We start from the raw sequence: 72,089 nt of genomic DNA on the forward strand, positions 1-72,089 counted from the left end.
AAACATTCCTCCATCTTCCACCCCGACCCCCTATTTGTTGGCAGTGGGGCACTTCTGCCTTGTTCTTCTGCCCACTATTGGTAGGGCCACAAACTGCTCCCATCACCTGGCATTGGTCCAGCTCTCACTTGTAAAGCTTTTAATCTGATTGTTAACACAGTCCTAAGCGGCAGCACCGGAGGTTCTGTTTGCTCATGAAAGATATTGTGATTGATTGAGCGAAGTCCACAGCTACAGTATTTCAGGGTTGTTGTTGTCCAACCATTTAAATGTGCAGATTATCAAAACTGGTTCACGTGCTCTGCTTCTCAGGCAGAACCTTTATCTCTTTTGTTTTTTTCTCTCCTACTTTCTTAAATTAAGTTGTTCTCATCCCAAGGTCGCCCCTGTGCTTGTATGGCCTTGTGCAGCACAATGGAAGCATTATTTTTCCAGAGAGCACAATTTTCTGACCATTTAACCACTCTCCTGACAACATGTCATTCATTGTAGTTACAATACCTCACACTCAACATATTCTGAGAATTGTCTACTTTATGCTTTTCAACAAATGGAACAAGGCCTTGTCTTGCATGAAGCGTCCGCTGAAAGCTTGTAACAACTGCTCCAGTCTGTATAGGGGTGGAAAAAGTAGCTGAGGGTAAGGGTACTATTTGTCCTGAGAGCCAAGGACAGAAACAGCAAGAGAAGGCAGAAAGAAAGAGAAGGAATACTGAAGTGGAGGCTCTTTCTGTAAGCACATCCCCTTAACACACTCGAGCAGCCTACTCATCAAATTTTGTGACATTTCAGTGAAACTTTTCAAGGCTGCTGCTTTCTGCCCACCAGTGACAAATGCTCACTGCAATATCTGAGAAAAAAATCCTGAGAAAGTTATCTGAGTGAGCTCATGAGCTCTGTCTTCTTGCTGTCGAGGATAAACGTACACCTATATAATGCATAGTATCCACTAATGAGCCCTTCTGTTGCACGTAGAGTACAACAGAGTCTAGCACATGATTACCACAGCCCTTCACCGTGCACGAGGAAAATGCCAGCCAACGGCTTCTAAGTGCTCATTTCAATTACCTTCTATTAGGAATTCCAGCATTTACTGCCCCTCACCAAGAACCCACTTCTGCTGCCCACCCACTAACCTACACGCACTCAATCTAGCACCCCAATGGGCCAAGAGCCCGTAAAGCATACCAGCCGGCAAAACAATGCATGATGTAAGTTTGGAGAGCCACTTCATCGAGAGAATCAGGCTGCAACTGTCTCTCGAGATGTAAAGCGGAAGAGGGGGAAGAAGCAGGAAACAGAATGACTGTTTTTAGAAGATCCACTTCTTCTTGATGAAGCAAAATCATTCCCCCCCTCCTTGGTGAAAATTGCTCTTGTAAATACAGAGGATAACTAACACTAAAAATGGGTAGTTAGTGTTCAAGTGGAGTTCTCCAACTTGCAAACTGCCTATCAAATATGTGTGGAGGGCTTTTCCTTGAAACCAAATGCTGGAGTGCTCCCTCAAAGTAAGCAAAACAAAAATGAGAAGCAAGATTAGACAAAAGGAGGATTTGTAAAGTATAGGGAATTAATCCAGTGCTTTCAGGAAGCATAAACAACTGATGATGATTTTGCTTTATGATGCTTGTTGGCTGTGGCCCAAACAAAAAGAAGAGAGTGGGAAAACAGCACACAACATCAGTCTTCACTAATGCTTGACTGACAGTCTGTTTGGTGTGACATGAGACAACTGCCCTGTTGTTTCAATTCTCAATTCTGCAGGAGATGATGGAGGGTGTTGATTGTTGTGTCATTCCCATGACAAAAAGGAGGCAGGGGAACCAATTAGTTGCAATAGCTTTCAACATTCCCCTCCAACCAGGATAAGACACAGAGGTTTGCACTAAGGCTCGCTTGACTCTGCCACTGGCTTAATTATAAAGAAGGGATGTTTTCCCAAGGCCGGAACATGCACACATATTACTAATTCATTCTCCTTGCATGAATATATTGAATTTTGTATGCAGTGTGGTTTGGATGCATAAATAGTGGCATTTTTTGTACTGATGACCAGGCATTTTGTGCATATAGCATTCAGATGTGGAAAAAGAGATTGCCTGTGGGCATCAGTGATCACTTCTCAGGGAAAAAAATAGTTGGTGATGATAGACCAAGTCTTCACTTTTCAGCACTTTTTTTGTTCATAACTCCCTCAAGGGTCATGGAAGCAGTCCATGCAGTCTTTTCTAAAATAATCTGTGTACCAGAAATGTCATCAGTTTGTTGTACGGTCACTGGCAAGTCTATGAATTCTATTGATCTATTGCAAATGGATCCAAAGATATCAAAATTCATCTTGCCAAACCTGTTACTTTTTACAGGCCTGCACAGTATGTGTTTTAATAGCACATACCGTGATACACCATTAAATAGGTAGTTTTATTTAATGCTTGCATCATCCAAATAAATACAGAATAATGATGTAAAAAAAGTAAAACAGTACTGGCAAATATACCTCTAGCAACAACAAAAGAAATTTTGACTTTTGTAAAAAGTTCAGCTAATCTAAGATTTCCAAAAAAATCTGAATAAATCTACATCAAAATCTTTTGCTATATGTTTATTTGCATTTCGAAATATAAACTTGATGAAAAGGTTAATATTTGAGATATTGTCATCAAGCACAGAATTTAATTATGCATCCATAAGATATAAATAAGCTAAACTCATCAATAAAAGTGTAGGATACCTGAGAGCAAAGAGTAGCAAAACTGATAATCATCAAATTTACAATCTTTGCAATATATTCTAATACTAATACTAATTCACAGGGACAGACTCATCCTTTTGTATAATGCATATGTAATAATGATAATATATTTATATAATACTTTGTAATATACTGTATTTTTTTTTAAATCTTTTATCTTTATCGAGCAGGGGGAAAATCCTCTACTTTTTTTTTTATCAGAAGGGCACCATGAAAATGCTCCATCCCCTTTGTGCTGCAAGTATCACTCACACAGATAGCATTGGATTAAAACAAACTACATGCCAGTTTGACTTAGTTCAAACTTGATTTTTTATTTTTTTATTTTTTTTAAACTGAGATCAATTTTACGATGCTCCATTAGCCCCTTTTAACATCCAAGACAGCAAACAGTATTTTAGCTGGAGCCTCAGCATGCTAAGACTAAATAAATATTGGGTGCCAGCTGTAGCAATGGCTGAAATTTATCTCTGTGTGTTTATTGAATATTGGATATTAATACTGATGCAATGGCAGGGTTGCCATGTACTCAATGATTCTTTGATCCTATGTGTGCGATACCTGAAAGTATAGGTAGGTTTCACGCTCAGCTTCCTGGAATTAAAACATAATGTCAGCCAAGAAATGTAAAGTGCAGCTTCATTAGCTTTTACTTAACAGCATTGAAGTTTTTCACAGTGAATTTCTTTTTTATTCTAACAAATCATCTGCAGGGGTTGTTGCTGACTTGTTGGACTTCACTGTGTGAATGGTTCATCACATATGGCAGCTGCAAGCTTTCAGGCCAACTTGCTGAATTTGATGGATAGTGAAAAGGCCTTCGGGCAGCATGTGTTGGCCCTCCCTATCTAACGCTTTCTTTCCTTTTTTCTGCCTTTGTTTCTTCTTCTCCAACTTGCTCCCCGCGCCTATTGATTATCAGAACTTCCTCTCGACAACTTCCTCTCTAATATCTCCTTTCCTCAGCGTGTCTTCACTCCTCTGACTGTTGGAGGTTCTCCAGCACTCTCCAAACAGGTCTGATCCTTAACAAAGGTGAGGGGCTGGAGCTCGTTGTGTTCCAGCACAGCAGAGGTGAACAGAGAGAGGTCTGTGTTCCTGGCACTCGATTCCTTCAGCATGCTGTCACGTCTCTTCAACTCTCCCCTTCTCTGATGTTACCTGACAGGTTAGGGTGTGTGTGTGTGTGTGTGTGTGTGTGTGTGTGTGTGTGTGTGTGTGTGTGTGTGTGTGTGTGTGTGTGTTACATGCGTTCTGCAGTGAGGGGTAAGGTAGAGGGGGAGGGAGGAGGACAAACAACAGGATATGGATAGGGTCGGATTGGAGGGGGGCACGAGGGAAAGGATGCTAGGAAGAAATAAAGGTGGGAGGTAATCAAAAGCCGGGTGTATATGTGCGTTGTGGATCTATGTATAAGTGTGTTGGCATCTGTGTCTGTCTATCGATTTGTGTATTTGTGTGAGTGTGTGTGCCATGTACAGGGAGGGTGTGCGATGGCAATGCCTTCAGGCTCCTCCAGGCGTAAGAATCAGTGAGCAGGTGGAGCGCACCGGCAGCGCTGTCTTCTGACGAGTCCCTGCCGTCTCCTGTTTTGTCAGGACCCCTGGAGCAAAGACTGGAGAGCGTGCGTGCATGTGTGTGTGCGCGTATGTGTGTGTTGCGAGCGGCTGGGATGCACTGTGATCATTACAATTCACAATGGCTTTGACAGCGGGGCTCTGGAGCAGTGGACACAGCATATGCCCAGGGAGATAACTGGTTGGCTGACTGCTTATCTTACAGGCTGGCCGCTGTGCTGACTGCGTCCACTTCACTAATGAATCCAAATCTTTTAATTCAACCAGACTTCACTTTGTATACAAGACCTGCTCGGTGAAGCTGATATGTCTATATTGCATCAGGCAAGGCCATGAGTCTGAATTATTTGTTTGCTCTCAAAGTTGTGATTAATTTTGCAGAAGTCTCGCCTCTATTCAAGTGGATTCAAAACAGCGGACAGAGAGCATGTTTTTGTTTTTGGAATGGGAATATTTGGAACTGCTGCTATAAAATGAAGCCTGTCTATAGTAATATTGCTGGAGAATTGTCATTTGCTCTTACATGCAAACTCCTTCAACAGAGGAAGAGTTGTGTGTGTGTTTATGTGTGACTACCCCAAGTGTGTAAGTGGCTCAGGTGGTAAAGAAAGGACTTCCTAATAATAGCCCCCTGTCTCCACACTGGTCCACAGGCTGTAGCCGAATCGATTCTGCCTCTCCATCTTCAGTGTTGCCCGGCATCGTTATAGAGCCGATACGAAGGGTTTGGTTGGGAATCCTGTGCAGCACAGAGCAGCTATTTCTCCGACCCGAGCTGGATAAAGCCGAACGCCCTGGGGGGAGACAGCAGTGGTTTTTAATTGTTTGTAGTGTTAGTTGGCCATGCTGGAGGCGAGCTCTCCAGGGATGGGCCTCCAGTCCAGGTCCTGACCTCACCGCTTACATACAAACATCAACAACAGCACCAACGTGCTAATGCACATATTCCCACACACATGTGCTGTAGAAATAGTGCCTCAAAACACATAAATACTTGTATTTAATTAAAATCAGAATTAAGATTTATACTGAAGCCTGAAAAGTCTAACAAAAAATCTTTGCTCTGATTTCATCCCCATGATATCCATTACATAGGGATGGAGGTTTTTTTCTTCACATTTCATAGGAACACCAAAGACATACAACTCTACATTAACTATATGCAAACTATGGGAATTTCTAAATTGTGGTAACACTTACGATACATAATAAATGTGTTATGAATTTTACTTAAGTGCCTTTTATTCGTGTGCAAGACTAATTCATTCCTAACAGTGAGAACCCAAATGGACTTCAGAAAATCTAAAATCTTATCTGTACTTGAGCTTTTTTTCCCATCATCTGCAGAAGTGGATGTTTTATCCTTTGATCTGCAGTACATTAAAGTAATACTGTGGGTTTGAAAAAACCATTAGATGGCCTTTTGCAGGGCAGCAGGTCTCTTTTAAAAGCACAATGAACCTCTACACAGATCAGGTTAGAAACTTAGTTAAAGCCACAATAACACATAGTCTCAAATTAGTCTTAAATGGTGTTAGCCCTCAAATAAGACTATTGACTCTTGACCTGTGCTGTTGTGGTTCAATTACACCTACAGCTTTTTCCTGTTTTCAGCTGTTCGGAGCGAGATGGCGAGTTCTCAGAATCACTCGAGAGTTAAAATATTCACATGCTGTGTGTTTTGCCTTCATGCCTGCCTATCTCGCAGTCCGTCTGTCTGTCATCGTGGCAGGTCTTGTTGAATAGAGAGTGGGTCATCTCCCTGACAGAGCTCAACTGGTAGTTATGGCAGCCTCGCCACGGCTGGCTGGCTCCACACAGCCACCAGGAGACAGGGGATCATCAAGTCTGTCCTCCTGCTCCACCACACACATATACGACTGCGTTGCACACAATCAAGTCCTCAATGTCTTAAAAGCAAAACATGCACCTACTATAATAAAGTTGTGAAATCATTACAACATATGCCTGCATGGATTTTACAATTATCACAGGTATGCACTATTAAAACATTTATTTAATTGGAGTTGAATTAAAGCACAAAAGTAAAGTGTTTGCATTTTTCAAATGGCGAGCAGGGGGCAACTCCTCTACTTACAAAAAGTAGATTTAGGCTCTGGCTGCCCTACCATACAAGCATGCAGTGTCCTCAGTCAGATGTAAAAATGGTTATGGACAACATACATCAGACGTCTTCACAAACCAGCTGTTGACATCCTATCAGAATACAGTCATTAGAATAGACGAACAACTAGCTAGCAACTGAGCAAGGTTAAAACTTTATGTTATCATGACAACAAAAAGTTCTAGCAAAGAGCTAATTTTTTTCTCCTTGTGACAGCTTTTAAAAGAAGACCGAGCTCTTAATAACATTAAGATTAGTGAAAAACCCTAACCCTCGTCCTAGCCTAACCCTGCCTAGGTGAGCTACTACTTTGAACACATTTTAGACTTCATCAGTATAATTAGTATGATAAATGTTTCGTAATGACAAAAACTTTAATCATTACCTTTTAATAGCCATTGTAGATACTCGTATCTATCTGTGTACCAAAATTCATGACATTCTCCTTGACAGCACATCTCCACCACTGGAAAAGCAGCACAATCCAACACCTGGAAGGTTAGAAAATTGTTCTTCTTTTTATAGTTTTTGACTAACATTGTATAGTGTTAAATAAATACTTATATTTCCTAACATAAAAAGTGAAGAGTATTCAACTTTGATATATTTTCGCTGCTTAGGAAAAGCAAAGAGAAAAAAGAAAATAAAAAAGACATAACCCCACCAGTGAATGTCCCAGTTGTTCCACAAAGCCAACAGTGTTTTAATCTTCTTCGCCACTTAATGTCCCATTTAAATGTTCTGCAGCCTTCAAATATGAATCATGAATATCTGCGCCCGGGGGTTGGCCAGCACAGTCTATTAGAATACATCACTACCCTACCAGGGGACCACTTTGTGCATCCCTCTAAAATGTATCATATCTCCACTGTAGAGAGGGAGACATGACTTCATGTGTCTTGTGATGTAAGGATTATTACAATTCATGAAATTCAAACACTTATGGCAGTGCCATTAATTTGAACCATAAGCCATTGGGGAGAGATTTACTGCAGAGTTAAGGGCGATCACACCATTAAAGGACTTGGGAGGAAGATGGAGAGAGACTGCGAGAGATAGCTGGATAGAGCTGGAACTTAGCAATAGCAGCAGCTGTTTGAATTTCATGTATAAGTGCAGCAATTAATATTTCCATTTCATGCTCTAAGGTCAACTTTGCAAACATTTCCGTCAGAATTAGAGGGGGAATCGTTGAGTTCTGAAGGTTCACTAGTTAAACCATAACCCCTGCCTTCTGCTTTGGCTCTATCTCAGACTACATGCAAAAGTGCTGAATTTTGCATGAGCGCCTGAGCGTATAGCAACTGAAACTCTATTGCGTTGTTTACTGATAGTTCCTTGAGGCATCTCACTCCACGCAGCCCATTCTGATAAGACAACGCACACAGCTGTCTCTGGTCGGTGCTGTGTGAAGGTCTTGTTATACAGCAGAACAACAGGCAGAGGTCAGGACATGCAGACATGCTGCTTAGCTTCAAAATGACCAATAACAAAGTGCCCCCCTCGTGTTTATTTGTGAGCTAGAGCTGGTATAAATTCAAGTGACTTCACATTCTGAAACAGAATGGTCGGTCTTTCACACGGTAAGCACAACAAAATGCATTTTTTCTATTGCCAAAATTGAGATTTTTACTGCTGTTTAACATGATACGTTAAAAGTGTTATAGGAAAGATTACCTGACTTTCACCACTGACAGTTATGGCATTATAATTAGGAGAATGTTAGCAAAGGAACAGGAAGCTGTGAACAACAGCTAGCCTGGCACCTGCAAGTTTTATTAATATGTCATGTATGATGTGGGAAGTTTTAAGCAGACAAGAAAAAAAAAGGTATAATTTGATTTTTTTTTGGAAAAACTGACATTTGCAGAAATTAGAGAGAAAAACCTTCAAGTAAACCTTCCATAGCTTACTAGGCACCATACTATATAATACTCGGCCAGCAGCTCCTACAAAATAAAATGAATAGAAGCATGTCTAAGCTGAATACTGCATTTAAATCTAAGATAATAAGTATCTAATCAGTGTCTCAGGGAAAATTTAAAACAAAAAGTTAAACAAGCTCAGTAAAAACTTAGAGCCAGAGGAAAGAGTGAATAAAAAGCAAAAAAATTAACAAGATTGTGAGAGCAGCTAGTTAGAAAGTTCAATTCAATTCAATTTTATTTATATAGCGCCAAATCACAACAGTCGCCTCAAGGTGCTTTATATTGTAAGGTATACCCTACAATAATACGTAGAGAGAGAAAAAAAACAACAATCACTCAGACTCTACACAGTCTGGCTGAAGCTGGCTGTGTGGAGTGAGCAGGAGGACCCAAGTGCAGGCATGAAAAACGAAACTTTGATTTAACTAAGGACAAGCCATTTATTTAAGGCTGGGTTAACAGTATAAAAATAAAAGGGCAAAGGTGAAACTAAACAATAACCTAGACTGGGTGAACTAAGATTCTAACATGAAAAAACCCTGAACGTGAGCCTGAACCTGAACAGGAAGCTCTGACGTGGATACATAAAAAACCTAGAAACATGACGTGAACATAGCAGATGACCGGACAAGAAATAAATGAAAAAAATATAAGAAAGTCAAAACACTGGGTCAAACAACCCAGGACCGTGACAGAGAGTAATTATTCTTCAGATACTCACTTAACAGTGTTTGTAGCTTGTGTCTGGCTCAGCACACACACCACTTTAAAATGGCCAATGGGAAAATAGTGGTTTTCTGATGGCCAGTTTCAATTTATGAAAATGGTTATGAAGTGGGTTATGGGCAATGGAAGAACCTAGAATCAATTTTGACATCAATCTGACCCGCTTTATTTAATATTTTAATTGATAAATATATGTGAAGGTAACTTTTACTGAGGTTCTATCTTCTATGGAAAAAAGTAAATGCAACAGCAGGTTATGATTTACCATAATGGTAAATGGTGTTGGCTTACAAACTTTTTACTTTTAGTCAGATACATAGAAAAAGGTTTCAAAGCAACACACATTGATTTTCTCTAGCCCTTATTTCACCTCACCATAGAGACATGTGTTTGTATGGTGGACTTTCAGAATGAATCCAGCTGACTGTAGTCTTCTCCAAGTGGCTCAAGCTCTGTGTTTGCTATCATTTGTCACATGGCTACAGTGTTATGGGTTCAAACAGAAATTTGCAATGGCTCAGTGCACTCCAACAGCACAGTTTTCCATCTCCGCTCTACCCTGGCCCAGTTTCATTATCCACAAGGTATTCAAGGAGTAATGGCTTCTAGGGCCACAAACCTATTGGCCATTTCAAGTTCTTTGCCCAGACCTTTGTTGTTATTGTTCAAGAACTGTGTGCAAGTGTTTGAAGAGACGGAATCGCACGGCCAACTGCAGCCGTACATCCAATTGTGGTAGTAAAAGACGTGATCTCTGAGCAGCTCCTTTGAGGATTTAAATACACATTGTAATCTTTTGCTTTAAAGCCAATTTGACAGCAGAAAAGTATGGGGAAAAAAGCCACAGAGAATTTATTTTAAATGTGGCCTTGGTTCTTGCATGCTCCAATCATGCAAGAAATTCTCCACATTCACTGACAATCACACAACTACAGTATATGAAGTAGGAAACTGTATATAAACTTCTTTTCCCAGGCATAAAATGATTTTCTGCACCAGTGGCAACAATTAAGGAAATTAATGGCGCTGTATCATGTCAACAAGTAAAAATAGCTTTGTTTATGTGCTTAAGATTTAGCTTTCTGCTGTGTCTACATTTAAACATTGTCTGAAAACCGGGCCGTCTTTTCTCTGGGGAGTAGCTGTAGTGTAACTTCAGCTCCATTGAACATCACTCTTCACTGGGTTTGAGGTATCTGATTGAGTCCATCCATGTGGAGCGCTATTGAATCAAAAGAGTAAACCTCAAGGATATGGCCCACCACACACACACACACACGCACGCACACACACACACACACACACACACACACACACACACACACACACACACACACACACACACACACACACACTGTGAGCTAGGATAAATCCTCACACTTACAAATGACAGCACACACAAAACCTCTGAATTTTAAGCAGGTGCACACACTTACAGTTATCCTAGAAATGTTTGGGCAGTTACACAAGTTTTTGTTACTCAGCTGTGGACTGAAACATGTTCAACTCAAAGTGCTATGTTAAATATAGACTTTTCAGCTGTAATTGGAGGTGTTAAACTCTTGAGGAAGCTACTTTTACACACAGTCCACTGTTTTCAGGGGCTCTGCTGAAATTAGAAATGCTTTTCAGAAGACCTGCTTTAAAAATTAAGCAGGTAAAAGATCTGTAGTTTATTCCAAGTCTGACATTTGAATGGGAAAGCTGTGGTTCTTAATCCAGATCATACATTCAAAGGAGTTCTCAAAACAAGTGAAACAGGCCATGCCTCAGAGCGAGAGAACATTAGGAGTGTCCATATAAGCCATTCTGGTACATTCTGAGAGGAAATAATGAGGCCTGGAGGTCCGTGGTTGATACTGTAGCAATGGTGGATGTTCACAGCTGCAGAAAACTCTCCACCAGAGCGACAAACACGTTTCAGGAGGAAGGCTTGTCATTATCCAAGTCTAAAAAAGAGATAAGATTTGATAAGAGAAAATACAGAGATCACGCCACAAAGCCTCAGACTTTACCAAAACACATCTAAAGCAGCCAGAAGAGTTTTCTTCGGATAGATGACACTGTGATCAAACAAATCTGGGCAAGGCTTAGAGCAGATCATGATGTGACGCATATTGCATTATGTCGCAACTGAAAATAAGTGTACCATACAGAAGTGGCCAAATCAGGAATTTTCACTTACAAAACTGAAGCCAGAAAGGTTAGAAACAGGCAACAACCAACGCCAGCTGAAGTAAAGGCCTGGTAAAGCATTACAGAAGAGGACACCCATTCTTTGACAATGTTCAAGGGCTCCAGACCTTAGCCAGTTATTGCCCAGAAGGGGTTTTCTACAGAGAGGTACAAATCAGCATATTATTTATCCTAAACATATTTACATTTGTGCCATATCGTATTGTGCACAATAATGCCAGTATGACACTGTAACAGTGATGTTACAATGAGACAAGCCCAGAAATGCCTGAGAATGAGATCGGAGTGCAAGCAGTTGATGAACCATCACAATGGTTTACAAAATACGCAAGAAATCCATTCTTGTCATGGTCCTGAGTCTGACGATTCAGTGTTTTGTGTTTCTTTATAATATTCTGTGTTCTTGTTTATTCTGTGATGTCTTTGGGTTCGGTTTGCCATTCGTTAGGGTTTTGTTTTGTGCCTGCCTGCTCCCACTTCTCTGTGTTCCCTCTGTCTGTCTATAGTGTCACTGTGTCTGCTTGTGAGTCTGTCTGTTCAGTTCAGTGTCTTGTCTGGTTCTCTGTGTCTGTTAGTTTCCTGTTTTATTCTGAAGGTCCTTGTCTTATGTGAGTATGTTCAGTTTACTTTTCCCCTGCCTCGTCTGTTGTGATTTCACTCAGGTGTGCTTCCCTCCTGTCTCCCATTCTCTGTTGTCTCTCCGTGTCTCCCTACTTCTCTGGGTTTGGTTTTAGGTTTGTTTTTGTTAGTTGTTCCAGTTTAAGTTTATTCTCGCCTCGCCGTTTCTGTTTTTCATCCTCCTCACTAAATAAAGTTCACTCTCGTCACAAGCTGCATCTTGGGTCCTATCTACCACTCCACGCGTCTGCCACGCCAGACGTGACAATTCTGGCTTAAGGCAGAAATATTAGACTTGTTTTGAGGCAAAAACACATTGTCAAGTACAACCAAACTGTGAAGGGCCATGAAGCCGACACGCTGGCAGTTGCTGAAGTGCAACCCAGAAGTAAAGGACTCGACCTAGGATGACTTGAACATTCATTGGTTGCATGCCATATGACACGAAGCTGCTTTTACTTAAAATTTCCAGGAAAACCAGTACCTAAGCTACTTTTGTGTTTACATTTGATTTATGTTGTGTCATATTGCTGCATCACTACTGTTGCACGATAATTCAATTTAATTCAATTTTATTTCTAAAGCGCCAAATCACAACAACAGTTGCCCCAAGGCGCTTTGTATTGTAAGGTAGACCCTACAATAATAGATACAGAGAACAAAACAACAATCATATGACCCCCTATGAGCAAGCACTTTGGCGACAGTGGGAAGGAAAAACTCCCTTTTAACAGGAAGAAACCTCCGGCAGAACCAGGCTCAGGGAGGGGCGGGGCCATCTGCCGACCAGTTGGGGGGAGAGAAGGAAGACAGGATAAAAGACATGCTGTGGAAGAGCTATACTATATAGTTGCTACTGCTGCTTGCAACTTGTGGCCCTAAATTCACTCTTTGAACTTGGTAGTCTCTCATCACTAATAGCAGCTTGCTGAATGATAAAATGCAGTCTAGTATTTTTTTCTGTATTGTCAGATATAATTTTGAGACTACGTTGCACACCCCAAATTAATGCAGTGTTTTTATTCAGCCCCTTGAATTAAAACTGAGAGTCTGCACTCCAGCTGCATCACGCCAAATAGGGTGGTGGTACCGAGGTAAACCTGTGAAAACTGCGTCAATGTCCAAGAACGTGTAAGAACTGTAAAAGTATATGTTTTAAAAACTTCAATTTACAGTCTGGGCATTTGAAATCTTTCAATCCTTAATCTGCTCAGAGTAAAAAAAATTTTAATTTCAACAACTGATTGAAGCAGAGGAGCCTGTGATTTATCATTTAATCCCAGCATGTGTCATCGGTTCTTCCCACAACACTGAAGAGATTTTTTTTTATCATAATTATATTGTTCCTGATTGTCACATGTTGATTTGCATTAGTGGTAAAAAAAATAAAATAAAATAAAATAAAAGCAAATTCCTGCTCTGAGGGGGATTGGTCTGATTTCAAAGAGGCAACAGAGAGAGATAGAGACAGACCGGTCAGCAACAATAACCCTGCACTCACCACTGCAGGAGCCAATGCTGCACTACTCGGCTACACCTCTCAAGTGGTTAATTAAATGAGTCCACGCACAGAGCTAGCACACTACGCTTGGTTTACCATAAACAATGTGATTAAAGCGGCCATGGGGCAGCCAGAATGTAGAGTTGGGAAGAGAAAAAGAACTCCAATCACCATGGAGATGTGTGAGAAAAAAGGTATGAATGCAGATAGGGATGTCATTATTACTTTTTTATTCATTATTTTCATAATGACTGTCATTATGCACAGGCTCTGATTGAATTCCATTTTGTTAGTCAGGTTTGTGGCGAGCAGAATAATTATCACTTAAGTGATATTAAGATTCATGCTGAACATTTTCATGGTCAGAGCCTGTGCATGTGCAAAAGGACTTGCTTGTCTTTGATTATAAAAGAAAAGCAGAAAGAAGTGGAAATGAGTTGTGACTGATTAGAACAGAGACTGTAACATTGCAGATCGTTTTAAATGCCAAATGGGAATATTACACACACATTTAAATGCACTGTTTTATTGTTTTTACTTTGATTACTTCATGAACAGCATAACCTCTTTTGTTCGAAATGGTAAAATTCAAAAGCACTCATCCAGTCAGTATATAAAAGTGATGCTTACATCGTTAGAGGTGTAACCATCAGTGGACTAATTCATTTACAGCATGTGAAATAAAGTGTATTCATTGATTAAATCTGTGCAGCCATAAAAATGGAGGATAACACGGTCATTTAGTTGCAAAGAGACTTTGCTTTGTGAATCTGTCAGAAGAATCCAACAGTTCTTTATGACGCATAAGAAGAGTTCTTACCAATGTCAGCACATAGTGACACTGTATTTCATTCGATTGTGAAGTCGACAGAGGCCTCGGTGCTCTGTAACTGAACTAATGCATCCGTGAGACGTGGCTGCTTCAAGCACCCGTATTTTATCTCTTTACGCACAATCTTTGGATGATTCTTTTCGCATTGTCAACAAATGTATGGCCTAGTTTTCTTTGTTCATTGTAGCCTACTCAAGCAGGAGGAGGAGGAGCATTTTGTACGGTGGAAAAGTCTCGAGTTTCCCCTCATTTCTTCATGTTTTGGCAGGAAAATACGTGCAAGCTTAAAATGAATCTAATATATGAGGCAAAAACAGAGTTAGCACCATTCTGATGAGCTTGAAAGTCAATATTTGGTGTTATCACGTCTATTCTTGAACACAGCCTGAACTGGGAAACCACTGTACTTTTCTGCACTTTTACTTTTGACAAGATCTCAGCCCCAAACCAGAGCCTCCTCATGAATTCAGATTCATCACTGAGACCTGTCGCCACTAATTTTCATTCTGCTTCTTATGTAATTCAGCATACCTCAGCCTTTTCTCCCCGTTTGCCTTCCTTAAGAATTACCATTAAAGAGTGACTACATGGAAGCAAAATACAGAGAAATGGGGGAGACTTTTGCACAGTACTGTATGTAGGTAACAGTATATTTCATGGTACAGTAGAATGTAATGCTGTATATATTCTTACATCAGGATGCACTCCATATAAACTAAATACCTCTTCTCCTATAGGAGTTTTAACACTGACAGTTTGGCATCAAGTGTGTGTATATATATATATATATATATATATTCCAGTATATATATTCAATATTCCAGTGAAATCTTAAACATCATATCAACATTTTTTTATATAAAATATTTAATATCTTTTGAAAAAAAATTTACTATAAATTTGATATAGTTAAAGGATCATGACTTTTTTGTATCGCTCTCCAAACCCTTAGCAATCAGGAGATCACAAATATTTTTTACATTTTTCAAAAAAGTCCCTGTTGTTTGTCTCTAAAACAAAAAGATTAGATTAGTGTGTGGCGCTAGGGTTGGGGTCACCACTGATGAGGACTTTGACCAGGTTGATGCTTAATGACTGCAAAATATTGGAGCTGAATTCTTACAAACATATTTTTTATTAAATGATGCTATAAAAAATAAGAAAGAAATGTGGTGGTTTGGGGGTTTGATCATCTCCAAACATAAAATAAGGAATTTTTGGGCACTGTGTGAAATAATATATTGCTAAAGATAAAACATTCCCTTACTTGCTTTGATTTTGTCAGCTTCATAATATATGCAAGATGAGTTTGTGGCTGTTTTGGCCTTTAAAAAAAGGACACATGAATTCCCAGCTGAATTCTTATTGAGTTCTTCGATGTACTTGCACATCGAAGAACTCTCTGTCTCCGTGTTGTCTTTTCTCTGCTCTGTCTCTCTCTGCCTCACACAGCAGCAGCAGCGGCAGCAGCAGGCAGGCCTGCAGCTTACCAATGCGTTCAGTGAGGGGGGATTTGGCCAGGCTCTAATCAATCACTGACAGATTACCTCCAAAGCCACTTCCACAGCCATTAAAGCAGGACAAATGCAGAATTGCAACTGAACAAGTTGGAGTTTTTAAGCCAACACCAGGACTTCCTGGTTATTTGTCAAAGTCATTGCTGCTGAGCCGCATGAGTGGTCGTGCGAGCGTGTCTGTGTGTGTGTCTATGTGTGTGTGCACAGGGCTCAGAGGCAAAGCGGGCCAGCCGTTCACACTGTGTGTCAGGGAGAATGAGGGTGAGAGCAATAGACAGTAACAGAGTGACTGAGTTATTGTTAGTGTGTGTTTTTATGCTCTCAGGTGTGTGTGTGTGTGTGTGTGTGTGTGTGTGTGTGTGTGTGTGTGTGTGTGTGTGTGTGTGTGTGTGTGTGTGTGTGTGTGTGTGTGTGCAGGTGGCTGCGTCACTCTTGGGCCACTGTAGCTTACAGTAAATCACATTCCCCTTATTGCCAAATTTAGCAGCTTATGTTCAATAGGCTCTGCTCAAATCCACACCGCGTCCTATCAGGCCGTTAGTCTGGGTTATAAAAGAGGACTGGCCACACTCTAGCCTCAAAGCACAGACAACTCATCCCTTTTTCTATTTCCCTATATTATTATTCTTTATCTGAGAGACTGGAAACACTGTCTGGGCTTTTCTAATCTCTCCGTTTTCTCCCCTTGGATTTCCTGCCTTTGAGATTCCCCTACAATTGTACCCCATTCACATGGGCTTTGTTTACATCAGGGTATATTTGATAGAAGACACTAAGAAATTGGATATCATCATTTTCATTTTCAGCCTGTATTACCAAGGGAATATGGCCTATTCATAATGTAAAGAAAAAACATTTTATTCTATAAGCCTTCCTCTTTATCCAAATAGATTCTGACATTTTTACTTCGTGGCAGACAAGGCAGGTTAAGTGCTGATAATTATTTGGAGAAGATGAAGAAAAATATGATATGCAGGGAGGTGACATCAAAGCAACGGGTTTTGTTGCATGTTCTGCCTCTTATAAGCGGGAATATGATACATTTGCAGCCGAAGCTGATTATTGTGATGTTCGGGGATTCCTTTGATTAGGTGCTTTGTTTTTGTCTCGCATTAAAGAACAGGACCTCGTGTTTCATTTAGCACGGTAATTTCATAAATAACACGAGAGATTTCTTTGGGTTTTATTTATTTAATTAATTAATTTGGGGCTGGTGGAGGGAGGGGGAAAATTCACCAAAAAAGTGTAGCGTTGAAATGATGAGGGCCGACACTGAAGTCTGCAGGCGCTGGGGTTGAAATTTAGCTGGTCATGTGACTCTAACCCCCCCTTCTTATGACCCTGGAGATGGAGAGAGAAAGACAGAGAGGAGGAATACAGGAAACAGGATTGCACTGGAAGGTGTGTATGCGCATTGTGTTTTGTGCACTGTGTGGGTGTTCATATTTGTGTGTGTGCGACTGTGTTTCTCCACCCCCCTCCTATTCAATTAAGAGCTTAAGCTCATTAGTGGCAGACTTACATCATTACCTCTCCAATGGCTAATGAGTTAAAATCTATTTAGATTTATGTTGCTGTTAAATCTTTCCCACACACACACTTTTACACGTCACAAAAGTAGCCTTACACAAGGTTTTCCATAGCAGTGTGGGAGCCTTTTATAGCAACACTGAATATTCAAAACACTTGAATTATATCTTTTGCCTTCAGTATGGAAATCAGAGGGAGGGGCGGGGGTATGCTCTGTAATGTAGTTACACACTGTAATGTAAGACAGAGACCTGTTTTCCCCCAGTTAAACATTACAAACCTGATGCATGGAAGCCTTTTTCCCTCTAACTAATAATTAGCGCTGCCTAACAAAAAGATCACTCCTCCACGAAGCCATTACATAGTGATTAACTAAGGTTTCAATCAATTTTAATTAATCCTTGATTGCATTGCCGGCTTGACAATTTTAATGAAGTGGTGGAATTGTAAAATAATAATAATTATTGATAGCGAAAGTTGCAGCGCAGGCCCGAGCCATAAGAAGCAGGAAGGAAGGAAGGAAAGAAAGGAGGAAGGAAGGAAGCCACTGGTGGAGGTGTGCGTGACCTCAGCATGGATGCACATTTAACCCCGAGTTATTATTGTTTCAAGCACATTTTTTAATAACCTCACTTAAAACTTGGCTACATTAACGATGATTTTTTTCTCTCTCACCCTCGCGCGCTAACTACTTAGTGGGGTGATATTAGGAACAATGAAGTGACAGGTCTTCCATCTTTGATGTCTTGTTTAAACCTGGTCTCCCCGCTGACGCTTTGATAACGCGCTAACTGGGACATTTTCATTCTAATTAGGGCTTCAATTGCTAATTCCATATTGCCTGCTATAATTATCACTGGGAGATATTTGCGACTGCTGCGTGCGCTCGTGTTTTTTTCTCTCCATGTTCTTCTTCTCTGCTCGGTTTAAGAGGTGAACGCTAAAGTTTATCATCAGTGAGAACTTTTAAGCGGTCGCAAGCACTGTGTTTAAATCAGTGTCCATGTTAGAAAATCAGTTCGTCGGTGATGTGCAAAGATTAAAAGGCGTTTCTTTTGCGTCAGAAACGCGCTTAAAGTGTGTCTGTCTGTGTGTGACCTTTCAATACAGCTGAGTGGAAGTGACTTGTTAAAAGGCGCCTCTTCTTCAGCGCAGGCGTCCTCACTCTTTCTGTGTTTGCCTCTTTCGGCTCATCTCCCATCACCACTTCCAAACTTAACATACAAATCAAGTGCCCACAACAACCTTATGGGTAACAATTGGATTTTTTTTTCCACCCCCCACCACCACCACCTCCACCTCCCTGCTTCACCGCCGCCTCCTCCTTTTGACGCATGCGTGTTGGCGAGCGTACTGGTCAGTCTGAGAAGCAGCTGTTCAGCGCTGGTGAAATTCCAACATGGCAGTGGCTGTGGTCAGTGTCTACTGCGTTAACTTGGGATGGTTTCAGCTCACACGCATCCCGGCTTAACCTCGGCACCTCGCTCATCAGCAGGACCCCTCCCAGGGATCGATGCGACCATAACACTCCCCCCCCCCCACACGCTTTCTCACACATACACACACGCACACACGTGAGAGGTCGACCTGTCACTGGAGAGCAGAGAGAGAGAGAGAGAGAAAAAAAAGGTAAGGAACGGGGATCCGCTGCATCTGCAATTAGAGCGAGCGGTCAGAGCAGACAGCGCGTCTGTGTGGAGGAGACGAGCTCGGAGCAGCCCGCCGCTCATCTCGGAATAGTGCATGTGCAGTTTGTGATCTGACAAGTTTCCCGATTTGCGAGCGATGCCCTCTGCGTAACGGGTTATTTATTCATCTGTCGGTGAAGCGCACCTGCGCCACGCCGCGCGTGGATCGCACAGGCACGGACACGTAGGCTGCACCGTTGGCTTCCTGTTTGTGTGTGTCGACTGTGCGGCACTCCGAACAGAAAAAAGCCACAACTTGGGTGCACACACACACTCACACACACACGCGTGGAGGCTTTTTTCCTCTCCCCATTAGCTTCCATGAGGCGGGTACGGTTACAACAAGTTGCGCGTGCAGTCAGCGGATCCGGTGATATCGCGGCACGTGTTAATTAATGAATCTCACAAACTGGACATTTGTGGTCGTAAGGAGCGGATTTAACTCGGATGACAGATCCGCACCAGTTGATTTTTCTCCGATATCGCCCTCCTCTTCCTCTTCCTCCTCCTCCTCCTCCTCCACTGCTGCCTGTCATCTCGGGCTCCACTTTCTAATGAGATGCATGTAGGTTAGATGGCTCTCCTATTGAGTTGCTTGCTCCAAAGACTCGCAGGGCCCACCTCTCACACGGCTTGAAATCCGAGCAGTGTTGCACCCAGAAAGTGTCTCCTATTGTAAAGCTTTTTTTTTTCTTTGAGAGGGAATCCTTCCTTCCGCCTTTTCTTCCACAAATTAATTCCAATGCTCTCTCCTCCTCTTCCTCTCTCTCTTCTTCTTTCTGTTCCAGCACGACATGATCAGCAGCAGCAGCGTCTATGGTAGGTTAATGTTTTTTTTCTCCATCAACTTATGTACTTTTTCACTTACGTGTGTGTGTGTGTGTGTGTGTGTGTGTGTATTTATGTATGTAAAACTATTAAAATAACATTGGGCAGCTGGGGTTGGGGGTAGGGGGGAGCTGATGACCTCAGATTGTTTTCAGTGTTGACTCAAAAAGTGAATTCTTCATGTTTGAGATGGATGTCCAAATTGTAGCTGTGTTGTTTGGATTAATTTTCTTTCTCTTAATTTTTTAAAAACTTTTTTTTTTTCTGTAACACAAACACAGCCTTGTGTAGCACACACACTACCTGGTAATTAATATTTGGTGACTAAGCCTGCAACATCTAAATTACACATGGCTTAATTTCTAATTCGATTTTTTTCAAGATATTAAATAAATGACATATTTGTAATGGAATATTGTTCTTGAAAACCCTCAGAGCTGCAGATTAAATACAGCAGTTTGAGTAGGCTAATTATTTTTTTCCTTGACATTTCAAAATATCATTGAGACAGAATAATGTGCTCAGAAATTCACTGATCACTTAATGAAACAAATGGATGTGACTGGAGTCACTGTGCGCGAGACCTCTGTCACATTTTTACAAAGTGAAAAATACATATTTATGATTTTTTTCCCCTTAGTTGCACCATATCTTTTTTCCTTTATTGTACTAAAGAAACATTCAGTGCTAGTTATTATTTTTCTAATCAGGTGAGGGATTTCTTGCGTGATAGAAGAACGCTGATGACACATTGAGAGCACCTTGCTCCAAAATTAAATTCAGTTTTGAAATTTCAGCCACATAAACACACAAACAAAACATCCCTGCATGCGTGTTGCTGTTGTGCCGATGCACAATAAGAAGGTTCACGTTGAAGGCGAGAGTTTTAGGATGGATGACAGCCAAGTTCTGTAACTGCACAGTCTTGTTTTTTTTCTAGTGGCTGTTAGTGAGAACTCAACCTTTCGTCTCTGATCTCTGAGCTCAAACATGCAGTCGTTCGCTTCACCTCACCTCCTCTCTCCTGCTGCTGCGTGTGTCTCGCCTTTATTTCTCTTTATACGTGCGCGTGCTGATGTTCTAACACTTTGGTGAAAATGTAGAAGTTATCCTGATACTGGTTTCATTGTTCCAAATTAGCATGGAGGTATGCACATGTAAGTAGCAGCGAACAGTTAAAACTGAACAGTTTCTGCAGCTTTTTTCCCCTAAATTAGTCCATACTGATTTTATTTGGACGTGCGGGTCTGATTTGCAGATGTGATTTTTCTGTTCTTTTTATTGGGCGCTCGCGTACACTTGTGTTCTTGCTTTGTTGCTGTTTTTGAGACTCGTGTGAAATGCGGGCTCTGACGTTTGAGATGGGTAGCATGAGTTTTTCCAAAGGCAAGAGTGTGTGCACAAGAAGGAAACGCAGGAACAGCCACACGCGCTGTTGATTTGTGTGTGTGTGTGTGTGGCCTACTGTAAATAATGTAGATACTGAGCGGTTTGTTTATTCCTTTGCTCCAGTCCTCACCGTAAGATCTGCGTCCACTGTGTGAGCTTGTTGCAGTGACAGTCGCAATAATCCCTCTCATTATACACATAAAGTATCGCCTCACATCTCCAACGGCCTCACAGTAAAGCTAATAGGGACAGAGTGTGGAGAAATAATAGGAATAGCAGAAAAAGTGCTTTACAAACAGGCAGCCCTTTACTCTGACTTTATCTATCTAAATGTGGACTTTTCCCTCAAATGAACAGAGAGAGTCGGTGTGCTGCGAGGGTGGCTAAGCTACTCCCAGCGGGGCCGTATAAATAAATTATCCTGACACTTTCTATCAGTATGTAATGTTTACCATTAAAAGCTGTTTTACCATCCTGCAACCACCGGTGTGCGATCTAGTCTGCCCCGCGGGACTCCTGCCAGATGTAAGGGGATGTGCATGTTGGGGGGGGGGGGGGAATACCGGGCTTTTCAGACAGAGGGAGAAGGAAGGAAAGAAAGAGAGACATTTGTTAGTCCTTGCCACGTCCATATCAGTGGATTTCTCCTGTCTGAGCATCCTGACAAAGGGGCCTCTTCAAATGAGATCCAGGCAGGGTTGTCATCTTTTAGCAAATATGTTAAGTGTTATCTTTTGTGCTCTTGGCTTGCTGAGCGGAGCTGGACCCCATGGGAGCCTGGCGCATGCAAATAGAACAAATCCCTCTCGGACCTGTCTGTCTGTTTCGCTCTCTTCCATCTCTCCACCTCCCCTCCCTGCTCCCCTTCTTTTCTCCGCGTTTGCTCGACAGTGCGTCAGCCTATCTTGTCTCTTTGCTCTCTCATCTATTTCACTCTTTGTCCACTTATTTCCTCCCTCTCTCTTCCTCTCTCTTCCTCCACCTCCCTCTCTCTCCCTCGTTCTTCTCTTTCTCTGTCCCAGAAGACAGTGCTGGGGCTGTGTGTCAGCTAACTGTAGCGAAGCTGTGTAGTCTTTGTGTGTTTCCCTGCGTGCTAGCTGACAGCCCCCTCCTCGCTGATCCAAGTTCCTCTTCTCAGAGACGGCAGGTAGCTGTCGGTAGGGCCGCTGCCCGTGTTTCTCCGTAGATGAGTGGACGCCAATTCCTTAAAATCCTTGACACTGTGATCCACTCTATCCTCCTCTTCCTCTTTCTATGTTTCCCCCTCCTCCCCTCTTTTCCCTGCTACACTGGCTGCATCTTTTTTTTTTTCATAGTTTCACATGGGGGTTTTGTTTTTTGTGACTGACAGTTGCCGCTTGATAAATTTTACTTTTTTTTCCTCTTTTCCCTGTGTTGCGACTCAACCTTTTTTACACACTCTTCTGATTCCTATTCACTTTTCCTGGCATCTCTCCTTCTCAGTGCTGACTAGTTATTATCCAGTCAAAATCTGATGGGTGTTCTTAAGTGAAGGGATAGCCACATAAGACTGACTCAGTGGAGGAGTAATACCTACAGCTTACTACCAAAGATCCTGCTGTAACCTGTGATGCTCAGTGCTAAGATTGTGCTTTTACACTGCCAGACGTGGTTCATCAGGTTTTGGTGCTATTATAAAACGGGAAAAAACATGTAAGAAAAAGTTAGACGTTAAAAGATGTGAGGTCATGAATTTAAGTTTGACACAAATGAGGAAAGAATTGCAATAAATGCAGCAGAAACTGATCTATGACCAATGTAGCCAAATTTACAGATTTATTACCCCCCTCTCAACACACACACACACACACGCACGCACACCATCCTCTAAAAGACATCCTGTCAAATTCATTTCCATGTTAATTCCAGGATTAAAAAGCATTATCTCCATTTCTTTGAACTCTGAATCCCCACAAAATGTTTGAAGTTTCTCATTTTATGTAATGCATCGTTTTTCATAGGTTTTAATCAAATCAAAGCGACAGTTATTTTATACTTTTTCCTCCCTCCTACCTTCTTTCGCTATCCCCCTATTTCTGAATTTTAAACAGACCTCCGTTCACCTCCCTTTACTCTTCACCAGCAATCTCCACCACCCGTGGCCCGGATTCTCTGGCAGATATTAAAGCATTCTGCGTTTGGAAGTGTTAAATATGCTAAGGACTTATTAAAAAAAGGAAAAATATTCCACACCATTAGACCTTTAATAGACATGGCAGCTCACAGCTTATCCTTTACATTGTGCCTTGAAATGAGAAGGCACCATTTCTAATTAGGTTATTGCCATGGAAGTCTTGTTAAAGTGTGCGAAGGGGCTGCCGCTCATTTGGTTTGACGACGGAGGACCCCGACAAGAGCCTCTTTTTTTTTTTGTTGTTTTTTAAAGAAAAAGAAAAAGCACTGGCCTAAAGAAAACAGCAGCTAAAGAGCAAGACAGGAGCTGACTGTGATGCCTTGCTGCTGCTCTCCCTTTCGGGCTCTGACTGGATGATCTGATTTTGCTAACAGCGAGGCTTGGCCAGATAGTGACTGTCTGCAACCCCCCCACAAACCCCCAATCCGCCACTCAGTTTGAATGTCTTGATTAGTAGGACACCTTTGGCAAATTGAAAGTAAGTCAGCAGCACTTCTTATTTTTATTTTATTTTATTTTTATCTATTTATCTATTTATTTTTGTCTGAGGCGGTTGAGGTGTGCGTGCGTGTTAATGAACAATGGCTCATTTGGCGCGAGAGTGAATTTGTATGTGTGTATGGGTGTCTGTGTGAGCTTGGAAGGCTGCCAGGGGATGGACACAAAGGATGTTGAGTGGCTGGGCGTGTGGCACAGCATCACTTAGCTGCCTGTGGCCTCAGGGAGATGGACACAAACTGGGAGCGAGAGCAAAAACAACTTCTATTGCTAAAGAGCTCCAAATTTGACTGTGACTATTGCAGGGTTGCTACGTTTTTTTTTATCTATTTATTTTTTACTGGTTTGGTTTGTAAAATGTTAAAAAAAAAGAAGAAGAAAAAAAATGGGAGTCATATGTTGTCTAGCTTGAGGTGATAACTTTATAGTCTTTTTGTGGCTTTTTAAAGCAAAGCAAGAGACACAAAATATTTATGTATCTCATTTTTTTCTGCTGTGAACAAGTAGTGTTTGTTAGCGGAGTTATGAGTTAAAACAGAAATTTCACTGTTGTCATGCTTTTGATGATAATTCTTAACATTCCCATTTATTTGCATTTAAGTGCTGTACAATCAACACTAATGCCAAGCTCTAAATTTGCCTCAGCTTCAATTTCAAAATGAAACTGTTGACTGTCTTTTGTTTGACCAGCAATCAAAAACTTGTACATATGTTTTTTTTCCCAGTGACATAAAAAAGGAAACGATCTGCAGCTCAGTCGCTGAGAAATTGCTTAACGTCTGCATGCGTGTGTGTGTGTGTGTGTGTGTGTGTTCAGGCCTGCTAAGGAGGATTGTGTGTGATTATGTTGTTTCATGCTTGCACTGTGTGTGTGTGTGTGTGGCCAAGTTTCCCCACTGGAAGCGGGCGAGAGCATTAGGATGTTGCTTGTATGACTCTGCTGGCAGGATGGACACATGTGGTAGATGGCTAATGATAGCACGCAGCGTATAATGAGATCCTACTCTCCGTCTGTCTCCCCTACCTGGCATCATGCATTAACCATACAAGAGGAAGAGGAGGCACGCATGGTATTGACTTTTGAGTGGGCGTCTGCTTGTCCATTGTTGGTTTTGTTTAGCACTAAGAGTTCAGCATGGCTGCAAGCGCTGCACATTTATAACAAGTTTTTTTGTTGTTGTTGTTGTTTTTTTGTCAATTGTGGCAGAAGCCCTCGGTATGCATGTGTGCGTGCGTGCGTGAGGCGAGAATCTCTCCTCATCTGCACCTCTTGAGCTCTGTTAAATGGTTGTAAATTGATTTTAGATGCACTCCAATGTATACACTTAACAAGCCAAATGGGTTCAGTTGGTGGGTTAGTTTATATGGTCAGAAGATTATTCTATTAATGTATTCCTCACTCTGTAATCCACAGTATGCTGTGTGAGGGAGGGAGTCACTGGCAATGGTCCATCTTCTTGCCCAGTAACATATATTTATCCTCTTCACTACACAATCCTCTAGGCTGCTCAAATCCCCCAGGGGGTCCCAATGACATGCTTACTAATGTGTGCTTTGGAAACGGAGTGCTATTGTATCCCCTAAATCTCACAAAGCACTGTATGATTTGCCCATTGTCGATAAATCGCTTTGCTTGTGCCAAGTACTTGCATCTCACAGAGGCTTAATGCTTTGAGGGTTTCAGGGACAGCTTCAAGTTCCTCTTTTGTTGATTTCGGGGAAAAGTGCCAAGACTGCTGCGCTGAATATTGTTTTGCGTATGGAGGAGGGAGGGGAGGAAGGGCCTTTGCCAAGCAACTCCATTGAGCTCTGTGAATGGGCCATTCATATTTAGGAGAATCACCCAGATGCCATATTGTTGGCTCAACAATGCTAAATATTCTCCAACAAGGATGGGATTGTAACAGGATTTTCAATTGTGCAAGTGTTCGAAAAGGATGTTGAGAAGAACAGTATCCAGCCTTCAGTAACTCTGAAATGTGTGAATAAATAAGTAGAGACATTAGAAGTCATAGGACAATTCAAGTGTTTTCCAAACTAGTCGTGTGTATTGTTGCTTTTTTCTTGGAAAAATGAAACCCTCTACACAATATAAATGTTTTAAAATATTCAAAATTACAGGATCTGTTTAGCAACAACACCTGGAAGTACATTACTGCCTTTACAGGGTTACTGACCGAGGTTTAAAATTTCACTTCCGGACTTTTAAAAGCAGGGTGTGTCTGTAACTGGTGGTACTGGTGGGATTCAAACTACAGGCCAGGACGGTCAGACAGGCTGCTGGACAGGCACAAAATCGCTCTCTGAGCTTCCCAAAGGTGCGACTATAACGTGGAACCTGAAAACAACCGCTGTAAGGACCAAACTCTTGTTCTAGGGTCTAAAACAGCCAAAATGTCATTGCGGTCTTTTATGTCATGCATGCACTGTGTATTAATCACGGGCTGGATCTGTGCCTGAGAGGCTGATCAAATTTATTGTTTGGCTGCACGGGACAGTAATGGGTGTTTAATTACTCAATAAAAGCCCTTTTATAGATTCCCAGGCCTCCTGTGTGTTGAGCAAATGGTATTGATCTGTCTCCGGGCTGCAACATGATAGCCTGTGAAGGAGAATTAGAGCCGTTAGCCTGCTAGCGTTTTCTCATTCATTAGCTGCATTAGCCAGAGGGTGATTACGACGTAGCATCATTGTTAATACCAAAGTCTCAAAGGTTTTTCTGTCTGCCTTGTGTTGTAAAGCTCCGTGCAGCTCATTTACACAAATATGGATTAGATCAGCAATGAATAACATTGAGGAAGGTGTTACGATAAGAATCTCCAGGAGAGTTGTATTTCTTTTTTGCAACATTTCCACCTGTGCAGTTTTGTCAGTGCATTAAGCACGCTATAATCCCCACAGCTAAGCTCGACGAAGCCCTTACCTGAGCTGTGAGCTGCATTAGTCGGGCTACCGTCTATACCTATGCACATTTTAATCCCACCACTTCCCCACCCTCTAATCAGTAATCTGACAGCTCCCCCTCCTCCTCCTCCTCATCCTCCCCAGAGGCCTAATTCTGGATCCCCGTTCTCCTGCACACCCAGCAGTCAGGAGAATGACTCACACAGAGGAGAAAGCTGAATGACAGTCACCCTTAGCATGTCTCCATTAGGTTTTCTGTCCATGCATTCATGCCAGCAAACATATGTGCAGCCCTGTATGGTGTCCACTGTGTCTTTTTCTCGTCTAACTGCATCTGCCTCGCGCCCATTGTTCTTTTATGTTCAGAGCGTATCACCGCTTCTGTCGGCCAGCTCCGCTCCTCTTGATGCACGGCAAAAACCTCTGCAATAAGTTGCTTGATATGTCTATATCAAATGAGTGTGGTCTATTACAGACGTGGCGGAGTCAGTTGGGTGGCTTTGTGAGCAAAAAAAGGGGTTCTGCAAGGGACCATGAAAGAGACATTGTCAAATACAGACCATACAGTTCCTTTGTAGATAAATGGATTTTCATGCTTATCAACTGGGACAGTAACATGAGTGAAAACTGTGGAGAATGTGGAATTGCTCTTAGTATTCGGCCGTACACAGGGATAAATGTAGCTTCAAGTGTGTGTGGTCTGTCATTGTCCTACAGAAAGTTTTTTTTCTTTTTTTTTTTTTTTTGTCGTTTGGGTTTCTACATTCAGTTTGGAACCACATTCACTGTTGATGCCACAGATGTGCATCACGCATGGAGCCATATGTTACACTTCCACAGTAATTGTACTATCAGTTCTTAAGCATCATCTGTTTAGTGTCACGGGAAAAAATACTTTTAATCCACAGTCAGGTTTTTTTTTTTCTTTTTTTTATCACAATGGAATATTTTTTTTCTTCTCTAAATTGGATTGGAATCATTATGTATGTCAATGACATTTTCATACCCACTTGTAAAAGTTTTTGAAACATTATTCATTGATTTCTAAATTCCCAGTTTAAGATGGATGGTTTGAGTAAACCATACATGACGGGGCGAGGCGGCTTCATGTCTCAGAACCCGAGGCTACATATGTGTTTTCTATTGTCCCTGATTGTGGCTGCAAAAATGGTTTTAGCAAGACACAGTTAAGCTAGCTTAGCATTTCAACTATAGATGTGTTTACCTAATTGCTATCTATACTTTGTGCATAGAACAATAAAAACAGAAGACTACCATGATATTTGTCTGTTTTATACATTCTGCATACTAGTGCTTTCTTTTTCTTTTCATGTCACTATCAGACATACTGTTTTTCAGGAGCTAGCTTTTAACCTGTTGTTGAGTGTATGTGTTGATGCTATAAGCCTAAAAATCATTGTTTTCTTAGACATATATGGCACAATAACTGGATATTTGGTGGCACCTGAAATAATATTGAGGCATTTTCACATTTGTAACGCTAGCCCCAGTGTGGTGGTGGCTTGGCTTTCAGCCAGAGGACCTGTTTGTCTTGTGAGTGGGAACATGGCTTAAATTTATTTATTGTCTTTTTTTGTGTGTGAGTGTGTGTGTGTGTGTTTGCTTACTATTTCAGGGTTTTTTGACCACAGTTATGAAACCTGTTCAATGCCTAGGTACTAAAATTACTTGATTAGGTAATATTTTGGCCAAAGTTTCTCTTCATAACATGTTAGAAGGTACACGTCTCCTGTCTTCAAGCTTCCATTCTTTAATAATTACAATGACAGGTAATATCCCATATAGTTGTAGGACATAACCTGCTGTACAGGTTGAACAATTTCAAAGCACTTACACATCAGTGGCTGTTTTAACCCTTTTACAGAATTAAACCATATATATATATATATATATATATATATATATATATATATATATATATATATGAAAATAATATAATGTAGCTAATCCTCCATAAAGGATTTTACATAATTTGAAGGAAAATAATTGAAATAAGGGTCACCTGGTTGTAAGTGTATGGAGTTTGCGAATTAACACATTCTAATCCCAGGTGCACGCGAACATATACGCAAACATGCCCACACACAGACACACAAAAACCCTCTTCACATTCCACTGCCTGTGGGGCGCAAATGAGAAGCGATGTCTACTCGATGCAGAGCCAGTGATCTAGGTAATCTGCCTGTGCTGTGGGAGAGGTCTATTGGTCTACAAATCAATTGGCTTCATGTCCGTGCCATTAGGCTAACATAGCAGTGCTGAGGCGCTGAGAGCAGTAAACAGACTGTTTAATTCCCCTGGACACCAGCCAGGTGTCCTCCTGTTTCCTCCTGATCCCTTTTTTTCCTTGTTTTATTTCCCTGTATTCTATCAGCCTCCTCCGTTCCTTCCTCTTCTCCACTTCACTTGCAGTGATTTTCAGTGGACAAGTGCTTACAGGAATATTGCTTGGAGGGATTGTGTGTGTGTGTGTGTGTGTGTGTGTGTGTGTGTGTGTGTGTGTGTGTGTGTGTGTGTGTGTGTGTGTGTGAAGAGAAGAGGTTTTGGCCAATGAAAGTGTCTATACTGAGTAAGTGATCCCTTGGGATGCAGTACATACACCAGGCATCCTTCTTTATCTCCCTGCATGTGTATCTCTCTCCCCTTTTCTCCGTATCACTGTATGGGTTTGTCTCACGCTTTGTTTCTCTCTGTGTGTATCTGCTCGCCTTCCTCTTTATATATATATTTTCCCCCCTGCCTTTTTCTGTCTGCAGACAGAGCCTGCAAACAAGTCGGTAATACGAGGATGCCGAATCAAAACAAATGCACACTCCCAATGATTTAAAAAAATGCAGATTTACGTCCGGGCGGCAAAAAGTTTACCACTTTTACTATTGCACAGATACACCGGTGACAGATACGCTAATGACTTAGCTTGTATAACGTCAGCAATTCAATTTATCCACTTGGCTGCTGTTCTGCATGTCCTGAATTGTGCTACAGTATGGTAATTGAGCCAGTGTGTGTTGACAGATGGGTGTTGTTGGCAGTATTGCTGTTGTGTGTCTCATTTCCTGCACGCTGCTGCAGATTGACTGATAAGATAAGAGGCCCATAGCAACTTCTGAGAGCTAACAACCTGATGAGGTGCTGTGCTATAGCTTTGATTAAGGAGGGTGCGAGGGACAGCAAAGTGTAACAGGTAGTGAATGAGTGCAGATTAAACTTACATTACCAGTGGCCTCACTGTTTGATGTTCTGCTGGCCAGTAAAGGACAGACACAGTATAGAAATCTGTTTTGTGCTTTCAGATTTGCCCGTTCTGCCAGAACATTTTACTGTTGCTAGGAGACGCTGCAACCCTCGGACACATCTGGTCAGCTGTTAGTACAAGTTGTTAACAAAAGCTGGAGCATCTGCAACGACATGATACTGTTTACAAAATGCAGCTCCCTATAGGCTTGGTGTCAATCAGCTTTTTCAACGAAAGCATGCAGGGAGGATGTTCGGAGCAGAGAACTCAAGGTGAAGAAGAAATGAGTGTAAAAGCAGAATTCAGATGTTATATAGTGCCGCCGTACTGGCTTTGTCTTCCAGTAACAAATATCGTAACTTTCAAAAATGGAAATATCACAGCCTGAATTTCTGGCTCCTCTGTCAGCCTCTTCGTTCCTCAGCCTTGACTCATGTCCCTCATGGGACCTCAGTGGTGGAATGACATTCGTCTTCGAACAGGCCAGCAGAGTCACTCCTTATCTTGTGTCCCAACTCATCTCCTCAATAAATACCTCGTGCCCTTTTCTCTCTCCTCCTCGTCGTCCGACTCTTCTTTTAGGGAGCAGAAATGCTCATGAAAAGGTTCTGACAGCGAAGCGGCACAGTAATATGGGAAGAAGAAAATAATTGATTTTCTAAAACTGCTTTGCCACTGTGAGACATGCTGTGTCACAAATATGTGAAATCGCATGCAAACGTGCACATCCAAACTGTTATCAAGGCCCTGGTCTTTGTCACTCCAAAATAGGCAGAGAAAATAGTATTTGGTGTTTTGGTTCACAGCTTCAGGGTCATTGAGAACGCATTCTTTAATCATCTTTTGGCTCCTTCAGTCGGGCTATAAGAAATGAGCGTAACTATAGAAGCTAACCTTAATGCTATGTTTCTTTTGTAAACATGTATTGTATTAAATTAGTGGTAATTTATTTGCCAGTTACATCAGCAGCATTGTTCTGTGATGATCTGAATGTACAAGTAGATTTGACTTTTGTTTCAGTGCGGCTTAAATACATCAACTGTCGGCCAGATCTTAGCATAAAAGAATTAATTATCCAATCAAAAGAAAATATTTCCAGCTAAAATGCTTTGATTAACAGAAGATTAGGCATTTTATTATTCTAGCCATTTTCTTGACTCTTAAGTATTTTTCTAGACCTCTGTGATGCTGAATCTCTGGATAGAATAGCTACAGTTATTAAATTAGGGGATATATTTTTTTAGTCTACTACCTTATCTTTAACTTTTTAACCATTATCTGTCCACTTGTATCAAATAATTGCAGATAACAGTGGGATAGTTTATGCATGCATTGCTGCATGTGAATAATGGCTCACTGGTGTGTCCTCCTCTAAAGTGGAAAATAAGCTCTCCTATAACACTTTTCACAGTTAAATTAATATTTCTGGAGGAAACCCTGGGATTGTTGAACATTTAATCTTAAGCCATGCTGAAATGCTTTTTTGTAAAATGTTAGTCAAGTCACTTCTAGCTATTCAAACTGAGTCTACATGATAGCTAAGTCTAAGTGGTGGCAACAGCAGTGAGCAGGACATTGAGCTTTATTTACTGGGTACTTTTTATATCCTGGTTGTCATTTTAGGCCGTGAAATCTGCAGTCACCGGATAAACAGAAGCCCGTGTTCACAATACCGAACTGTGTTCATCACCCGTGAATGTGATTACAGCTCTTGATCGATAGACAGTGACACGTTGCTGCTGGATGTCACCTAAGGAGATTGTGCGCTGTGTGCATGTGTCAGTGTGTAAGAAGTACAGAGTGTGTGTAGGTGTGTGTGGGGGGTGGAGGGGTGGGGTATCCATATGCTGTCTGTGCATTTATACACACTTTGCACGCCTGTGTGTGTGTTAAACTCAGATCCAGTGTGGTAATGTGAGATCAGACGTAGCCTGTTAGCCGGAGCCTTACATCTGCTGTCAGCCACTCGCTCTAACTCTGTTAGGGATGTTATTGATTGCTCATTATTACCCCGTTCCCTGAAAGATGAGCGTCCCCTATGATCACATTAAATCTCTCCCTTGTCCAATCCTCCCGAGATGCCTTCTGCTCATTGGTGCCCATCAAATTTCTCCTCCGAGATCTGATATCAAGCAGCCTGACGTTCTTTATTGCCTTTGGTTCTCTTTGCGTCGTGTTTGATTTACTCCAAATAACAGTCTCTCTTTTTTTTCCCTAACTTGTTCTTTTTTTTCCCCTCCTCCTTTTTTGAACGGACGCAGTTTAGCTAATTGATGTTTTGAGTCTGTGTAATGGAAATAAGCAAACGTAGCTGAGCAACATTTCAAATTATGATTTGTTTTCTTTTTTATTATCGCTAAAAGATACTCGGGGTTTCATGTTAGCTTTGTGATCTGTGTTTATTGACTTGATAGCAAACAAGAAGAGCTGACAAGAAAGTCGTATGTACTTTATTTTTTTAGAGAGGGGCTATTTTTGCTCCACTGCCTGTTATTTAAATGGCACATCAGTCAGTTGTGAAAGGGTCGCATTAAAACCATGGTGTCAGTCTTCGAGCCTCGTTCAAAACCTACAGATGCGCCTCTGACAAATTCCTCCCCGAGCCTCCCCTTTAAAGTCCGTGCCCTTCCCTGTGCCTTAGGTTGTCATTTTCGCTGACGATAAGCAGTTGTTGAAGGTGTCACGCGTCCGCCAGCCCGTGTAAAGTTTGGAACTGTTGAAATCCAGCCCTCAGTGAGAGGCCATCTCATCGGCCCCCGCCGTCCCCATGAATAATGCAGAGCTATCGACTGTGTCAGTTGAGCGCAAGGAGACGTGGCGGCAGGCAGCTTGATATTCAGCTGCTGAAGCTGACTGGATGCCCTCACTTTGAGACAAACTGCTGGCAGACTGCTCTGACTTGAACAGACAGGACCTGAATCTGCTCATATGAGATGAGCAGCGTTGTGCTGGTGCGGAGGTAGTCTGTGTCCCAAGGAAGCCTGAGTTTCTGTTCGAGTAGGCAGAGAGGAAGAAATTTAACGTTCGTAAATCTGTATACACATGTTCTCAAATATTTGTCTCAGCCTCACCTTTGCAGTAAATGTGTGTGTCCGCAAAGGAGTGTGTGAGTATGTGTGTATACGTTCTCCAGCCGGCAGCCTGCAGAGAGCTCTAGTGAGAATCTCCTGCCCCCTCGCCACGACCAGTTCAGTCTCAATGCCACCGATCGATGGGCGTATTGATCCGCTGTTTGACTGTTTAGACAACCTGTGTGAATTCCAGCATAATGCGCAGCACACTGGATTTAAAGATGCACGTGCAGGCCGCACTGCCTTGCATTCGTGTACTGTCTTTCGCATGCCTGCTGTCATACCAGAGAGCTCGTTCTTTCTAATGCTCGGAGCATCACGTGCACAAACATGTGCATCCGAGTTCAGAATAAGCAGCTATAGGTTGTATCTCAGAGCAGATATTGGTGGAGTCCAGCGCCATATACCAACATGTCCGATCGTTCCCTTGTCAGTCGCCCCTACATCATGTATAACATTTTCCCACAGTGTGCAAAGGTGTGACATTAAGATAAATGACTTGTATTTGTTTACGGCTCACTGTTCCCAAATATCTGGAAAAAATTTTTGCACGGTTGTGTGAAGGCCATGACTTTTTACCTTCCTTTTCCCAGGCCTCATTTTGGTGCTTGATGTCGTTTTTGGACCGAACTGTGAATTAGTTTCATTCAATTTTACTTTTGTTAATTTTTCTTTCCATCCAACAGCCAATAAAAGATAGAAAAGGTTGGTTATTCACTAATGTCCTTTTTATTGCTAAAGCATCACAGCCAGGCATGAAAGCTTTCCATTTTGGGGGGGCTGGGAGGAGGGTTCCATTTATGTGTTTTAATACTCTTCCAAACAGTTGGACTGTGAGACTGGACTCTTTCAGACTCGGTAAGAGGTGTGGGTTGGCATATCGTGCCAAAATCCATATGAAGTGTGCAGAATTTGACACTTCAAACATGAACCGTGAAGGATCCTGCAAGTTCACAGGCTGGGGGTAGAGGTTATCCCAGCCAGGGCCTCTTCAGTAATTCACACACATCCCACAGGCACATATACACACACATATACACACACACACACGCACTTTTGCAGCCTTGCACGTGCGCTAAGCACGGCGGGCGTTAATCTCCACCAACTGCTGTTGAACTCTAATCTAGCTTGCTTGCCAAGTGTTTGATACACTGCAAAATCCATCGTAACGAGTAGAAAAGGCTTTAAAATCTTCTTCTTCTTTTTTTGCCCATGTGACAAAATGAGAGTTTACAGTTAGCTTTCAGTAATTGATACAAGGGGGCTTTATAAATCATGGCATTTTCTGTGGTCTTTAATAGGAAAAAATAATTTGAAATTTGAAGTTTTTTGGTAGCAAATTGGCCTACTGATGTTACAATTGCCATCCAGTCTACTGTCTGAGCGCATCTCCACCCTACCCCTAAACCCCCCTCCCCTTCCAAACCACACACACACACACAACTCAGTGCAGACAGACATAAATGCATCCACAGATGGTGACACCCCGGCAGTCACTCCTGGGCTGGCTGTCTATGTGCCAGCAGCGATAACACATGCAAACACACAAAGACATATGCACACACACACAAACACACACACGGCCTGGCGGCAGCAAACACAGTGATGCATCATTGAGCATAGGCTGGTTTTTCTCTAACTGCTGAGGGGAAATCAGTGTGGTGTTAAGTAACCATTCATGTGGAGCTGAGACCACACACAAACAAACAGCGCAGCGACACTAATAAAAATACATTTACCTTGCGAGATGAATAGAATATGATTGACTAATATGAAAGTTCTCTGGCAGACATGACTCGTGGCCACATTACCGACTACTAAGCTTCTCTGTGAGCAAGCGTCGACGTATTAATACAGCTCCAGTATCATTGTTTAATTCCCCTGACAAATATCTATTGTGCCGCTTTCATACTCTTACTTGGATTGTGATATATTCATTTGTTGATGCGCTGTTAATGTTTCCACTCTGGTTCGGAGTGTGCTGTGTAGGTAATCACCCACTCCGGGGCTGCTGCACTGCTGTTTGTCATGTAGATCTTCCTGAGGATTGTATTTGAATAATGAGGAAGGCTTGAGCGTTCTCTTGTGCAGAGTGTCTCCACGCTGCCGCAGTAAATGACCTCTGAATAGTTGTTTTGGATTAGCCATCAAAGTCTTCTCTCGAAGTGGCCAATAGATAGGTACTTCCAGAAATGAGTCACTTGAAAATGATCATTGCTGCCGTTGCCATATAAGATAATGGATAACCATTACACTCCATTTTCCCCAGCTCCTCACCCACACAACGCCTGCTCTTGAAATATGATGCATCCACTGTGCTTAGTGAGCACTTAATGTCCAAAAGCACCGTGTTTGTTGAGATTTACAACTGCGCCGGTAGGAGGGGGGTAGAAGAAAGAGTGCGTCGTCTGCGTATAATGTTGTTCACTCAATAATTATCTCATTTTATTTACGAAGACAGACAGCTTTAGACGAGGTTAGAGGCTCCCTCTCTATTATCTCCACCTGCCACCCCTCTATTGTAGCCCCCTCCCTCCTCTGCCCCTAAATGATGTCCTTCATGTCGAGGACTTTCCAAAGTTTCCGTCTAGGAGGAAGAGGCAGGGGAGTGTGTCCTCAGCGCACTCGGTTATGCTGAACAGAGTGTAGGGGAGGAGGGAAGAAAAAAAAGCAGACAAAATTACACCGCACCTCTCGTGCATTGGTAGTCAGATCGATGCTATTTCTGAAAGGATTAGGCCTCCTCTCAGAAATCTATTTTAATTACTGAACACACAGGTAAACAAAGTGGTGGTGGTTCACAGGTATGGATTCGAGCGTCAGAGGAGTATTGATAGCGTGTGGCCCCACGTTAACCTCGGGGCCGCTCTGAAAGATCCTGCCGGCTGCACCCCAGGTGGAAGCGGGGAATGCCGATGTAGCTCCGCGACCACTCTTTCCATCAGACCGCATTGATGATGGAAACAGATTGAAGTCTACATACTGTGTAGCAAGTTGTTGCATTGCGGTGTTAATGTGTCACATTTTACTACAATTAATCAGAAGCTGCCAGCTTCAGCGTCTGCTAGTCTTCCCATACAGATTGTGCATCCATGTATAACCCTTATTAGAAGGGTTATACATGGATAAGTTGTCTGTGTGTATATCCCATGCATTCATTACCAAACTCAGGCATTTAAAACTCAGTGAGCTTGTTTTTATTTAATCTGTAATAAGATTAAAGATTTGCAGAGCATTAATAAAAATGTAGGCTTTAGTATTTTTGGGGTTAATACTTTAATTTGTTGCCGTCCCCATTAGCTGCACGCTAGTAATAGATGAGTAATAAAACAAGAATTTGTGACAGACTTTAGTACCTTAACAGTCATTATGTCAAACTGCTTTCACTAATAGGTGCTAATGGTAAATGATTTATAAATGTAAGAGCTACCACAGTATGGCTAAGTTTAGTTTTTTTAATACGTGAGTAATTTTTATAAATGATCAAATTAACTGTTAACTGTTAAATCTTTATAGACCAGTGAAATCATTATAATTGCAGCTGATACCACAATAATGAGAGTAGAAACGTGTTATTAAAGCTTTATAAATTTTCACTCTGTGTTAGGTTGTTTATGTCACGTTATGTAATTTATAGCAAAAAATGAAGCTAATTTGTATTTGCAGATTTATTGGAGTACTTAATCATTAATAGCTTGTGGATGAGTAATGAGCCACAGATTCTAAAAAGACTTTTGGCTGATTTTGCCTTCTTTCTCAAGTAGAAGCTTTCTCACCAAATACGTGTGCATAAATGCAGACGGGGAAAAAACAGCTGCCGTAAGATGTTTAAGCAGCAACAAATGGGTTTAAGTTACATACTTTATATCTTTCCACCTATTGATGATGTGTCTGGTTTCTGCATGCTTGTGAAAGGCTTTTCTGATGAAAGAGGCGCTATGGAGATGCTGCTGAGGTCGTGACACTGTTAGAGCACACTGGTGTTGAGAGTCTTTACAGATGTTTTGTTCACACGATAAGAATAATCTGTTTTGCCTAAGTGGGCTCAATGTGTGCGTGCGTGTATTGTGCATGTGTCTGTCTTCATTTTTTACTTCATGACTCTGTGTGTGTGTGTGTGTGTGTGTGTGTGTGTGTGTGTGTGTGTGTGTGTGTGTGTGTGTGTGTGTGCAGGGCTGTCTTTGAGGAAGGAACCCTGCATGGAGCTGGGTGATTAGGCACGCTGCGCTAGTCACAGGAAATGGAGTATCTGACGGACAGGCCAAGTGCATTATAGATGAATGTCGTGCGTTAGCAGCGCTGAGCCCCTGCCGAATATCTCTCAATTTCCTCTCTGAATGACAAAAGAAGCCACGCACAATTTCCTTGATCCAGAGCATTTGTTTAACTGCGCCCTACCCATTTAACCCACCCATTCAATAGTCTGTCTAGTAAAAGGAAATTTAGACAGTGTCAATTTATACAGCTTTAAGGAAGATCTGATATGGGCAGGCAGGGGTTACGAGGATACGCCTCTGGAATTTAGTTAGAGATTTACGGTGATTTGGTCTGATTTCTCCCGTAAGCTAAACTTGGTATCGTCATTAAACATGCCCTAATATTTTGAAAGTGTCAAAAACAGATTGATTTATTTTTTTGCTCCAGAAATATTTTAGAGTTTGCTGGTTTGGCTGTGCAAACTTATCCCAAGGTCACAGATCGCTGATTACAATGGGTGTTAGAGTTTTTTAAAGTTGCTGTCATTTGTCAAATATCTTTATATCGCAGCTCCGAGCTGTCATCTTTACAGAATCCCCACCCCCACCCACCGTCTTTGAGTTAGTGACAGCTCATCTCTCCCGGTCACTGCTCGCCGTCTAGACTTTGAACTCGCTTTGTTTACTTCCTTATCTGTTGTTGTTGTTGTCGTTACTGTCGTTGCTTTGCGGCAGACTAGTCGTTGTAATGGTAAGCTGTGGCTGGACTTGAATCGAAGGCTTCAAAGATGTGAATTCAGGCTATTTTCAGAGAAAAAAAGTCTGTCATGGAGGATGGAAATGAAATGAAATTTCTGCAAGCAACACTTCTGTCTGTAGTTTGGACTCGGTTCAAATAAGGTTGTTAATAATAACATTTCTGTCACTTTCTGGATTGCAATTTCTGCTCCAAAGAATAAAGATGATTTCAGTTTTGATTTTGTGCGCACATGTATGTGTGAGCGAGAGAGGGCGAGGGCGAGAGAGACACCAGCTCATGACTAATTTTATAATTAATTGCCTTTTGGAGGACCTAATCACATTATTTGACTCTCTACTGTAGGTTGTGTGCCAATACAGCGTAGCCTGTGGCTTAGTCACAGTGTGCCGGACTCATTAACGAGGCAGTCCGGAGATTTGTCAAACACACACGAGGCCTGCGTGCATAGAAAAATGCACACACATATGTCATTAAACAATAGCTGCGTACTGTATGTTGTGTACTGAGGTTTTTTTGTGCCGTGATTTAGGGGTTAAAAGATGCCCTCTGGTGTATTTGATAAGGATTTGAATAACTGGCTGGTTAGATTTCCCCTGTGGTGCGTGAAAACGGGTCTCTCTTGATGAAGTTATCGCTTGTCATGCAGCTCTTTCTACTCCTCCACCTCCTCGTCCTCGTCCTCCTCTTTCTCTTCCAACGCTCGGCCGGAACGCATTTGTTTAAAGAAAGGGGGGAAAAAAAGAATTACGACACAATAGTTTGTTTTTGAAGGTCTCTGGTGAGTGTTTATGTTAGAAAGACAAAGAGGGGTGCACATTTGTACGCCTTGTCTTGGCGTGTGTGTATACGCACGCGGTGGAAACATGTGTGCCAGCATGTCTTTTTCGCGTACGCACACATACACATACGGCTTAATTATGGCGTTACCGAAATGGGCAGTTTGCTCTGACACCCCGCTTGCAGAATCACATAGCAGACAGACTTAAAAGAGCTCATTAGCTCTCTCTAAAGAGCTGTTTACTGCATATACACACACACAGAGTAATAGGCAGTTCTGTTGATGCAGATGGATGCCGAGTGTAATGAGAATTATTAGGCTTCTCTATGTGGAGGCTGGAGGAGAGGGGTGAAAAAAGCTGGCAGACTAGACGCTTCAGAAGGTGGAGAAGATTTCTGCTGGATGTTTCACCCGAGTGCATGATTTCTCTCTTTCCCTTTTTCTCTGCAACACGTACGACTCTTGGTTTTAAAAAAAAAAAGAAAAAGAAAAAACTTGAACACCTTATTGCATGTGTCTGTCCAAATGATCTGTAAATATGTCTGCCAGGTCTGCAGCCTTGCAGCTCGATCAAAGTGCTGTAACGAGACCAAAAACAAATGAATGGAAATATTTCTTGTTAAATATTTAAGCCAGAGGCCCCACGCATGTAATCTTGTAACCTTAATGAAGGCCTCTGCAGCCAAAGGCCAAATTGTGTTCCACAAGTAACAGAACAATTTTATATTTTAAAGAAAAGAGCCTTGACTGTTTGTGAAAATGAATGTGTGATGCTTTTTATACCACAGAGAAAAGGGGATATTGAATTGCCCTTTGACAATGAATTCAATGACTTTCTTTCAATGTCTTTCAAGGTCATTCATAGCAAGTAAAGGAGTGTAGTAAGGCCCCACCCCACCTGCACCATCACATTAGGGCGCTTTGCTTTGCTCATTGCCCCTGGTTTACATCACATTGAATTAAAGGATACACCCCTGAATGATACCAAAGTCAGTCCTCCTCGATCTCTTCCATATGTTTTGGAGAAGGAGCAGCAAGTTCAAAGTGCTCAGTTCAAAGCATCCGTCCTCATTTGAATAACGTAGCGTAATCGCTATTACCTTATTTAAATAGTGCAAGTTATCGTTTGGCCTTCATTTGCATTGCTGGGGTAATCACTGCTTCTCTGCATTAACCTCATTATAGAAGAGATGAAAGCCCTGATGGAGCCTGACATACTCTTTTTATATATGTTATCTTTATTAATGACAGTATTAGAAAGATCGTGTTTCTTTAAACAGAGCACATAAGAGTTTGGTGCATGTCGGATTACAGGGAGGGAAGACTGAGACTTTGAAGGCCTTTGTTTTTTGTGTTTATTCCTCATTTCTATTACCTTCATCATTTTTATATAGTACTCTTATTTCTTTCTATCCTCACACCTTCTTTTGAATTATTTTGTGTAATAAGATAAGCTGGAGTATTTTAGCTAATAACACAGCTAGATAAAAAGGTACGCCAAATTACCTAAATGTCATCAACAAATAAGTCTAAGAGAAAATGAACAGTTTTTTTCAGTACTTACCATCTCTCTGTGTCTTCTGCTAATAGTTAGATTTAAATTATGTTAATTAATCTGATTAAAAAGTAGCAACACCAAAGGTGTGGCACCTTATTAAGCTACACTAGCTTAGCTAGCTGCGTTGTTTTTCTTTGGGGGTTTTTTTTCACTACATACACTACATCAGTAAAAATGCATGCATTACTTTTTTTTGACAAAGAAGGCAATTTATCATTTATGTATATGTGATTGATATATTATACCTGAGATGTGGCATTCATAAATGATAATGGCTAGAGAAAAACTTAGCTAATGCTAGTTTGGCTAGCTCTTTTATTTGATATAACTCATACCTATTTGATTGTTTTACTGTATCAAGTGCACATTAAGATCCTTTTGAATGGCAATATTTAAGAAAATAAAATGTTTTGAGTGTACATTTGAAGTTGATTTTTATTTTATTTTAAATGTGTATTTTGTTTTGTTCATAGCTAAGGTTAACAGGGTCATCTCTTGCTAACTTTCTTTTGATGTAGCTTTCGTGCTTCGGCTTATTGTCTGGCTGCAAGAGGACATGAGAATTTCTCTAAAGTTAAACATATATACTCAGGCATCAACAATAAAGCAAAAAAAAAAAAAAAAACCCCAAAGCCTTAAAATACAGTTTTTTCTATACATTAATATGAATATATACTACTGTTCAGTTTTTATAGAAAAATGTTTATTTCAGCCCAGATGGTGTCATCTATTACAGAGATTGTGTGATATCTTTAATTTCTTTAAAAAGAATATGTGTCATATCATAGAATATATATTTATAACATTTGCTGCCACTTGCTCTGCACTATACCAAATTAATATTATGTTATATCCATAATCTTCAACTGAAGCACTGTTGAATGCCCATTTAAGAAACATCTGAAGGTGGATTTTTCTGTGGCAGAATCACGCTGCAGAATCACCCTGTGTCAGCAATGCTGTTTCACTGTAGGTCTGTGTCACTGCAGAGAGGAGAGTCACTCTGAAAGTATATACAGTGATTATAGCCCCTGAATCAGATGGGGAGTGGACAGTTTGTTTGTAAGAAAAGGTCTATAATAAATAATAATAAATATAATATAATAATAAATATATACATGTATTTACAGATAGTTGAACACATGGCGGAATCTGTTGTCCTCATCCATATCTGCTTTATAGTTATTTGGTAATGCTTAAAAGTTAATGTTGGAACTATGCAGTCTTTTGCTCCTGGCTACGGATCAGACATGACGCTTAGAATACAAGCTTGAGAGCAGCCTTGAATTGTTTAATATTTTCAGTGATCTTGTTCTATTAAGGATTGATCAATACTCATTGACACTGGCTTACTGACAAAATAACAAGAAAAATAACAAAACTGCACCCTCTGATGGACTCCTGGAAACACATTAATTTTTTTCTGTGGATTCTCTGAGCTACTCAGATTAAAATGGTTACACTGCTGTATGAACACATTGGAATCATCACAGAGGAATGTGACTTTGTAGCGTTTTGTCTTTGCAAATAGTGCTCTTTGGCAGTTGTGCAGCCATTTTTTTTAATATCTGTTAAATTTTTCTTCGCTGGGGTGAAATCTGAATTTTGTCTAGAGCATTGTTCTTATTTTCTCCTGTTTTTGGAAATGTAATTTCCTCTTAGAAATACTGTCCTTTTTATATTGCCCGGCTCTATCTGAGGTGTTCCCTGCTCGCTACACTGGGAGGGTGATGGGCACGCCAGCCCCGGCAAGACTCCCCTCGGCTAAAATGTTGTAAATTAACACAATTAGCAGATCGCCATTCTGCTAATTAGCCACTGGCGTCTGCTGAGAGATGGCTAGAGAGAAGAATCAGAGAGGAAATAGGAGTCTAGGGATACCCTCACCCCCACCCCTGCCTGTGTTGTTACCAAACAAACACAGGGCCTCAGAAAAGAGAGCAAGAGAGAGTGAACGTGTATTTGTTTGTGTCTGCTTGCTCTCTGCGTTTTTTTCCCCATGTTTATGTGTTTGCAGTAGCATAAATGGATGGGAGGAAGGGAAGATTTGCTCCTCCGTGAATGCATTTTATTGTGCATGCCGGCTTTATTCACACAAGCACAAAAACACACACATAAACCAATTTTGAAACAGGGATTGCTTACTAGACCCCCAGCTGTGGGTCTCTACATGCAACCACTGCCAGTCAATAAGTCGGAGGAAGTAGCTTAAATGACACCGATATTATCCTTTATTTGTGTGCACTAAGTCAAATCAAACAGGGTTCAATCTGCTGTGCGGCTGCTGTGATTACGCCCAGTCCAGCCTTTGATAGTGCCACGGCTTTGATAGTGAGACAACGATGGAGCCACTGTGTGACTGTCAGTGTTTGCAGATGGCATTGGCTGGGATTAAAGGAAACAGTGGCTCTCCAGCCTCCTGAGGCAATAAAGGGGAGAGCCAGGTGAGTATGTCTGAGATGAGAAGGAGCAAAGGAAGGAGGGAAGGGGAGGGAGGCGAAGTGAGCACAGAGGGACTAAATAAGAGGAGGGGTGGCTTCGAAGAAAGGGAGTGAAAAGTGGAGATATATATCGAAATAGATGGAGTCTGAATAAAAGGAGGTGAAGAGAAATAAAGACAGATCTAGCAGGAGGGGAGGTGGAAAATGGATAACAAACAAAAGCAAAGAGGAGAGAGGCTGAGAGTGAAAACAAGGCAGCAGGGAGGCATGAAGAAGAGGCAGATAGAATGGTAAAGAGAATGGTAGAGAGAGAGAGGTCAAGGTGGAGCTGTGCAGAAAGGAACTAAGCTTGAGACACAATGTGTTGTAATTCATAGCTCGCTACAGCTCCTGCGTGTGTGCCTGTGTTTGTCTGTCTGGGTCAGTGGATGTGCGTGCGTGCGCGTGTGCTCATGGACGTCTGCATGCCGGAGTGCAGGCATAGATGTTTTTTCTTTTTTTTTTTTAAACGCCTGTGTGTCTGAGCACAGGTTTGTCTTTAAGTGTGTATTGAATGAAAGTACCACAAGCAGAGGTGTGTGTTTGTGTGTGTGTGTGTTGCTTTGTGGCACTCGGCGAGGCGCATTTTCAAACCCATCTCCAGCCTCTTCAGATGAGCCGGGGATTATAGAGTGACCCTCAATGCCTCTGTCTTATTGGTCTGGCCAGGGTGCATTAGGCTGCCATAACCAGCCATCCCAGCGTCTCTCTGTACCGCACTTTACCTGCTGATGTTCTCTCAGAGTCCTTGTGAGCTGTAGCATTTAACAAATCTTGATTAATTGGATGCAAATCCATAATAACACACCAAATAACACACCAAACGCCTCTGGACAAATATCACCTTTTTGGACAGTTTTAATTATTGTTAAAATGATGTTAGCTTGACAGTGTGTTAACGCATCTCTGTCTTTTTTTCCTCAGGCGTAAAGATGCAGTGGACCCCCGAGCACAGCCAGTGGGCCGAACAGCATTTCGACATTTCGTCCACCACGCGCTCGCCAGCCCACAAGGCTGAGGCATACAGGGCAGTACCTGGCCACCTGCAGCGCTCGGCCACCTACCAATATGCCTGGGCCAATGACGACATCTCGGCACTCACTGCCTCCAACCTGCTCAAGAAGTATGCTGAGAAGTACTCTGGTATTCTGGACATGCCGGGCTCATATTCGGAGACGCCTGGTGTCCCAGGAGTGATGAATGGACGGAAAGGTGAATCTGAGCCTTGGCAGGATGGTGTCTACCCCATGAGCTGCATCCCAGAGGGCATTTCCGTCAGGAAAGGGGGGGTTGCGGCAGCTTCAGAGGTGGTGTCTGGCATGTGCAGCTCTCCGGGCCTGGCTTCCAGCACCCTGAGTGAGCCTAGCTACTCCAGCAGTAGCTGTGGGAGCCACACAGCAACTGCCCTGCACTCTTCCTCCATGCCCTCTCAGGAATATGGCCCAGCGTACAGCAGCTCGTACCTGCACAGCAGTTACAGCTCCCAGTCTACCCCCGCCCCGGCACTTCCATCTCCACTGCACAGCTCTGGGCTACTGCAACCACCTCCTCCTCCACCCTCCCACCCCACTATAGTCCCAGCTTACAATGGAGGCTCCCCCAACTTGTCTAGTTATAATTACCCCCCAGCAGGCTACCCAGCTCAAAACTCAGTTGGGCCAGGATATAGCCCTGGAGGAGCCCCCCCTCCCTCCTCGTACCTTCCCTCAGGCATTGCTGCACCTACACCCCTTGCTCCCTCTTCTGCTTTACCTGGATACCCATACCAGAGCCACAACCTGACCCCAATTGCCCCAACCCCTCTCAACAGTAGCTCCTCCAACTCACTAAAGAGGAAAGCCTTCTACATGACAGGTCAAGGAGAGATAGACCCCTCTTATGGTAACTTTGGCTACAGTCAGGCAAGGAGCTCAGCTGAGAGTCCCATGTACAGGGTAGCAGATAGCAGCAGTACAAACGGAGGCTCCAACAGTGCCAGTGGTGGTGGGTTTGACAGGAGTGCTGAGAAGTCATCTTTAACTTTTAATCCTCAGAAACAATCCACCATTGCATCAGAGCAGCAGAGGAAGTACAGCAGCCAGGCAACTGGTGGGCCTCTGACTCCACCAGCCTACGTCTCCTCCACCCTGGGGGGTTCCCGCTCAGCAGACTCTATTCCCAGCTTTACCACCCCCTCCCTCAGTGAGCAAGGTCCTGAAGACCACCGTCTCCACCTTTCTCACTCAGCACCTGGACCTACCTCCTCCTCATCCACTTCCAACTCCCGGCCTGCTGAAGAACAACTAAAAACCAGTGATCCTCACCTCCTGGACATGGTTACCTCTGACATTGTACAGCAGGGGCCCCCAGTGGATTGGAGTGACATTGCAGGTCTAGAACTTGCCAAGGCTACCCTGAAGGAAGAGGTCCTGTGGCCCATTCTGCGTCCAGACATGTTCAGCAGTTTAGGACCATCCCCGCGTTGTGTGTTGCTGTTTGGCCCCAGAGGCAGTGGCAGGACATTGCTGGGACGTTGCCTGGCCAGTCAGCTGGGAGCACCATTCCTACAGCTCAGCGGCTCAACACTGGCGACAAAGTGGCTGGCGGATGGAGAAAAAATCATCCGAGCATCATTCCTAGTGGCACGGTGCCGGCAGCCGTCAGTACTGTTTATTAGTGAAGTGGACATGCTCTTGTCGGCCCACCTCAGTGAAGAGAGCCCTATCAACCGACTTAAAGGTGAACTTCTTGCCCAGTTAGACTCACTTCTTATGGGCTCGGGCGAGGATGGAGGCAACCAAGTATTGGTGGTTTGCTCCACAAGCAGACCACAGGATATGGATGAAGGACTGCGCAGGTACTTTTCCCGGAGGGTCCTGGTGCCTCTGCCGGATAGCGCAGCTCGACACCAGATCATGAACCAGCTCTTGGCCCAATCTCAGCACAAATACTGTTTGAGCGAGGAGGAGCTGGCGCTGCTGGTCCAGCGTACAGATGGTTTCTCAGGACTGGATCTGGCCAGACTCTGCCAGGAGGCTCTTGTAGGCCTGTTACATGTCTCTGCACAGGGCGTGGACATGACTGGTATGATGCCCAGGGGACAAATCAGGCCCCTCACCTACCAGGACATTGAGAGTGTCTTTTGTAAATTCCAAGCAAGTATATCGCAGAAAGAGATTGACACTTATACTGAGTGGAACAAAATGTTTGGTTGCAGTCAGTGAAAAGATAGATCCCGCCCTTGAGAAAAAGAGGTTTCCACAATTCCTCCCCTCAGGGCAGAAGCATTGTGCTGAAGGGGAAAGTCACACAAAAGGCCAACACAAGCTCTCACAAGCAGGGTTTAGATGCACCAAGAGAGTCGCTTTGATGAGACAACTGGCAATTTTGCAGTTAATGAACAAGAGTTTTAATTTGAATGCTCGACACTCCAGAAAGCCAGGGATTGTTTACACGTTGCAAGCAAGTTGGCTTCAGACAGGACACCCCAGTGTCTGTGTATATATTGTTATGTTGTTGTTCTTGAGATTTAGTTGGCTATCCAAGTGCCTGAAGTGGTGCTTTCTGAGTTTATTTGTTTATTTGCCTCACAATCTACATTCATGGCATGAGCTGATAATTATTAAGAGCTTTAAAAACTTCAGCGGCATGTCTGAAAGACCCAGACTGACAGTCACCATTGGGGTGGTGGTCAATCGACCTTTATTGTCTTACTAAGAGCAGAAATCCATTTAGGCTGCAGTAGCCTGGGCCCCTGACTCTCACCCATGTTTCTGATCCTGTGTCTGCAAAACAAGCAAACGTAACAAACCAACAACCAACACTCAGGAAAGCGTTTGTGAATTGTACAGTACCTCAAGACATCTTCACGAAAAGCACTAAGACCTGAGAGGAGAATCTGGCAGTGTTAGGTGTACCTCAAAAGACTAGGCTAAATAGCAAAGAGGTGGCAATGAATGTACTAAATGTGTTCTGGATTCGTGGAACATATTCTATAGTGAGAGTAAAAAGATTTTGTCCTTTTCCCCCCCCTCACTGCAGGTGCTTTAGTTACCTGTTTCTACTTGACCAATCCTTATGAGCTTATTCCCATTGCTGTTTCAAAATATAAAACTGTGTTGTTTTGGGGTTTTAAAAGATGGGCAGGTGTTGGGGTGGTGGGAGTTGTACATTAATTAAAACAACCATAATCAACATTGTCTATAATACATGATCTAGGCTATATGGTTTAGCTGCATGGAACCGCATCAGTTATCAGCTAACTCCTGCGCAAAATATTCATCATACATTAAGCGAGGTATTCTCTGATCTTGATGAACTTAAATGGAAGGAATCATTCTTCATATAAATATACTTATTTGCTTTTTTAACTGAGAGATCAGGCTAGTACCAACAGCTGTTTACGTTAGCTTGGCATAAAATATGTTAGCCTGTTAGACTGCAGCATGTTAAAGTTAACCAGTTAACTTTTTGAACACTTAACAGTGTTTTTGCAGGGATTTTGCAATGCTAAGCTAACGGGCAAATGTTTGTAGACTTGGCTATCTTTCATAAAGAGAACAAATAACTGTATTTCTCCAAAATATCAGTGATATCAAAGAAAAAATATTGTCTTTTTGTGTGGGTATTACATTATTGTTTGACTTGGTCTTGCATGGTTTTGAGGAAAGCATGTTTGTCAGTCAGCATCAAGAAAGCGAGGCTTGGATATTGCCCTTACCAAGTCCAACTGAAATCATATTTAGTTATTTTTTGCAATATTAACAAATGTCATATATAAATATGCTTTTAAATTAACTTTTAACTTTGATATCATTAAAAGAACAGAACGTGCTCATACAACCATAAACACCAATCAGACATTGTAACAATATGCTGTGACTAAAATAGGAGCACTATGAAAACATGGGTCATATCATACCTGTATAGGTGCAACATTTTACAAAAATTGCATTATTGCTTTATTTGCTATATTTTATTGAGGTCTTTAACAATTACTGGTGTTTATTTTGAAATAAAAAATGAAAATTAATAGTAAGTCTATTTTTCATTGTGAAAATGAAATTAAATAAGAAGTGAAATATAAGAACATGGTTACAGTTTTTGCAATGTTACCGACTTTGACGTTTTTTGGGGACAGACAACAAAAAAATCTAATTTGAGAGATAGTTGTGCTGTACAAGATGACACAATGATTTCATTTGGACTTTGGTATCATAGATACGTTTGTAGGAATTTCCCCTTGTTAAACACTGGCTCAGTTTCCAAGACACAGATAACGCTTAGCTATAGACAAAAACAAATTCTTCATCTTCATTGATTTAAAAAAAAAAGTTAGTTTTTTAGGCTTAATCCACATCTAGGGAAACTAGCTTACCATGTTTAGCTGTATTTGAACTCGATTAGCTTCTGAATGAGATGCCACTCATGTAAATTACATACGTGGAAAGTAGAAATTTAAAGAAATTAATTCGGTTGCACGGCAGTTGTCATAACCATAATACGGTCAGCCAGGAGGTATATGCAGTTGGAATATATATGTTTTATTCTGTTTTGTTTTTTTTATCTAAGATGACCACCCCAGAAAAACAAATCAATTCTAAACAATGTCAGCGCTTTTTTTTTTCCTGTATCCGTATTGTCTTTCTTTTTGAAAGTTACTAAGATGGTATGAAGCACACGATCTACATACATTTGAGTTCCTACTGTTTAACATGAGTGGGGAATTTTGGCAGTAGTTTTGAAGACCTACATCACTGAACAATATCTGTTTCCCTTTGTATCATGTTGGAATGTATTTTTGTCTCTTCCTCGCCACCGTTTAAGGAGCTGTTGTGGCATGGGACTACTTAAGTCTATTGCACGTGCACTAAAGCGTTTTGTGTGTAATCTGGGGGGGGGGTTTGTTTAAATTTCTCAACGGCATTGACAGCACTTATTTAGTTGGTGTTTTATTTATCTAAACCACTGATCAGTCTTACCCTTTTTATCGTACCTCCTGATTTTTCTATAAGAAAAACATTCCAAAGGTACGAGCTGCTTGTTGTGTATGCCTCGTGTCGCTATCTCGTAGGCACCATCAGTTCAGCACCTGGAGTGGGGTGGGGGTGGGGAGTTCTGCTGAGCATCAGCAAACTGATGGAAAAGAGAGACAGACAGGCAGCGTGGCAGCAGCAGCAGCACAAGGGGGGAAAGCAGAGTGGTCCGTCAGAAAACCACCCTCAAAACAATCTGTACCAGAATTCCTTCTGTCAGCAAATCCTCTGGAGAGAGAGTCCCTTTGGACAGAAAAACCTACTAATGCACTTCACAGCACACAACAGTAGCACAGGCCTTTCCTCCTCTCTCTCTCTATCCCTCGCCATTCTCCACAAGCCGACCGACAAACCACTTGAAACACACTGGTCAATGCTACGCTTTGTTTGTTGCGTGTTTAGCGGGTCCTCTTTTCATGTCTTTTTCTCCATGATGTGCTGATCTTTTCCCCTTTTTTTCCTTTCTTTAAATAGAGTTCTTCTTTAAAGCATTTCTACCTCATGGCTACAAAACACACGTGGTATTTGATTTAGGTCTTTTACAAATGTCAGACATTTGTGGAAAATGTATTTTAAAAAAAAGACAAAAAAAGGAGGAAAGAATAACACCATGAAGTTTTGCGCAGTCTACCTCAGATGACTGTACTTAAAAACATTTAGCTGATGGTGCGACCGGAGGCTGCAGCATAGCCTAGTGTGCGTGTGCGCGTTTGTGTGTGTTACCACGTGTCCTCTCCGAGACAGACACACACTCATGATGAAACTGATGTGAAAACACGCAAGCGATTCGTAAAGGGGGCGGGGGAATGGTTGGGGGTCAACCTAAACGTGACCTGGAAATGTATAATCCAATACATTTGCTTTAATCTTCTGTGAAGTACTGTGGTTGTGCGCGTGTGAATGTGTATATACATGGGCACACTCTTTTTATTTAATTTTATTTTTTTGATTTAGTGTGTTAAATTTTATAAATTGTTAGTATATATAACACACTTGCACAACTTTAAAACAGAGTGTAATGTGTTTCTGTTGTACATATCTATACATACAATACAAATGCACCACTTGTTTATATGTGTGAATATGTTGCCATACTTGCAGTCAACTTAAATGTATTTTCATGTAATCTGAGATACAAGCAGCAACAAACAATTCATTAAAGACATTTTCTTGGGAGATTACAGCTTGTATATGTTTTTTTGTTGTTGTTGTTGTTGTTGTTGTTTTTATTGGAAGCGTAAAGTAATAACTGAATTTATTTATCAGTAAAATGGAAAAATAAATGTATTGTCCTGCCAAAAAATAGCCCAGCTGAAAAATCGCCTTAATGAGCCTTGTGTTAGTCACCCTTGTGTGCAATTATAAAATCATCCGTGTTGCACAGGAAGCCAGCGCTGTCGCTTCTCTCATTAAAATGTAACAATTCATTTCTCTTGCTATGCTAAGAGTGGCTAGACCAAAACATTAAAGCATTAATTATGTTTCTCCATCACAAAGAATTTGGATTATGTGAGTGTTCTTAAAGAAAATGATGCGCATTTACCCACTATGTTTCCTAGGTGTCATTATATAGCTACTGGTGAAGTGTGGGAAGCTGCCGCGTAGCCTCCGTAATTATCTCTGAAAACTCGAACACGTCACAAGGTTAAAGTGCATCGAGGGGTGCCGTTTTCTTTATTTTTCCACTTTGGCACATGCTATACATGCTATGATCATAAATAATTCATGACGTATATACATCTATTTCCCCATCTGATTTTTCGGACACAAAGAAATAACCCGTATTTATGACGCTATGGTTGATCAGCAGGGGACGTTATTGGAAAATTAAGTCCAGCAGCCGGACTTGAGCTTTACTCAAAATTTCAAGGTTTACATTCTTCCAGTGTGTGCGTTTGTACCCCGAGGTTATCTGCCAAAACACTGTCCTCTTCATTTTCTAAAGGTCCTCCTCCCTCCATAAGCTGTGCCTCACACCTTCGCTCAGTCTTTTGCACAACAATTAAAATATGTTAAGTGATCATTTTCCTTAAGTAGTCTTAAATGTGCAATCTATTCAAATATGAGAGGAAATTGCCCACAGCTCACAAAAAAAGAAAAAAAATCAGAGGCGATTGAACGGGGGTAAAGCTGGAATAAATTATGCAAATAACACAAAGGACTTTACCAGTTGAAAGCCTAATTTTCCTATAATCAGCACACTGTTGCCTAATATTTTTTTTCCCACCTCTTATTAAAAGTGACTGTTCTTTTGCCGATCATCAGATGGCTCTATCTGTCTAGCTGCTCTTGTGAAATGACTGCAGCCTGCCAGACTAAATGCTAAAGCATTTTGCTGGAGCTTTTAGATGATGGTTACATTCCCACACAAGTAATTATGCGTCGGAGAGTCCAGAAATAAGGTTTAATTATACAGTAATCGTCTGTGATGGACACTAGGAAGTGGTGAGTACCGCCAGACTGCAATCCATCAATGACAAACCTCTGGCCAGTTTTAATTCCTCCTCATTTGCATCCTAACCTCCACACCAAGTTGCGCAAACGCTGTTAAATGTTAATAGGACCTGTCTCGCCACTCAAAATGAATGGTTAAGCCATTTTTAGTCACTTTTCTGTCTCCCTCCGCCTCCACCTACACCACCGCCACTCACTCTCTTCTATCCTCACTTTGTTTCATCTCTTGTCTTGTCTTTATCTCGCTAGCTCTTTAACCAGCTCACTTCTTTTATTCCTTTCCACGGCCATCATCTTCACACAATTCTCTTTTTTCCTTCCATCCTTTCCTCCCATCTTTCATTCTCTCCTCCTTCCTTCCCTTCCTCGCAGGCTTCGCCGTGGAGGAGGCACAGAGCGGTCACTGATGCACTAATTGGGAGCAACACTTACAGTTTTATCTCCCCCTACCACTAATAGCGGTCTGCACTGAAGCAACTCACCTTAGGATGAGGAATGGATGGATGAGTTGGAAGTAGGAGGTAGTGGGGGGGGCTTCAATGAAAAAATCTTCCACGCAGTACCACAGCACAGACTCAGTGTGAGATTGGGCCCTCAAGCCATCGTAGTTAATCCATATCCCGCAGGACCTCGGACTCAATTCCCTGCTTCATTAATTGAAAACGATGGCCCTTTTTTGGTGCGTGTGAATAAAACAAGGAGTCATTTATGAAAAAGAAAAAAAAAACATTTTGTCTGGTTTGTTCCTGAAGTAGCTGCAATCTCATTATGTCTCTGTGCTGCATTTCAAAATGTGCTATCATCTTTGTCTTGATTGTCTCCCAACGTCGGGAGAGATAAATACACACGCCGCTTTGCTGTGCTGATGCCAGGACTGTTTTTCAGTGAATCATTTGAAGTCTTATCAGCCTTTATGGAAATAAAGCCTTTGCTTAATAAACTGTTTCACAGGCTTTGGGAGAGTAGCACATAAACACCTTTTTTCTCCCTACAACGCCATCATTAGCGCATCTTGTTCAATGCTTTACACATAATTGGAATCAACATCTATTGTTCATGTTCTTGACCTTCCACTTGTTTTCCAGCAGACACTTAGAAACATTGTATTACTGCTGAGAGGGAATCTTAACTAGGCGAACACATGCTAAGTGCCTTTACTTTGTTTTATCAGGGGCACATTGCTTCACTTTGAATATAACTTGAAAACTCATACCTATCTAATTTAAATTATCTGATGAAAAATAACAATACAATACCAAGTATTTAAATATACAATTGAAATTAATCGTGCTGCCTATTTTCTATATGTAGCTGACAACTACCCATGCAGTGTGGATGAAAATACACATTAAAGCATAATACAGTGAAACTATTATATGTAGTATAATAGAAAGTTGAACAAAAAGTTATGAAAAATGAAAAATTGAAAAATGTACAATAAACGTCATAGACCACGACATTACCTCTCATTAAAGCTGGAAAAAAAAACGTTTTTATATTAACAGTCATTCACGTTAATACTTGAGTAAAACAGTGACATCATGAAGTCTATACTTCCATTCCTTAGTATCATCTCATGGTCAGCTTACAGAAAACAACTAATCGAATACCCCGTAACTCACACTGGCTATATACAGGGAGCCCTAAACTGTATCAGATGTGCACATTGCTCTACACATCATCACCACTAGCAGTATCACTGAAATCAGTGTACACCACATTCACCACTGCCATAGCAATCTTAGAAGCACAAGCTGGGAGCCACAATCAGGGAAGCCTAGAAGGCTGTTGGTCAGTTAACGTGGATGAAAAACAGGTACAATAAGATGTCCATGCCTGAGGCTCGAGAAACTGCCAAACAAATGCTCATAGCTCTACCCACAAGGCTAAAGAGATATACAAGAGAAGCAGAGGCTAAGATAATAAATGACTTATTTTCCAAAAATCCATTCTCATGTTTCATTTTTTCCCCTGCAGTGGAACCTTTGTTAATTTCATTAACACCAAAGCAGCTGTAATTTATTACCAACCCGTGTACCTTAAATTACAGTTCTACACACCAGCACAAATCACTTGTACCATCTTTCTTTTAGTTTTTATGTATTTTTATTCATAAACACAACACCAGCAACAACACAGTTGAAAACTAGCCCAAAGAGGCTGAAAAGCAATTTGCAAAAAGTCATTCTACTGTAGAGACATTTACAAGAAGGTTACAGTGCTGCAAGCCTGACTGTTCACTGCTTTAGATACCTGTTGAAGGCTCTGGCTGCTTGATCTGAGTTAGCATACACTCAACTTTAACCTCACTCTGCTTTTTTGCTAACTTTGCATTAGCATGCTGTCTGCGTAGATGCTTGGAAATAGTGTTAGCGGTATAATATAGCTGTTTGTTATCCGGATACAGTTTGCACTTTACCATTGCACTCTTATTCTTTCATGCGATAAAAAAGTAACATTCATATCTCTCCTCGTCAAAAATTGTAGAACCGTCGACCATTTCTCTGACTGCAGCACGGGAACTGAAAACAGCTGATTGTAGCACAAAATATTTGTAACACAAGCAACAACATAACTGTAACTGTGATGTAATTGTTGAATTCAGTACAGTAAAGTGTTCCTAAAAAGTGAAATGTGGTTATAGTAACACCTTACTTTGGAACAAATTGTACCTAACACTGTGTATTTATGTATGTATAGGCATTAACACCTCCTATTTGTTAACACTTACAGTAACACTGAAGTTAATATATTATACACAGTCTATGATTAATTTCACTTTTTTGTTTTTGTTTGTTGTTGTTGTTGATCATTTCAATGTACTAGTTGTCAATAGTGGCCATACTTTCTAATTATAGATTAATGCTTTATTCTGATGCTTAATGTAGCACTTGAACCAACTAAAATCAATGAACTATTGGTTTACAGCTAATATTAATTGCTTGTCACATAAGAGCAAGTCTGTAAAAAAAACCTGAGTTTACTGAACTCAGTATAATATTACCTTTTTAATATTATACTGTATTTTTAACCTTGTCTTGCAGTTATAGAAGTACTCATGATACAGGCACAAAGCTATCCAGATTGTAAATACTGAAATCACTCAGCCTTGAGCGACTGCTCAAGCTTCTTCATCTACAGTTCCAGACCCAAGTCCTGTAGTCACTCCAGCTCTCCCCATGGGGTGAGTTGGATTGCTGCGGGGATTTGCTCCTTCAGTGCCCACTGTTGTTTAATCGCTCACCAAAAGCATTTCTGATCGTCTCTGGGTGGAGTTACATTTACTCTCAAACCTCATCAGTTCAGTCACCTACAATGAGTTCATTGATGAGTTTTAACAGGTTTTTAACAATCCCCTTAAGGAATCCTGAGCTGAATCTGAAGTGTCTAATGATTAACAGGGGAATAGATCTGTATCTGAATTTCCTGTCAAGTTTAAAGTGTTGGTTGATGAAGCAGGTTGGGGAGACAAGGCTTTAAAAAACGGTTTCTATCATTTCCTAAGTGATAAGTTGAAGGGTAAGTGAGCCACTAAGAATGACACTCAGCTAAGATTCCCTTGAGAATTTAGGGGACTGCTAGGGAGATTGATAACCAGTTTCATGAACAGGCACAAGAAAAGAACTACAAATCCTACACTTCAAGTAATTTCAATTGTATTTAGATAGTGTCAAATCAAAACAACAGTTGCCCCGAGTTCAGCTTCCAAAACCTCCTTTACCTTTCCATTCATGCGCTTCCTCATGATCGTTGAGGAGCTGAACTGGGGTGAACCAAACTTTCCCTGGAGGAAGAGAGGAGGGAGGAAAAATGTTGCATGTACCATAGTCAGATTAGGCATTATGTTGCATGCCATTAAAAGACCAAGTCCGTCAGGTATTGTGGTGGTACTGGTGGGCAACTTCCTGCAACTAGCCTGCCTTTGTAGACATTACTTTACTCTGGAACTGATAAAAATTGAGTAATATTAGGTGATCAGTTGCCATTTCAGTTAGGAATTCCCTTGGAACCACTCTCCTCACCTCTCTGTGTCTCCATTAAACGGTCAGTTGCTGATCAGGATTTTGTACCGAACAAAGCAAGTTCATCTCATGCTATCAGGAAATGACTGTGAGTACCTGGAGTTTCATAGATTCTCCACACCACAAACTCCAATCGTTTTTGGTTGTACCTGGTTAGAAACTCATGACCTTCACATAAATTGGACTGACAGGAGAATTGAGAGTTGGAGTTTTTTCTGCTTTTCTCATTGCTTAGATTATGCCTCCTGCCAATTCACTTCCATTCAGCCAATTCTCTGCCAGATTTGTCATTGGTGCGCCCCAAGTACTATGACCTGGGACAAGTTTTTTTGTAAGGAGAAAATGCTCTTTCCCTCCCAACAGACCTTACGAATGTGCCACTGATCTGTTTCCTGAAGCTCCTCTGCCTTCAACCTGGTTCTACAAATTCTCTGGTCCTGAAAGAAAAGCCATGGAAACCTGCATCAAGGACTCACTTGCTCTCAGTATTATATGGTCATCTTATATTTTTGTTGAGGAAAAGAATACAACACTGAGACCGTTTATTGAGTACATGAATTAGATCATCATTAAAGATACATCACCTGTGCCGTTGAATGATGTAACCGTGTTCACTAAGCTCGATTTGCTCAACGCTTACTGTCTGGTGCACAAAAGGGAAGCTGATGAGTGTAGGTTGCATTCAGTGCTCCCCTTTTAGGTTAACCATTGCACCAGCAGTTCTCCAGGCTTTAGTCAATGATGTGCTGAGGGTTTTTCTGAACAACTTTGTATTTGTCTATTTTTACAATTTTCTAATTTTCTCCAGAGATCTCATACAACATAAAGAAAATGTAATGAAAGTATTAGAGCATCTATAGGAAAACAGGCTCTGTGTGACAAAAAGCAAAAGCAAATTCCATGTCACAAAAGTGTCTTTTCTGGGCTACATTCCTGAGGGTGGGCAGATGAAGACTGACCCAGGGAAAGTTAAAGCTGTCTTGAAATGGCGTGTAGACAGCTGCAGACAGATCTTTTATAAGAAACTGAAGCCAGTTTGTTTCACAATCAACCTTTCTCATCTCATTCTCCAGGTTGTTTAAATGGAATCCTAAAGCCAAAAAAGCCTTTGCTGAGCTCAAGAGACTGTCAAGTCTACACTTGTCCTGGTTACCTGATCCTCATAAGCTCTTTGCAGTCAAGGTGGCTGCTTTAGACTTCGGAGTGGCAGTACATCAACCTTCTTTTCCCATCGTCTAAACTTTTGCAGACAAATTACAACTGACTTTGTCCCCCTACACATCCTCCAACAAACATGTACATGTGTGGGGAAGCAGTATATACAATCCACAAGATCTTGGATATCCACTGGCGAGGTTGGGGACTCCATTATCTAGTGGACTGGGAGGCATATGGAACAGAAGATAGATGTTGTATTCCCTGGTCATTCCTTTTGGATCCATCTCTTAATTGAAGACTTCTACAGGGTGCACCTAGACAAGCCAGCAAGAGCTAGGCGATCACTATTGTGGGGCAGCTGGATGGACTGGAAATCTGTTTTTCTTGTTTATTAAACTCGTTTTACTATTGAGTATCAGATGGTGTTAGTAGGCTGGCTCTTCTCTCTGGGTCTGTGCCTGGGTGGAATTTCTCAGTTTGAGCAGTCCTTGATGCAGGTGCTTGCATCTGATAATCAAGTGTGGAGTACAGAATCATTAGCCTATATATCATTTTTTTAAAAGTATATCCAAACTGCTGTTAAACAGTGCAAGGAATTTGCACTGTAGACAGCTTTTCCAAACATCCTATTTTAAACACAGAAACAAAATAATTTCACAAAAATAAAACAAAAGAAAAGACCTACCAAGGTCAAAATTATTACAGATTGTGGGTCCCTGAATCTGATAGTCAATTTTGTATCCTTTTTGCTAGATAACAGCCTACAGTCATTTGATGCCTCACACACCTCTTCTGAGAAATCCCAGCCCATTCTTCTTTGGTGAATCTCTCAAGCACCTTCACATTCAATGGTCTTCTGGCATGAACCTTGGTCTTCAGTTCATCCCACAGATTTTTAATGAGAACCAAGTCAAAGCTTTGTGAAGGCCATTCAATAAAATTTACTTTGGTCTTCTAGAGTTAGTTCTTCATCAGGAGCGACATACAGGGAGTGTAGAATTATTAGGCAAATGAGTATTTTGTCCACATCATCCTCTTCATGCATGTTGTCTTGCTCTAAGCTGTATAGGCTCGAAAGCCTACTACCAATTAAGCATATTAGGTGATGTGCAACTCTGTAATGAGAAGGGGTGTGGTCTAATGATATCAACACCCTATATCAGGTGTGCATAATTATTAGGCAACGTCCTTTCCTTTGGCAAAATGGGTCAAAAGAAGGACTTGACAGGCTCAGAAAAGTCAAAAATAGTGAGATATCTTGCAGAGGGATGCAGCAGTCTCAAAATTTCAAAGTTTCTGAAGCGTGATCATCGAACAATCAAGCGTTTCATTCAAAATAGTCAACAGGGTCGGAAGAAGCGTGTGGAAAAACCAAGGCGCAAAATAACTTCCCATGAACTGAGAAAAGTCAAGCGTGCAGCTGCCAAGATGCCACTTGCCACCAGTTTGGCCATATTTCAGAGCTGCAATATCACAGGAGTGCCCAAAAGCACAAGGTGTGCAATACTCAGAGACATGGCCAAGGTAAGAAAGGCTGAAAGACGACCACCACTGAACAAGACACACAAGCTGAAACGTCAGGTCTGGGCCAAGAAATATCTCAAGACTGATTTTTCTAAGGTTTTATGGACTGATGAAATCAGAGTGAGTCTTGATGGGCCAGATGGATGGGCCCGTGGCTGGATTGGTAAAGGGCAGAGAGCTCCAGTCCGACTCAGACGCCAGCAAGGTGGAGGTGGAGTACTGGTTTGGGCTGGTATCATCAAAGATGAGCTTGTGGGGCCTTTTCGGGTTGAGGATGGAGTCAAGCTCAACTCCCAGTCCTATTGCCAGTTCCTGGAAGACACCTTCTTCAAGCAGTGGTACAGGAAGAAGTCTGCATCCTTCAAGAAAAACATGATTTTCATGCAGGACAATGCTCCATCACACGCGTCCAAGTACTCCACAGCGTGGCTGGCAAGAAAGGGTATAAAAGAAGAAAAACTAATGACATGGCCACCCTGTTCACCTGATCTGAACCCCATTGAGAACCTGTGGTCCATCATCAAATGTGAGATTTACAAGGAGGGAAAACAGTACACCTCTCTGAACAGTGTCTGGGAGGCTGTGGTTGCTGCTGCACGCAATGTTGATGGTGAACAGATCAAAACACTGACAGAATCCATGGATGGCAGGCTTTTGAGTGTCCTTGCAAAGAAAGGTGGCTATATCGGTCGCTGATTTGTTTTTGTTTTGTTTTTGAATGTCAGAAATGTATATTTGTGAATGTGGAGATGTTATATTGGTGTCACTGGTAAAAATAAATAATTGAAATGGGTATATATTTGTTTTTTGTTAAGTTGCCTAATAATTATGCACAGTAATAGTCACCTGCACACACAGATATCCCCCTAAAATAGCTAAAACTAAAAACAAACTAAAAACTACTTCCAAAAACATTCAGCTTTGATATTAATGTACTTTTTGGGTTCATTGAAAACATGGTTGTTGTTCAATAATAAAATTATTCCTCAAAAATACAACTTGCCTAATAATTCTGCACTCCCTGTATGTTTTGGGTCTTTTTGGAAGACAAATTGATGACCCAGATCCAGTTCCTTTCAAAATCTTCACATATCCTTATTTCTTCATGATTCCTTCCACTTTGACAAGACTTCCAGTTCCAGACGCACTGAAGCATCCCTGCAGCATGATACTCCCACCTGGTCTCACTGTGAGGATAGTGTTTTTTGGGTGGAATCCCTCTCTCTCTATCTCTCTTCTTCCTCCAAATACATGCAATATCTCTATGGCCAAAGCGCTTTAGCTTTGCATACTCTCACCAAAGGTTTTGCTTCCACTACACATAATGTTTGTCCAGGTTGCCCTTAGCATCCTTGAGTCTGGCTTGAACTTTCAGACAGAGTTTTTCTTGGTCTGCAACAACACAGTTTATTCCTGTATAGGTTTTTAGTGATTGTCTTCTTGGTGACCACAATTCCTCACTTGGCTAAGTCATGCACTACTGTCTTGGCAGTTGTCCTGGTGTCTTTAGACACATCTCACACTATTTTACTTTTCAGGCTTGTTCTGTAATGTGTGACTCTGAGTTTTTTGGTGATAGTACTCACTCCAGTGGTTGAAAAGTTATCACACAAAACTGTGATAACTTTGTATACCCATCTCTAGGTTTGTGAGCATCAACAACTAGCAGAGCTCCCATATGCAAAGCTGTAGTGCTGCTAAGTCTTCCCACCAACTACTCTCTATCAGCAAGCCATTCACTCCTTAACAGTTAACAATTTAAATTTTCCAACTTTTCCCTGGGTCTGCTCTTTGGATTTGCCTTTTTCCCAAGCATGACAGCATCGTAGATGGTATAACAGATGGACATGGTGACTGTGATGCCATCTGTTGGTCTTTGAAGTCCTGTTTTTAAGCCTCAAAATAACAGTTTACGCCATTACCATCAAGTAGATATGAGAAGTAGGAGTGGGTTTGAGCATGAAACCAGACACTCTTTAACTGACGAGTTGTGATTAACAGGTGTGAGCATGTAGTTTCATACTACAGATAATCCCTCATTTTGAAACATAGAATGACCAAGATGAACAATTTGACAATTTTCTATTCACCCATAATGAACAAGCCCATAAACTCAATGGTAAATGTTTATAGGGGTTATTCAGTGAACCGTTTTATTTATTGGGGTTTTTTGTAGTTTGTTTTTCTTTGGTTATTTCTTTGTACAAAATACATTAATCACACTAATGCTTTATACCAGATTTAGCTACATGCTAATTTTCATCTGCAGTCTCTGAGCACTTTGATAGGACCAGAAGTATTTTTGCAATCACAGCATCTGGTGGCCTTCAGATATAATCCAGGTTTAAGGTACTACCTACTTCCATCTTTTATTCTATGTATGATTATTATTGTATTAAAATATACAAGAATAGAAATAGCAGGACTGCGTTTTAAGTTGGTTTGAAAGGAACTAACCACTGTACAACTGCTGTCATCAGATAAGTGAAGTGGTATGCAATGTAGACTTATCTGAGGCACTGAATTAGAGCAACAAGTCCTTCTGATGGGACTGGAACTAATGTGAGATGTCACAAAACTCTGAATTGACTGAAGAAGGACATGTAGTAGAAACGACTTCACCTTTCGCTGAAGTATGGAGATTCTGCATGGTTCACTACAACATCTTCCATGCAAATGTTGGTCTTGATTATGCAAATATATTATTATGTTAATGGTGTCCAACTTTAATAATGCATGATGTTGGCATACTGATAATGCATTGCATTTATTGTCATGCAAATTCTAGGTTAGAAGCATATTAATTGGCACTTATCAGATATTCCTTACTTTGGTTAATAATGAGTAGGCTGTTTATCCATACTTTTTTCAGTCTTTCTTTTAGGCCTGTGTCTTATGGTATGATTCACTATTCAACATCATAGATCTTTGTTCGTTTTAACAGCTGGCTGTTACCAGTCCAGTTCTTCTCTTACAAGCTTCCTGAGCAGCCATCATTGACTTTCAAAAGCCAAAATCTGATCCATTTGATCGCATAGCCCCCTTGCTAACAGGGAGTAAGATGTGAGTCATCCTCACTCCAATGCCCACTTCCCTTAGCAGAAAAACTTAAAACGAGCTTTTGCCAGCGTCACAGGAGAATACCTTCAGAAACACTCTTTTGCTTTTTTTATGTTGTTGTCAGATTGGCGGCGCTTGTGGAATGTTCACAGGCACTTGGGGACGAGCGCATAGTTGTGAGTGGCAGACCGACCAACTGACAGCCAGTGAGGCTGTCTCTGGAGGATTCCTACTGAGGAGGTGTCGCTGAGTGAACTATCAGAGACTGTGATGTGCATTAGGCTGTGCAGGAGACCTCCACAAAGAGATTTTTTTGTGTGCCTGACATTATGAGAGATTCATTAGCTGTCTACTGTTTTTTTCTGATCATTACTCATCAAAGGGTTTCATCTTTCCAGACAGTGATTGACAGGTTGAAATAACTTGATTTCTACCTCTCTGGCAGATTTTATCACAGCACATACTGTACAAGAACTGTGATCTGTTCATCATCTTGTGTTTTTCTTTACTTTGGGTAGAATTTATAACTGCTGCAATCATTTTGTTTCACCACAGTATGTAGTTTCTTATGTGATTTTTATTTTGGCCATAATACCACATCATGCATAACTGCTGTTGGAAACATCCAATTAGTAGCACTCAGGTTATGTTAGCTTAGTTAAGACCATATATGTACACACACACACACAAACATGTCATAAATGTACAAACACACAGAGACATGCATGCGGGGAAGGAATGGACCAAGAAAATGCATATAACCACTTGCTGTTTCCACATGAGTTCACTCATTGGGAATGGGGGATGGGAAACCTGAGGTGTGTGAGGGGAAAAGAGGAGATCATGGCGGCAGCAACAGTGGGAGCGGTATGGTCGTGGTGGCAATCTCACCAAATCATGAGTAGTGGGAATGACTTCATTAGGAGGGCCTGTAGAAACCTGGTACCTGGGAATTGTGTTTGTGGTGGCGACTAGAGGGAGGGAAGGAGTGGAGAGAGAAGCTGGAATAAATCCTGAATCCTTCTTTTATCTGGCAAGTGATGGAGAGATCCAAATCAACAGTTGCCAGTCAGATGGGCCCCAGGGCAAAGGCCTCCAGCAGTGGGGGTGGTTGGATGGATGGGGAAAAGATGACAGGGAACGTGGGGGCTTGCAAGGACAAGGTCTGACTGATAAGCTGAGTGTCAACCCAGGGTTTTTCCACAGGTTTATCACATCGTTTCCTGGTTTACACACATTGGTTTAGTGGATTTGCATTAGCTTTTTATCATTTTTAAGCTACTTAAAAGCTAGTTTCATCTATGAACTTAATATGACTTTTATCACTGTTTGTTTCATTACTATTAGGTTATTAGGTTAATTTGACACTTTTAGTTAAAAATTTTAACAATTTACCTGTTTCATTTTCATTTTTGTTTTACCTCCCCTTTGATTACTTTTAGCATGGTATAAGATCTCAGTAACCCAGTAAGGTCAAATTTGTCATTGGCGATAATTAACCATAACTTAGGCAATCAGCCTAATTAACCTATTTAACTTGGGCAATCGGACATTTTTTTTAAAAAAAATTGCTGTCCCAAGTCTTAGCAATCACAGAAGAAATAAGAAGTCATTCCAAATGACAAACCAAAAATTTCATATTTTTTAATCAGTTGATCCATTAAGCTAACCATTTATGCATTAGTTCAATAAGGAGAGATCACTTGGAAGAAGTAAACATGATTTTTTGTGATAGAGGGATTAATGTATTTGGAGATTTAAAAAAGGAATTCCAGTGGTGATAGGACTCAGGACACCACCCTCCCCAGTCTAGAAGCTGGTGGTAGCGAAGATGAAGACTGAGGTTTCAATAGAGCTGATGTCGAGATGGGTAAGAGGTGGGTTGCATGAAACAGAGTCTAAAGGGAAAATGACAGAGCAAAAGATTTCAACCATGTAAAGCGGAGGCTGATTGGCTCAAACAACGCGGGCGAGAAGATGTTAGGACTAAAGTAGTGATGTCAGTTGACAGCTAAGAAAGCATTAATCATGTAAATCCTTAATGCAGGAAAGCAGCCAGATGAGTGACTCCAGATCTTCCTTATTGAGCTTCTGCATAAGTTTCATTTCTAGCTACATATTTGAATAATTATCCATGAGCTTTAACAGCAAACTAACCTTTTCAGCCCTTTTTTAAAAAAAAAACCATATATGCTCTAATTTGACTTACTTTTAGTAGTTTTTATTGTTCACTAAGAATATTTAAGAAAATATTTTAACAGTATTTCATTTAGCTATCTATTTCAAGTTTTTGTAGCACACTGTTTAAACTTCCTTGTTTTCTTTGTAAAGGGAATCTTTTTCTACAAGTTGTAGGATTTAAGAACTGCTGGCTCAACATATGTGCACTGTTAGCCTTTGCAGTAATTTCCATAGCTTAGTACTGCAAAATCAACAGTAAAAAACTCTAAAGGTGTTTGCAGTTTAGTACTGTAATTTGCATGTAATTGTGGGAAAATTCCATGAGATTACATTATTTTTACGGTAACTCACCGTACTCATGGAAACAGCTGTAAAATACAGAAAATGTAACAATTGGTGATGTTACTGAGATTATACTATTACACCATCCGGATTTCTGTTGTTTTCTACTGTAGATCTAAGAGTAATTACTTAAATCCTCATTCAGAGTGTATTACTATAAAATGCGATTCACTGTGAAAGTAGTATAACATATAAACTACAATATACAGCATAATTTTTAACTTAAGGAGTAAGTTGCAGCCACACTAAAATTTTATTCCTTGACCTGAATGGAACCTCATATATTAATAAATGTATTTGTTTATTCAAACAATGTGAAACATTATTAATACTATTAATTAATAGTATACTTGTAAGGTTAGTATTGTGATAGAGTCGAGTATATTTTAATTATACTCTTGTAGACATTATGACATTATGCTAGTACAATTATGGTGAACAAAAAGTACATCTAAAAGTTAATTTCAAGAATACTGTTATGTACTAAAACGGGGGCCAATATAGTCCCAAGAAGCATTATTAGTATACGTACTAGGTAAGGTATACTTGGGAAATATAATTGAAGTATACTTATTTTTTGTATGGCCAGCAACAAAAACTAATGGCTACATTTAGAGTAATGTTTAAAAAGGACTTCATTTAGCAGGGTGTTCCTTTTTTTCTCTTCTTATTCTTTCTTATACTGGACCTTCATTTGTTTTGTATAAGGTGGTACTTTTTAAGACACCTCTGCCTAACTACAGTGAACTGACCTAATAATATGCTCTGGTCGTCATTTTACACAAGTTAAGGTGTCGCATCCATGAAACCTACACCACTAACCAGCATCAGTCCTACAACTTCACTCTCAAAATTAATAAATTCTGGGACAAGCAGAAACTGTATTTTTAGCGGTGCATTTTGTTGCAGGCCAGACTGCTATTAAATGCACTCTCCTAAACAAATAATTCCTTTGTAGCACCACTTCGTCTTGGTTCAGAAGAGATGTCCTGATATACATGATAATGTAACACATTACCACAGTTTAGCGCGTTGGGTTGTGTTTTTAAAGCGATTGTTACGTTTTTAAAGCTTTTTAATGCGACAGGTGCGATAGCTGACACCACACCTTCACCTGACGTACAACGTGACGTATGACGCACACGTCGGGTATTCACTTTCTAAACAACAATGGGGATAGAAAATATTGCTCGAGTGGTTAATGCTCCTTTCGCTGGTTGCCAACCACCATTAAATAACAACAAGAAGAAAATATTGATCTGCTTCTCTCAGTTTTGCACGTTTAAGCCGCAATCCAGACTCAAACAAAGCTGCAAAGCAGGAGAACAACATGGCCATCAACTCTTCTGTGCCACAGATCCAGTTCGCTGCAGCACAGAGTGATGATGAGACCGTTAACATGTGCAACTAGAAGTAGTCAGAGGTAACTGGATGTTCAGTCGGATTAAATGCAAGGTTGATTGGATTATATCTGAAGATCATATGCTATTCGTGATAACTCTGCTAGACTCCAAATTGCTCGTCCATGCGGGAGTATCTCAAAATTAAATGAAACCACTTAACACTTTTTCCCTAAAACGGACTGACATGGGACACATTAAAGTTGGATCGGAACCTGCTAATCAGTCTGAAGGTAAGTGTTTTTTTCACTTATTCGAGAGAAGTCCAAAATGCGTTCTTATTACTGTTTGTTTTGACTTTTAAGCTACCCTACCAGGATATTTTCATTCAAAGACAAAATGTCAATATCTATGAATGTGGAGACTCAAAAGACTAGTTAGGTAATAGTTGCCGATGGATTTATGAGACTTGATAGAAACTTGGACGTTTGCAACAGGTGAATCGGTGAACTACCGAGGTTGCGCCCAAATGCTTAAAGCTGTTAGCTGGTCAGTGTTTTCAGGTGTGCTTGTACTACCTGTACGGTGCGGAGTGCTGACTAAGTCATGTTAAACCCATTAAAGCGTCGAGCTCAAATATCTTTTCATTTTTGTGCACTGTTCTCTTGTCGGCACACATTTTCTGTTTATTGAAGCCTTTTGTGAATAATTTTGATCATGTAAAAACTGGGAATTGGTCCCTATTGACAATACTCTTATTTTTTGCATTGCATATGTCATTTAGGAAAGGTAATTGGTCACTGAACTTTTTGCAACTATGTGTATTTCTAAATTTTGTGGCTTCAGTGCACGCAAATTTATATTGTTCAGTTTGCATGTTAAAAGCCTGCCAAGCACCCCAAGGCTGATTATGCTTGGTAAGAAGTCATTTATGAAATAGAGCTGATTAGACCATATTAAAATTTCTGTTTGGCACAGGAGCTTTTCGTGGACACAAGTATCCAGTCTCTGTTTTGTTAGCTCAAATTTCTGTAATTTCCTTTATAAACCAAGGTTGTTGGACATGTGTCTCAGTGAGTCCAGCAAAGTAACATTATCAAATTTCACATTACATATTACTGATCAACATAGTAGTCTAGCTATACCAACAGCAGAAATACTGAAGTCAATACTGTAAAGTCTAACAGCAACACAAACTATAAACTCCAAAATAACCATACAGTTGATTCATCTCCGGTAATTTAACTGGGTTGACTCTTAGTTAGGTGTGTTTAATGTGCAGAATAATTCCCAATTATGTACAATTATAATATGTTAAAATGGACTTATGTACATAAGGCCATTAATAATTAACTGTACATAGCTATTTGCTTTATGACTATCTAGACAGTGTGAAGAAGTGAAGTATTGAAATTATTTTATGTTGCATAATGACAACATGTTGCCCTGGGACCACTGTGAAGCAAAAGGTTGTTCACATTAACCCTCATGTCACAACTTTCCTCCAGCGCCTTACTGAATTTGAGTGGAGAACTTCAAATTAGGTAACTGTTTTTGCCATTTTTAGTGAATTTCTTGTATAATTTAAGTGACCAATGTGTTGTTACCCATGTCTCCACAGATGATCCATGGCCCATGCTTTCTGGACATTTACACAAGACGAGCAACAATGAAGACAAGCTCTCTTGCCATCTTGCAAGACGCTGTCTCTGTCCAATAGGTTTTTTAAGTGCAACAGTTTTGATTTTTTTTCCTTCTTTTACCCGTTTGTTAAAAATTATTTCAGCTACTTACACTTTAATTGTCACATGTATTGGCTCACCCTACAAATCAATGAACTCAGTCCACAAAGCAAGATCAGGGTTCAGTGCAGGTCAGTCAAGTTCCTTCACACCACACACGCTCATCCATGTCCTTGTGGACCCTGCTTTGTGCAATGATTTGGTGGTGTGAGCCAGTATTTTGGACAAAGTGTATATAAAGGCAGACGTGTGGAGCTTGATATTATATTCATTACAATTCAGTTTATTTGTATGGTGCCAACAAAATGAATGCCAAGGCACTTCACATTGTAGGTTTAAGACCCTACAAAATATAACTAAGAAAACCCAACCCTTGAGCATATGTTGTCTGCCATGATATGGATATGACATAATATCGTTATTGTTTGTACAACCATCTGAGAAAATAATGGATTACATGGTTTAGTAAAAACAAGTGCTTCCTCAATGAAAATATGTTTTCAGTTCTTTTCAGTTTAGTTGATTTTGGAAATGTGTATTTCAGCAGAAGAAGAAGAATCAGAATTGAAATAAAGTGGTGTAAAGCACATGAATTATATTTTGTGTGTGTGTGTGTCTATCTATCCATCCATCCATCCATCCATCCAATTCTTTTGGAACCCTCCAGTCTCTTACAGTCTCTCTCACCCCAACCGGTCGCAGCAGATGGCCGCCCCTCCCTGAGCCTGGTTCTGCCGGAGGTTTCTTCCTGTTAAAAGGGAGTTTTTCCTTCCCACTGTTGCCAAAGTGCTTGCTCATAGGGGGTCATATGATTGTTGGGTTTTTCTCTGTATGTATTATTGTAGGGTCTACCTTACAATATAAAGCGCTTTGAGGCGACTGTTGTTGTGATTTGGCGCTGTATAAATAAAATAGAATTGAATTGAATATAATGTATATATATATATATATATGGTGGCACGGTGGTTAGCACTGTTGCCGCACAGCAAGAAGGTCCTGAGTTCAATTCCAACATCAGGCCGGGGTCTTTCTGTGTGGAGTTTGCATGTTCTCCCCGTGTTTGCGTGGGTTCCCTCCGGGTACTCCGGCTTCCTCCCACCGTCCAAAGACATGCAGCTTGTGGGGATAGGTTAATTGGATAATCCAAATTGTCACTAGGTGTGAATGTGCGAATGAAAGTGAGTGCGAATGGTTGTCTGTCCCTGTGTGTTGGCCCTGCGACAGACTGGCAACCTGTCCAGGGTGTACCCCGCCTCTCGCCCTATGACAGCTGGGATAGGCTCCAGCGCCCCCTGCGACCCTGAAAAGGATAAGCGGAAGCGAATGGATGGATGGATAATGTATATATAATGTAATATACACGATTTGAAAAGTAAGCAATCTTTGAGTCACTCACATGGCTTAAACAGTAAATACAAAATCAATTTTAAAAAGAAGTGGACAAAAGCTACTTACTAACAAATGCAAAAAAAACAGTGAATTTGGAAAAAGAAAACAGTTAATACACACACCTTCAGTTTGAATTTATTTGCTTAAGTTACCACACAAAACAGCTTCTCTGCTTTGTTTTCATCTTCACTATATTCGACAGGCTATCTAAGAACCTATATTCCTCATTACTATAGAAAAGCAGGCTGTTTTGTAAAAAGCATAGTTTTCATACTCAAATCTCAGCAATAAACACAAATAACCTCTGCTATCGGCGACCTGCTCAGAAATGAGGGGGAGTATAGAGAAGATGTAGAACAGAGGTGAGCATGCACCACAAGGTCACTTCAGATTGAGAAGTTTGTCAAAATGTGATGACATTAGCAGTCTATAAACTGTTATTGGCCTTAGCTGAGTGTTGGCCATGTCTGAACTGTCTGAAATTACAAAATAAATAAATAAGATAGACGGGGAAGGGAGGGAGAGAGAGAACACATACACCCAAACTGACTGCCACCACTCTTCCAGAAATGATTGCCTCGGAGGTTTCTTTTTTTCTCCCATCTCTCCTTGTGCACCCATGCCCCCCCCCCCCCCCCCCCCCCACACACACACACACACACAAACGAACAACACACCCTCCACCGCCTTCACCACCAACAACACAACTAATATCCCCATCCCCCACGTCTCGTGCTCACATGGTTGTACTGTAGAAGGCAGGCTGCCAGATATGTGTAAGCGTCTAGGAAAGGAGGAAAGGGAAAGCCAGAGGAGGAGGCAGAGGGAGGGAAAAGCTTGATCTGGATTTAATGATATTAAACATGGTTTTTATGCTCAATAACAGGCCTGTATTATGATTGATCCAAGACAGTCAACACTTTATCTAGACACAAATGGAATCGTCTGTCATTGAGTCTATTGAGTCATCAATATCCGCTGTAGTTATTTCTCTTTTTTTCCCCTCCTGGATCGTTTACAGTGAGTAATCATCTGTCTGGTCGCTCGCGTCTCATGGGTTTGATCGGATACCGCTTTTGAACAGCGGCGGAAACCTGCCTGACAATGCAACAAGCAACTCACTGAAGATTGAGAGGGCCCCATTATGATGGCTGCCCGTGGCCATATCAGAAGGCTTTTCTTCTCCCTCCTCTCGCCTCAACATAACACACAACGGTAAATAAATCACAGCTCCGACTCTGCTTATCGATCGGCCCTGTTCCGAGCTCCCCCGCCCCGTCTGCTCATTCTTCTCTACAGGATGAATTGTTGCTTTGTGCATTGAGGAGGGCGAGACTGTCAAAACACAGAGGTGCAGGTTCAAAACAGTAAAGAGACAGAGCGAACAGGAATACATTCTAACTGCATGACCCGTTGTGATGCTACATTGTTAGCCTCGATTAGGCTTCATATTAATCGAAATGATTTCAATTAGTGGCAGCATTTTGCATTTGCTTTCCTGGAGGGGAAGCCTGTGTCCTGCTGGGACTACTCTATTAGTGCCATTGTTTCAGGCATGATCAATTAGTTACAGAGAGGTAAGTGAACCAATTTGAAATACTTATTTATCCAAGACATGCATATAGCTCAATTAAGCAAAGCCCGAAAATTCTGGGTGATTTGCTGTTAGACAGGACATTCATCCCAAAATAATTGACTTTTAAATTCAAATTAATTGCTTTGTATTTAAGATAAAAATCAATTTAAAGATTTAAAGAAATGGAAAATACTGAGACAGAGAATCTATATTTTCACAAAATACCAACCAACATAATTAAAGAGTGCAAGTAAAATAAATGAATCTAATTTTTGGTCCATATTAGACATAAAGAGTGCATTCTATGCCATCTCTTCTCAGTTGTACTCATATCAAGTCAGTTAAGTTATGGATAAACTACAATGCTGATGATATGTATATCAGGTCTTTCATAGCTATACGAGCTCTAGACTAATCAATGTTACCTCAGCAGGTGGAGGCTGTCAGTTAATTGCAGGTCTGGCAGTTCAGTGTTCTTCCACCCCTGAACTCCAGGCTAATGGAACTGCATTGACACTGGCATATGAATATGAGTCGGTGGATGGATAATAGATAAATTGTTTTGTTTAAATGTATGTGGATTTTTCCTATACCAACACATATGAAAATAAGTTTTGCCTTTAAAGCAGAAAACAGCTGCCTGTGCCTCTTTAAAAAAGAGGAATGACAGTGGTAAAATGAAGCCAATCCAAAAATTGGAAGTCATAATCCCCAAACAACGTAAACGGTTAGCCTATAAAATTGACACTTTGTTATCTGATTTAACAGTGTTCTGGGATGATGTCAAATTCCTGGCCTGAACTTTTGTTTCAGTCCAGTCCTGCTGGATAGTGTGGCACAGCTTGATTTTCGTTGATTTTAAACGAACAAACATCCAGATGATGGCCGGTCTCTGTGTCTGGCTGCCTGCCACCACCTGCTGCCCCTGTTGCTTTTCATTCAACATTTTGAAGAATGATGTATAAGTTGTCATAGTTTATGACCACCAAACTTTCTTGAATCTATGACTGTCTCTCATGTACTCCTACACTTTTGAATTTGGTCAGAAATGGCCCTTTCCGTTCCCTACTCCTCAGTACACTAAAGGTCCCTGGGTTAACACTGCCTGTCACCAGAGAGAAGGTTCCAGGAAGTTTGGGAAGGATCTAATTCTGAGAAAACGTGTCCTCAGTCAACATAACCCTACCGGTTTCATCTTGAGAAAGATGGATCTGACTTGTCAACTCATTCACTGCCACTCCTTGTACTGAGACCAAGACCTTACCCAACAGCAGCCAACCTACCCTATACTACCAAAAGTATTCACTCGCCCATCCAAATCACTAAATTTAGGTATTTCGATCACTTCTGTGGCCACAGGTTCCTAAAATCAAGCACATAAGCATGCAGACTGCTTCTACAAACATTTGTAAAAGAACAGGTCACACCCTCAGGAGTTCAGTGAATTGCAGATTGTTATTATAAGACTTAAAATGATTTTTTATTCTATCATTATTATTATTGTTTTAGTTAAGTCTGTCTCATTTGTTTATTGTGTCTTCTGTGGGTTTTTTTTAGCCATGACTGTATCTGTTTAACATTTACTAACATGTATTTTACTTATTTTTTATGTATTATATTCCATCTTTTGTACAGCACATTGTCTTTAAATGTGCTTTATGAATTAATTTGATTTGACGAGTAAAATCTTTAAACTAAGGCATCAAGTATTTACATGAGGTAATTAATAATAAAATAATGTATAAAATCTGAGGTGTTACACACTGCCAACATCCATGTGTGGTACCTAATTATAATACATTAGATAAGGCATTTGAAAGGAATTGACACATGGAGTCTAAATGAGATTCATATTTGATAAAATGCTATCAAACCCCAACCCCACTAATGTTGCAGTCTGTGGGCATCTGTGAAAGGGTTAAGTTAAGTGGTTTCCCGAGGCAGAAAGCATCCTATGACTAGCAATCAACACTAATAAGATTCATCTTCTCTTAAAAGACTCAGTGAAAAGCCCTAAATCCATTCTGAACACATTCAAAGGGGGAACTGAAGGAGGTGCCTTGTGCTGTGATGTTTTCACGTCCCTCACTCTCTCTCTGTCTTTCTCTCTGCCCCATTCTATCTCTTTTTTTCCCTCCCGCTTCATTATCATTCCCAGGTTATCCCAGCAGCCAAGTGAATCTGGAGCACAAATGAATTAAGGGAGAATTAAGGAGCCTGTGCAGAGTGAAGCCTTTCCAAATCTCAGCTCAGACGAAAGGTGGACCTGCTCAGACATGTGTGCACACACTCAAACACATGCTCACAGGTGTCACAACACTCATCCCTACTACCGACCCATCCAACCACCCACACAAACTAACACGCACACACAGACTAACAATGCATAATCTGTAGCTGCGTCTATAAATTTGTGGACGT

The 72,089-nt window shown here is 41.1% G+C and overlaps 1 protein-coding gene across 1 annotated transcript; it reads left to right on the forward strand.

Annotated features, from left to right (window-relative positions):
- The first annotated feature begins 18,661 nt into the window (after positions 1-18,661).
- Positions 18,662-46,763, forward strand: LOC120723509 (fidgetin-like). Its single transcript, XM_040014993.1, has 3 exons — positions 18,662-18,934; positions 19,782-19,812; positions 43,791-46,763. Exons 2-3 carry the CDS (start codon positions 19,788-19,790, stop codon positions 46,067-46,069), a joined length of 2,304 nt encoding a protein of 767 aa, XP_039870927.1. The 5' UTR covers positions 18,662-18,934; positions 19,782-19,787; the 3' UTR covers positions 46,070-46,763.
- The last annotated feature ends 25,326 nt before the right edge of the window (positions 46,764-72,089 follow it).

This window comes from Simochromis diagramma, unplaced genomic scaffold (assembly GCF_900408965.1).
Source record: "Simochromis diagramma unplaced genomic scaffold, fSimDia1.1 OVJJ01000680.1, whole genome shotgun sequence".
Lineage (NCBI taxonomy): Eukaryota > Metazoa > Chordata > Actinopteri > Cichliformes > Cichlidae > Simochromis > Simochromis diagramma.

Excerpts from the sequence above, each read along its gene's own strand:
- LOC120723509 (XM_040014993.1), top strand. The coding sequence starts at position 19,788 with ATGATCAGCAGCAGCAGCGTCTATG. Across the intron at positions 19,813-43,790 it reads CAGCAGCAGCAGCGTCTATG|GCGTAAAGATGCAGTGGACC; the intron begins GTAGGTTAATGT and ends TTTTTTCCTCAG.